This window comes from Lissotriton helveticus, chromosome 12 (genome assembly GCF_964261635.1).
Source record: "Lissotriton helveticus chromosome 12, aLisHel1.1, whole genome shotgun sequence".
NCBI lineage: Eukaryota > Metazoa > Chordata > Amphibia > Caudata > Salamandridae > Lissotriton > Lissotriton helveticus.
This window is the reverse complement of record NC_136073.1, coordinates 5324792-5396178: the sequence shown is the minus strand read 5'-3', so window position 1 is coordinate 5396178 and position 71387 is coordinate 5324792. Positions and strand designations below refer to the sequence as shown.

Sequence of the window (71387 nt, the reverse complement as noted above, 5' to 3'; positions counted from 1 at the left end):
TGTTTTGGCATGCGAATGTATTGTGCACTCTTTCCTTTAGTTATTTCTGCATTCATGCAGTTTATGCCACCCACAGCCCATGCAGTCGTTTGATCTTTTAACAGATCTCTTGGTATGTCTACATTACAGTTTTTTCAAAGTAATGGTAGGAAATAACACATTTTTTCTTTCGAGGTAGGGGATTTGGAATGTATTAGGGTTACACACACAATATTCTTACAGGAGCTGTCAGCCAGCCCTCTTCTTTCACCCGCTAACACCATGGGGCAGTGGGTCATCTCACTTCGGCCATTGGTTAACTTTATTGTGGGTAACCTTGTTTTCACAAGAGGCACATCCACACTCAAGCTTCACCCGCAATAACATTATGCAAAAACCATGACGGAAAAAATATATACAAAGCCAAAAGACTGGCTTCCATTCTATATAGTTACTCTCGCAAGGACAAGGGTATTATTGGACTGACTAATTGGCCCCACGTGCATAGGAAGTTTGTGAATTGGTATTACGCTGATGTAGCTGTCACGTGGGGTCTTCAAAGCGTGACCCTCATAATGTACAAAGAGAAACAAGAACACTTGCACTCTATCCTGAAGTCAGAAGAGACTTGTATAACCCAGGGTGCTTCATACTTTTGTCTTGTGCCTCCGTGTGCCCCTGTTGCCTGCTTGTGCCTCCGTGTGCCCCTGTTGCCTGCTTGTGCCTCAGTTTTCGTGCCCCTGTCGCCTGCTTGTGCCTCAGTTTTCGTGCCCCTGTCGCCTGCTTGTGCCTCCGTTTTCGTGCCCCTGTCTCCTGCTTGTGCCTCCGTGTGCCCCTGTTGCCTGCTTGTGCCATGTGGGTGTATGTGGAGGGCTCTGTGTGGCTGTGTGTGTGGAGAGCTTTGTGTGGCTGTGTGTGTGGGGGGCTCTGTGTGGCTGTGTGTGTGGGGGGCTCTGTGTGTGTGTGGGGGGGGGCTCTGTGTGTGTCATTTGCGAGAGATAAAGCTAGTGGCATTGTAAATGACAATGCCATTTATTTATGTTAAAAAAACATAAATAAAAATAATGTCAAGAGCAATGCCAATAGCTCTAACTTTAACAAAGGCGAAACCATTGCATTGTAAATGCTTGTTAATATTTTTTTATCCCCCCTGGCGGAATTGGTAGAGCCCTATGGCGCCCGAATTGTGACTTACGCTGACGATACGCAGCTTCTTTTCACTTGTGATAAGAACACTGAGTTTGAGGGCGATTCCATTAAGAGCTGCCTTGAGGCTGTTTTCGCCTGGTTCCAGCGTAATCAGCTGAAATGCAATTCAGATAAGTCTGAAATTATCTTTTTCGGTGGGGCCCCTGACATTCATTGGAAATCCTGGTGGCCTGTGGATATGCATCCCCCGTCTTCACCCACTTTGGTTGCCAAAGATCTGGGTGTCAAAATTGACAATGAGCTAACTTTTAAGCCCCAGATTCTTAGTTTGGTTGGTCAATGCTTTGCCTTGCTGCGTACGCTCAGGAAATTCCTCTCTTTTCTTTCTGTCTCTCACAGGAAAATTATAGTCCAGGCTTTGATCGGCTCCAGGCTTGACTCTGCCAATGTTCTCTATCTAGGGCTCCCAGAGTACCTTCTAGCTCGTTTACAAACTGTTCAGAACTCTGCTGCCAGGGCCATTTTTGGCCTTAGTCGTAGGACTCACACCTCAGCCCTTCTTGACTCACTCAGTGAGAAAGCGCATACTTTTTAAAACCCTGACCATGACCTTCAAATCCTTGCATGGCATTGGTGCTGTCTATCTTAGGAAACGTGTTCAATTCTACTTTCCTTCTAGATCACTGCGTTCGGCCACCCAAGCCTTGGTCATTGTTCCTACCATCAAGCGTGCCCGTATCGGGGGCCGCTCCTACAGATTACTGGCACCTCAGCTTTGGAATAAGCTCCCTCTTTCTCTCAGGAAATTAGACAATCTATTGGCCTTCAGGAAGGGCCTGAAGACCTGGCTTTATGGCCTTTAGCCTGCTGTGTTTCTGCTTATCCTCTACAGATCTATTCAGCGCCGGGACACTCTGTCTGAGTAGCCGTGCGCTCTATAAGTCACCCCCATAACATAACCCCTATAGCAGGCCTTTGCACTCCTGAGGGCAGGGTGATTGGTTCTAAGTGTGAGGGTGCCCCTGCATGAGCAGGACCCCCCGCAGCCTATGTAAATGTAAATGTAAATGTATTTCGATTTATATAGCGCACGAATCACCCAGGGGTCTCAAGGCGCTTGCTTAGGGAACCCGTCCTGGTATTCCCCTGTGAGATACCCCGGCAGGGTATTCACAAGGTGAAAGCCAGGCATCCCGCCGCGAGGGGCCGTAGTGGAGATTAAGCAAGCTATTGCCCAGAGTCGCAGAGTGTGACCCCGTGAGTCGAGTAGGCACCGGAGCGAGAATTGTCGAGTCCGTGGAATTTTTGAGCCCGAGACCCGCCGAGGCGGGGAAGCGAACCCTGGTCCACGGCTGATCTCAGCTTCGGGTCTGCCGCCTCTAACCACTGAGCCACACTTCTCCATGGTGTCCATTCTCCCGGGTTGTCAGTGAAGCAGCCATTTACTTTATAGAAGGGCACTGCGTAATTACACAATGACCATCTTGAAAACGGCTTCAACGAATCCTGTCATGTTTGGTATCAAACGTGTTGAAATCATACCTCCACACCGTAAAGGGTGTGGGAGGTATGATTGCAAGCACTGGAAGAGCCGTCCGTTAGGCTCGCAGTGCTCCCGGTACTAGGCTTCTAGATCCGGACAGCACAAAATGGTTGCTGCTGACCAGAGACACATTTCTGCCCTCCTACTGCCGAGCCAAGCTCGAGCAGGGGGATGGCAGGTCAATAGGTTTCCTGTCACATGGAGGCTGACCCCCTGCCCGACAGGATTTAGGGCCAGATTCATCAAACCAAAATCCGCTCGCAAAGGGCCAGATTCTGAGAATCTGGCCCTTTGCGAGCGGTATTTTTGCATTTGGGATGCATAATCCCAAATGCAAAAATCCCAATTTTAGAAATCGCTACATTGCGATTATTTGCTCAATGAGAGATTCCTTAAATGCAATGCATGAACCATTTCAAAATTGCGAATTAGCAATCTGGGGCCACTATTTACCGCGAAGTCTGAGTACGTGGTAAATAGCAAAAACTTAGAAAAATGCACTTTAGTGCATTTTTCTAAGTTGTATGTTACACACACACATGTCCTTGGGACATGTGTGTGCGCAACACCAGTGTGCATTACCATTTCAGAGATGCAACAGGGTGTCCTTTGGACACCCTGGCACCCTTGAAATTGCTTCCTTATTTGCGATTCGCTAATTGCGAATCGCAAATGAGGAATGACTCCCCATTCATTCCTATGGGCCCATAGGAATGAATGGGAAAGCCATTCCTTATTTGCGATTAGCAATTAGCGAATCGCAAATAAGGATACAGTAGAAATCGCTAAAAATAATGCGATTTCTACATGCATCCTGTTTTGCGAGTCTTTAATAGCGAATCCTTAAAATTTGCTATTAAAGACTTGCAAAACATGACTTTGATGAATCTGGGGGATAGTGTATTGGGACAGGGTGGGTGCGGATACCAGCGTCACTCAGTCTGCTTTGAAGGGCACATTTGGTGCCTCCATGCATACTCCAGTCCAAACCAGCTCTGAGAGCCGTTGGCTCCCGCTCTGGCGCGAAACTGGGCAAAGGTCATGGGAGTATCCTCCCCACTGTCCAGCCCCTCTGCTGGGAGGGTCCCCTAGATCTTCCCAAACCTTTCCCTAGGGTACTTAAGGGCTTACCTGGGTGCAGGTCCCTAGATTCGTCGTGGGATAAGATTCAGAACTGAAACCACTGCACACCTACCTTCTGGGCCCTCTGGACTTCACTGGACTTTATTTGGGCTCGACTTCATCTCCCTTCAAGTCTGCTGCACCCTCTGTGCCTGTGCATCATACAGGAACCTTCCAAGGCCTGTGGGCATCGAAGACACCTGAAGGAATCTCCCTTGGAGTGAAGGAGTCACTCCCCTGCATTCGCAGGCACCGCAACTAAGTTGACCGGTCTGCTGATCCTGAGCTCCTCCGGACTCCGAAAGGTTCTGCCACACAGGTGGTGTTTCTCCACAGCTCTTGAGGCCTGCCCTGCCCTCTCCTCTCACCAAGTTGGTAGCCAGTATCCCTCATGGGGGTTGCAATAACCGAACCCCTGCGCACTGCCTCAACTTAAAGTTGCAAAGGCTTGCTGGCTTCCATCCAAGAAGATCTTCAGTCTCCAATTAGCCCCAACCTCCAGCATCTCCTGTGACCAGAATCTTCAGCCACACCGCAGTGTGTGCATCGTGGCCTGCGTCTTTTGGTGTGCTGCTTGAGGTCCCCTCGCAACTCCAGTGCCTCTGGCCTGTGGGTCCATTTGAGGGTCACTGTTGCTTCCCTTGGGCTCCCCTAATTGCTCAGGGCCTGCCCTGACTCCCCTGCTTGTGGTGAGTCCCCGGACCTTCCTGGTCCCGACATTGCTCCTTCTTCACCTCCTGCGAGGGTTGCATTTGCCAAGTCTTGTTGGTGCTCCCACCGGACACCGACCCCTCAGCACTCGACATCCTTTGTGGGACAGCTCGTGCACGGCTCCTGGTCTTCCTCAGTGTCGCTTGGTCCTCACAGCTGCAGAATCAGTTCCTCATCAACTCTCCTGCAACTCCCGACATAGGAGGGCATTCGTCTTCCAGATCTTCTAGTCGCTCCTGAGTGGCATAGACTCTGTCCCCTCTGCTTGCAGGTACCTCTCATCTAGAATCCACCTTCAGATTCCACTGAACACTTTCTCCTTTATCAGCAGCGGCACTTTCCTGAAGTCCTCCTTTGGGTTTGATGGCCCTTTCCGACACCACTTCACACCTATGCTCCCGGCTTTGCTGGTGTGGGTAACATGGGTGCTAGGGTATCCACGGGTGGGATGGCTCTTCAACCTTCTATCTTACACAAGGTTTCTTCAGGGTCCACTGGGAAGGGTCCTTAATTTTTTTTAATCCAACCACGACTTACACATAGACTTGTACGGAGCACGTGGTTGTGAACACGGTCTCCATGGGGTCCCCATCTACTCACCTTGGGTGGTTCCTTGGGGTCCCCAGCACTTCTACGTCCTCTCGATATTGTCTTCACCTCAGTTGTGGTTCTTATACCACTTTCTTATAATATGGTTTGGTCCGCCCCTGGGGTCCACTGTGCATTACGTGCTATTTACTGTGTTTCTTTCCAAAGTATTGTGTGCATTGTGCATATCTCTGGGTAGGAGATCTTTGTATGTGCTAGAGAGTATTATATAATAAATACATATTTTTATAAATACCTTGTGTGGTTCTTTTACACTTAACCTATACTATAACATTGCATTCTGGTTAAACAAGCTGCAAAACACTTCTTCTGGACTAAGCCTGAAGGCTGCTCTCCATAGCTACTACTCAGAGAGCTTTCGAAGGTTATCTAAGAACTCTTGAATCACCTTAAGGGTTGTCTGGACTGGTGCAAGGTGTCTACTTACATAAGTTTATATCATATACCAGGCCAGCTTCTCACACTGAGCTGGATGGAAAGACGCTCCGCTCTGGTCATGGACTCTGTGGGGTTTCTCCAGCCCGGCAGCTGAATGCAGCCAGGCTGGAAAAACCTGAGTGCACATGTGTGTTTTGGTTGGCCTGAAATGGCTGGCCAAACACATAAGCGCACGTAGGGAGTGCACAAGCACTCCTCCTCCCCGCTCCCATGCCCGCCCCTCCTTGCACAAGCTGGCAAACAAAAAGTAAAACGATGCTTTAACATCGTTTTATTTTTCATTTGCTGGCTCTGCGCTAGACAGTGAGGCGATGCTCCTCCGCCATTGTAAAGGAGCCGCCACTGAACAGGTTACCGCCCCCTGCCTGTTTACATCTCATTACTCAGTATTTTTGTCTGGTGTAGCCAGGGCCGGTCCTAGGATTTGTGGGGCCCCGGGCCGAATAGGAACATGAGAGGCCCCTACAATAAAGTGCAATAGATTTAACCTGACAGGAAGTGACCACATATTAGGTAATATCATTGTGCATTGCGCTGGCCGCCTGTCTGCCACATCTCCCGGAGGATCTGGACTCGGCTCTGGGACAGTTTAATAATTGGATTAAGAAGGTGGTCGGTGATCTTTCGCCACAAGTCACACCTCAACGCCTTAATACGCCTCTGTCGAAACCATAGTTTACGCCTTTGCTTAAATCCCAGAAACAGCAGTGTAAAAGGCTGGAAAGAAAATGGAGACAGAACTACAGCATAGCTGACAAGACTGAATTGAAAAAAGCCCAAAAATCCTACAACGCGATGATCGTTGCAGCGAAACGTTGTTTCTACGCTGATCGTTTCGCCATGTCGGGCAATAATGCCAAGGAATTGTTTAATATTGTTAAAAGTTATGTCCCTCCAAAAGCCATGCAGAATTCCCACACACCCTCCCTTGCCTGGTGCGAAGAGCTTTCTGACTTTTTTATGAATAAAGTTAGATCACTCCAATTGCTCTGTAACACTCCAGTAGCCCGGACCACGCAGGTGCTCACGGACTTTAATTCTGCTTCTGACACCGAAACAGTTTTTTCCTCTTTCTCCATCATACCCCTTGCTGAGTCCCTTGCTGCCTGGACCTCTTTAAAATCTGGTTCCCCTCTTGATCCTTGTCCTGCCAAACTCATGGCCCGTGCAGCTGTAGTCATCAATCCTCTTGTGAACCAGCTGATTAGCGCATCTTTGAGGTCGGCCTCGGTTCCTCCCGCCTAGAAGCAGGCCATGCTGGTTCCTCTCATAAAAAAGCCAAATCTGGATCCCCACATTCCATCCAGCTATCGTCCTATCTCTCTATCGAAGACTCAGGAACTAGACTCTCAGACTTCTCCAACTTCGACCCACATCCACAGCAAAGCTGAGACCCGTGGCGGACACGAGAGACGTGGGACTGGACACCCTGAACATCCTGCATTTTGCTAACTGCTCGACGACCATGGAACCCTCACAGTTGTGCATTGGGGTACAAGAAGCCCCAGACCCAAGCACCATTTGCACCTAAGCTCAGCCCTCCAGACTCCACGAGTGCCGCGTGGGACCTGCTCTTGCAGTTCAGCTTGTTGCGTCCCCCCTTAGGTTCCTTGCCCATTGGCTAGTGAGCCCCCTGAAAACTTTCTTTTTTAACTAAACTGCTTTCCTCGTTGCCCCAGGCTTGCTCCAGCTTCCCTTCAAAGGAGAAGTGCCACAGACCTTGCTGGTCTGCAACAGAGCCAATCTCGTCATCCTGCGTGGGTTGCGGTTGCCAAGGCTTGTTGGGTCCAATCCAGATACCGACTCTGCAGTCAACTAGATCCATTGTCGGACAGCTCGTATCCAGCTCCTGGTCATCGTCGATGCCTCCTGGACCTCGTGGCTGAAGAGACAAACTCACCTTCTTCACCTTCAAGCACGCGACATCGCCTGGTTCCTTCCTGGTCACTGGCTAGTGACCCAGACTCTTTCCCCTCTGCTTTCAGGTTCTTCACTTCACCGATCGACCCTTGGATCCACCCGGACACTTTTCCTCTGGTCGCCTGCAGCACTTCTTTGCAGCTCTCCATAGAAAACGACAGCGAAGCCCGACACCAAAAGACGCCTATGCACCCGGCTTCCCTGGGTGAGGTAACACGAGTACTCCGGTGCTCCCGTGGGTCTTGACTCTCGAAGCGTCCTTGTCTAGAGGGGTTTTGTCGTAGTCCATCCGGAAGTGTCCTTAAACAGTAACTTTGTAACTTCTTCGTTCTCCATTATAAGTTAATGGCAACTCGCGACTGTGTTTAGACACTGCACGCGTCCCCCGTGGGCCTCCTACTTCCTAACCTTTGGTTGTTTAGTGTAGCCCCAGCGATTCTACAGGCCCTAGGCCTGCTGACTAAGTCTCACGTGGTTATTATACCACTTCTTTATTATATGGTTTGTGAGGCCCCTAGGGCATAACTGTATTTGTGCAACTTATTGTATGCTAATTGAGTAACTTGTGATGTACTTCTATCTCTGACCTCATAAAGAGTGCAGAGGGGTTGTGTTTAGAATAAATATATATATATTTGATATATACCTTGTGTGGTGTCCTTTCATTTGGTATTCAAGGGATTATAATTGGTAAAACGGCTTGCTTCATATGCTCTCTGAAGTCTTAGCCTAATACTGCTGGTCCATGCTACCACTAGGATAGCTTTCTATAAGGTTGACTTTACAACCACCATCAATAGTGGTCGATTAGACTGGTGCAAGGTTCCCACTAGAATAGTGGACATCATATGCCAGGCTAACTTCTCACAATCAGCAACATTAAATCTGATTATCAGTGGGAAGCATTACGCTTGTTTCTTGGTAACAGCCAGGTTTTCAGGCTCTTTCTAAAACATAGCAGGGAGTTGGCTTGTCTAATGCTCTGGGGCAGCTCATTCCATCAGCGTGAAGCTACAATACTGAATACTCTGCCTCCCATCCTGGATTTCTTGAATCTAGTATTCGTTACCAGGTTTGCGCTAGAAGAGCGGAGATGTCTCGTGGGCTTATACCAGGTACATTTCTCCTGCAAGGGTACTGGGCCCGTGCCATGTACTGCTCTGAACACAATACACAGAGACTTAAAACAGACTCTTTCCTTGATGGGCAGCCGATGAAGATCCGCCAAGGCCAATGCCGTAGGGGACCTGCGCTGCCTGTTTAGCACCAGTTTTGCTGCTATAGACTGGACTCGCTGCAACCTCTGCAAAATGAATTGTGGTGCTCCCAGATACAAGGATTTGCAATTGTCCAGTCTACTCAAAATTATGCTCCTCACTACAAGAGGTCTAGCATCATTAGGCAGCAGCGGGAGAATCTGCTGCAACACTCTTAACAGGGAAAAACAGACACTGGCCGTTTTGTTAGCCTGTGACTCCATTTGAAGGTTTTCATCTACCAAAACCCCCAAATTGTGCACAGTTTTAACTGGAGCCAGAGGATCTGGAACAGGGGTGAGTTTGAACTCTAGCGGCCGGTGCTTGGACATTTTAGCAGTAGGGCAATACACCGCCTCTGTTTCACCCCCATTAAACTGAGCCAGCTAGAGGCCTGGCGCATACATTCCTGGAATGTGTCCATGGTCACCGCTTGCTTCCCTTCCAGGGAAAGCACCGGTTCGGTGTCATCAGCGTAATTGACCAGGTCAACTCCGAAAGACTTGATAATAGGGATCAAAGGACGCAGGTAAATGTTAAAAAGAATGGGGCTAATTGCAGAGCCCTGCGGTACCTTGTGGCGCACCGGAGACTTAGTGGAGGCGAACGATGTCATAGTCACGACCTGTTGTCTCTCTGATAGATACGATTGCAGCCGCTTCAGAGCCCGTCCTTTCACACCTATGTTTTCCAGTCTTTCCACCAGTACTGCATCGCTCAGCATATCAAATGCGTCCGACATGTCCAATAGCAGTAGTACAGATGGATTACCATTGTCGGTTCGCATTCGCAGGTTGTCCAGTACGGTTGCCGGCGCTGTTTCGTTTCCATGGCCTGGACGAAAACCAAACTGATCCCTATCCAGCACATGGTTATCCTCAAGATAGCAAGATAACGATTTGCTGACTGTCTTTTCCAGGATCTTTACTGGGTATGGCAAGAGAGAGATGGGCCTGAAATTTACTGGGTTTGTTGGGTCCAGAGAAGATTTCTTGAGCAGGGGGTCGCCACTGTGTGCTTCCATACCTCTGGGACCACTCCTTCTTCTAAAGACTGACAACAGATCCCGCACATCCAGGGAAATAATTCCTGCCTAAACTCCTTCCAGATCCTATGTGGAAGAGGGTCCAGAGGAGAACCCGTGGAAACACTACGAGCGAGGCTGTAAAAGAGACCCTCGGTAAGGAGTAGAAAGCACTCCAAGGATGTTTCTGCCCGAGGTTCCTCAGCTGGCATCTGAGGTCATTCATCCTGGCAACTAGTGCTACCTGGGTGAAAACCTCCAACAATTTTGGTGATCTTTTCATTGAAGTGATTGGCAATCTCATCGCAGAGTATTTGCGATGCAACCACCTTATTGCCCATACAAACTGGGAAAGGCCCATCTTATACCAAAGTCGTAAGCTTTTCCCTAGGGAGGCAGCATACCCCAAAATCGATAAGGAGTGTCATTGACAAGCTCCGTTATTATCTCGAACTGTACCCTAGTACAGCGCCTCAGCAACGTCGGAATCCAGGAGAAGGCACTGGAGTGGATCACCTCCTTCCTCGTCGGAAGGACACAGAGAGTCCGCCTCCCCCCGTTCAGATCGGAGGCCACCGAAGTCATCTGCAGCGTTCCTCAAGGCTCCTCGCTCAGCCCAACTCTCTTCAACGTCTACATGAGCCCCCTCGCAGACATCGCACGCCAGCATAACCTGAACATCATCTCCTACGCCGACGACACCCAGCTGATCCTCTCCCTCACTAACGACCCCGCCACCGCCAGAGCCAACCTGCACGAGGGGATGACAGACGTAGCCAAATGGATGTCGAACAGCCGCCTGAAACTGAACTCGGACAAGACGGAAGTCCTCATCCTGGGATCCTCACCCTCCGCCTGGGACGACTCCTGGTGGCCCCCCGCCCTGGGCAGCGCACCCAAACCAACTGACCACGCACGCAACCTGGGCTTCATCCTGGACTCCACCCTCTCCATGACCAGACAAGTCAACGCCGTCTCCTCGTCGTGCTTCAACATCCTGTGAATGCTGCGCAAGATCTTCCGATGGATCCCCACCGAGACCAGGAAGACGGTCACCCAGGCCCTCGTCACCAGCCGTCTGGACTACGGTAACTCCCTCTACGCCGGAACCACCGCCAAACTCCAGAAGAGACTCCAGCGGATCCAGAACACCTCAGCACGACTCATCCTGGACATCCCCCGCCGCAGCCACATCTCCGGACACCTGAGAGACCTGCACTGGCTCCCGGTCAACAAGAGAATCACCTTCCGGCTCCTCACCCACGCACACAAAGCCCTACACAACCAAGGACCAGGATACCTCAACAGCCGCCTCAACTTCTACGTTCCCACGCGCCAGCTTCGATCGACCAGCCACGCCCTCGCCGCCGTCCCCCGCATCCGAAGAGCCACCACAGGAGGAACGTCCTTCTCCTACCTGGCCGCCAAGACTTGGAACTCCCTTCCGACCCACCTCCGCCTGACCCAGGACCACCTCGCCTTTAGGAAGCAGCTCAAGACCTGGCTGTTCGAGCAGTAGCGGACCACCTCCCCCCCCCCCCCCCAGCACCTTGAGACCCTCCGGGTGAGTAGTGCGCTATACAAATGCTCTGATTGATTGATTGATTGAAGGCCGTCACTTTACGCTATTCACGGATCATGCCCCATTGACATGGCTACAGCAGAACAAAGGTCGGAATGATCGCATTTTACGTTGGTTCCTCTCTCTCCAGCCTTATGACTTTGAGGTGCGCCATAGAAAAGGGCTGGATCAAACCAACGCTGTCTTTCTGTCTCGTTATCCTCTTTCCCCCGATCGTGGAAGCTAGGGGGGGATATTTGTCATGGGGTCACAGGATCGCCAGTAGTATCCCCCGTGACTGACTTTCAGTCTCCTTCGCAGGACTGGAGCGGGGGAACATCCTTTTCAACGAAACTCTAACAACACAGTACCATTACAACGCAGGTTTTAGAACGAAAGTCGTTACAACGACTTTTGCTGGAGGGCGCTCTAGGATAGGGAATAGTTTAATTTACTATCCAACACCTTCCCTACTATCCACGGGGACTGGAGTTGGAATAGTAAATTAAACTATTCACTATCCAGCGCCCCCCAACGCAAGTCTTTGTAACGACTTGCGTTGAAAAACCTGCGTTGTAACGGTACGCGTAGTAATACAACGCATTGTACCGTCATACATCCACTGGAGCGGGCCCTTTAAGGAGGATATGGACTGCCCTGAACTGACGCCTGCCCCCATGACGTCAGAGCTCGTCGGCCTATCCCTGTCGACTACATCGGAGAAAAGGGAAGACGCGGAAGCACCAGAGGAGGCGGCCAGGAGCAGAAGCGGACAGAGACGGAGAAGCCGAACGGACTGGAGAATCATCGACATCGCAGAGGGACTCCCTGACAGGGAGGAAGACCCGAGACCACCGTCGGAAGGAGAGCCAGGAGGCCACCGACAAAATGCTTCGCCCAGCCACGCTCAGGGAGACGCGTGGCTAAGCCAGGTACGGAGCAGGCTTTTGGCTCTCTTGTCTTTTAAGGGGAGGGGGGGGGGGGGGACCGGGTAACTGAAGGTTGGTGATTTACCGTGTTGCAGAGAACTCTACCACATTTCTTTAAAGCACCGTCACGTCACACCTTGTGGTGAGAAAAGTAGCTGCTTATCACGAATGTGTTTTTGTTCACACTGGTGGTGGTTGTTCCCACAAACGTTGCCCGCACTCCCTACCCCATATCCCTTGTAGTATTCAGAGTAAGCATGGGCGGCAAATCCGTTCCGTCCACGGATTTTTCGGATTTTTGGTGAATACGCAATCCGTGTATTTTACGTATTTTCCCAAAAATCCGACAAAATCCGCGGATGTAACGGATTCCCCCCACCCACTCATGTAATGGCGCCAGCAAGCTGCCAGCGCCGTTGTAAAATAGTTACAAAGTTAGCTTGCACAGAGCAGCTGCAGCTAACTTTGTAACTATTTTTCAACGGCGCTGGCAGCTTGCTGGCGCCGTTGGAAACAGTACACACATGGTCCCTGGAACTTGTTGAAGCTCAAATGCAGTGACTCATTCATCAGCCCAGAAACAATCGAGAGCGCCGTCGAGGCTGGGCAATGTGCCTTCTTTACCCAATCTACCGTCGAAAGTCAGCTGTGATGCTGGATAGAGAGGCCTTTGCATCCTTGACTTTCACGAGCACAATCCCTGTGCTGTCCCTGTGAGCAGGAGTCTCTGTATCTTCATCTGCTGCTCTGATCGGCCTCTGACCTTTTATACACACAAGAGGCATGTGCAGCACAATCCCTGTGCTGTCCCTGTGACCAGGAGTCTCTGCATCTTCATCTGCTGCTCTGATCGGCCTCTGACCTTTTATACACACAAGAGGCATGCCCACTCGCATGGAAGCCCGTCCGTTTGGCCATGAGTAGCCACATTGTGTTCGCACGGGTTTCTGCACGTTCGCGAGCGTTTTGTACAATAAAACCCTCGCGAACTTGCAGAAACCAGTGCGAACACGCAAAAAAAAATACGCTGGGATCCGCGGATTTTGCGTATTGTCGCAATCCGCAAATACGCAAATACGCAGATCCGCGGATTGCCAATATGCAAAATCCGCCCATGCTTAATTCAGAGCAGACATCTAAATGCTACCTCTCCTTTGTTGTTTCCTCGGGTGAATACGCTGACGAGAACCAAGACTCCAGAGGACCAGGCGCAAAGAAGGACGGCAGGACACCGTCCAGACCCGCTTTTGTCAAGATTGACTCTTTTTTCTCATTTAACTCCAGCCCTTTACAAGACTCAAAATAAACCCTTTTGTGTGCAACTCACATTGTTGTTGGCTCCTTCCCTCCTTGTCAACCCTCGCGGGTTACAAGTGGCGAGCCAGATAGGAGAAGCCGTCTGCAAAGATGGAAACCTTAATAAATCAAATGAGGGAGGGACAGGCCAAACTTGAATGGGCCATGGGACAGTCCACAGACCGAGCGGAGCGTGATAGAACAGCATTTACTACCGCAATACAACAACAGGCAGAAAACCTAACGAAATTAGCCGAAGGACAAACACAGCTATTAGCAACGATAGGACAGACGCGGGCTGCCGCACCTCCGGGGACTGTTGTTCCACTTCAAAAGTATGTCGCCGGAGACGATCCCGTCTCTTTTTTCCTTAACTTTGAAAGGGCGGCAAGAGCTAGCGCATGGCCGGGAGAACGCTGGCCTTTTTACTTAGCCCCCCTTTTGTCAGGGGAAGCCCAAGCGGCTTATCAGTTGGCCAATAAAGACGGGACAGCCACGTATGGTCACGTAAAACAGTTTGTCCTTGATCGAATGGGAGTAGACGATTAGAGCCATAGATTGCGGTTCAGACAAGCAAGAGGACTCCCTGCCGATACTCCTAAGACTCTTTTTTATAAATTAAAGGATGCAGCTGATAGGTGGCTGAAACCCCAGGACTCTACCATGGAGGACGTTATGAGCAAGATCTATCTGGAACAGTTCCTTGAAGCCCTGCCATATGGAACCCAGCGATGGCTTAGGCAGCACGCAGGATTAAGTCTGGAGCAGGCTATAGAGATGGCCAATTCATATGCCAGGGCTCAGTCACGCTCTATTCCCAGGGAACCGGAAAAGACCAACAAAACTATAATCCCTGTTAAAGTTGAAAAGAAGAATCCTAGGGCCATTCCAGAACCCCCTTTTCGTGTTCGCCCAAGTAAACCCGAACCCCCTACTCTGACGGGTCCACAGTGTTACGACTGTGGGGAATGGGGGCATATAGCACGGTATTGCCGGAAAAAGAAAGAGAAAGGAGAAGAAGAACCGATGAAAGTAGGCTATATGCGCCACGCCATCATGTATGCCCAAGAGACAGGACCCACATTCTACGTAAGTGTGACACTCAACCAACATAAAACACGAGCATTGCTAGACTCAGGGTGTCGTCATTCTGTTGTTAGGAAAAACCTTATCCCTGCCTCATATATCCTGATAGACCGCACAGTTAGGATCAAGTGTACATGGGGATGTCAGGACCTACCCATTGGCCAGGGTAACAATCACAACCGAGAAGGGTAGGGGGTTATAGTGTGAGTTAGGGGAACTCCTGGAATTACCTGAACCCCTCATTATAGGTACGGATAACGCATGTTTCTCCACCCTGATGGCTGAGTCCCTACAGAAGAATAGGGCGATGGGTACTTCCATGCCTGGTCTCCTAGTTGCCGAGCCCTGGGCCACTGACTCCAACTTCCGAATCGCCCAACTAAACGATGCCTCTCTAGCTCAGGCCTGGCAGAACGCCCAGGACAATAAAAACAGGGGAAACCTTACTTACCCCTGTTTTATAGAACAAAAGGGTCTCCTGTATAGGCTAGGAACCGAAAAAGCAACACCCCAATTGAGGGGGGTTCGTCGAACACTTTGGGTCCATGTCTAGAGGCTGTAGCTGGGTGGATGCAACTCTCCCACCTCAAGCTCAATGGGGAGAAGACCGAGATCATGGTGCTTGGTAATTCCTCTCCAACCTCCTTTCTGGATGACTGGCCTCTGTGTCTCGGTACTCCCCCTCTCCCTAAAGAGCAGATAAAGAGTCTGGGAGTCTGGTTGGACAGAGCACTGGACTTCTCGTCCCAAGCTACTATCACGGCCTCTGTATGCGTGGGGCTAATGAAAATGCTCCGGAAAGTGCTCCCTCTACTCCCATTCCAGGCGAGGAGGGTCATGGTCCAGGCCCTGATACTCTCCCGCCTGGACTACGGAAATGTTTTATATCTAGGGGCCCCGGCAACAGTGACAAAAAAAAAAAACTTCAAGTCACTCAAAACTGTGCCGCACGCCTACTGTTTAATATCCCTCGCTGGCAGTCGGCGAGAACTGCCCTAAAGGAGCTTCACTGGCTCCCAGTGGCCTCCAGAACATTATTCAAGGCCATGTGCATTCTGCACAAATCTTTTCATCAAACTGGCCCGGCAGTACTGTACCCTTTAATACCGCCTTACGTGCCGCTCAGAACCCTACGTTCAGCCTCACTGCATCTGGCAACTAAAGTAAAAATCAAGAGAGCCCGATGGGGTGGCCGCTCTTTTACTCACTCAGCGGCGAAGGCATGGAACTCCTTGCCTCTGTCCCTCAGACAAAACAATAACCTGACGTCATTCAGGAGAGAATTGAAGACCCATTTGTTTTCAAAAGCGCACTAATCCTACCCTGCAGTCGCACACAGAAATCAGTCTCAAGCGCTGCGAGGCCTTCGGGTGGTTATGCGCTATATAAATTGATATTTTCAATTTCAATTCAATTCAATAGTACCAAGCGATTTTCGTGAGCAAGTTATGTTTTATGCCCATGCCCATCTCTTGGCAGGACATACTGGGACGGAGGAAACCACTGACTCCATTACCCAACATTTCTTTTGGCCCGGGGTATATGCTCAAGTAAAGCGTTTTTGTCAGGAATGCCACATTTGTCAAAAGCGAAGGACCTACATTCCCCCAAAGGTCCCTTTAGTTCCCCTGCCTATCATAGGGAAGCCTTTCGACGAGGTAGGGGTTGACATAGTAGGTCCTCTTCCCAAATCAACCCAGGGGTATCTATATGTAATGGTAGTTGTAGATTATGCCACACGTTATCCGGAGGCATTCCCCTTAAAAGCTGCGACATCGGCGGCAATTGCACAAAGGCTAGTAGAACTGTTTTCACGAATGGGATTTCCTCGGGAACTGATAATGGACCAGGGCACTCCGTTTGTTTCCCGTATGATGAAGCAAGTGTGTGCCCTCCTACCCATCAAACACTTTCGTACCTTGGTTTACCACCCGCAAACCGACGGGTTGGTAGAACGATATAACGGCCTCCTTAAAGTCACACTGAAGAAACTATTGACGGGGGATGGGAAACAATGGGACCAGTTGCTTCCCCTGGCTCTGTTTGTTCTATGCAGCCAGGTTCAGAGCAGCCTGGGGACCTCCCCCTTTGAGCTCCTTTTTGGTAGAAAACCCGCACCATTCTTGAAATCACTCGGGATAGCTGGGAAAGGGAGGGGGCTCAGGATGCGCAAGAACTGCTTGAGGGTTAAACATAAACGCTAAAAAGTCTTGAGTTGCGTTCACACAAGTTAAATACCTGGGTTATGTCTTGGGCGAGGGCCACATATTTCCCCAACAAGAGAAAGTAAGAGCGATACAGTCACAGACCTTCCCCTCTACTAGAAGGGATTTAAGGGCGTTCCTTGGATTGGTGGGCTATTACCGCCGTTTCATCCCCCATTTTGCTACGGTGTCCGCTCACCTCACTGACCTGCTAAGGAAAACAGCAACCTCCACACACTTAAGAAAACCCTCTCCCCAGGTCTGTTCTGCTTTCCAAAACCTTAATGACATTTTGTCCTCTGCCCCTGTCTTAACAACCCCGGACTTTGGGAAACCTTTCTTTTTACAGACTGATGCTTCGGAGGAGGGTTTGGGTGCAGTGTTGTCCCAACTTGATGATGAAGACAGGGAAAGGCCCATCTTATACCAAAGTCGTAAGCTTTTTCCTAGGGAGGCAGCATACCCCACAATCGAGAAGGAGTGTCTCGCGGTCAAGTGGAGCATTGACAAGCTCCGTTATTATCTCGAAGGCCGTCACTTTACGCTATTTACAGATCATGCCTCATTGACATGGCTACAGCAGAACAAAGGTGGGAATGATCGCATTTTACGTTGGTTCCTCTCTCTCCAGCCTTATGACTTTGAGGTCCACCATAGAAAAGGGCTGGATCAAACAAACGCTGACTTTCTGTCTCGTTATCCTCTTTCCCCCGACCGGGGAAAGCTAGGGGGGTAGATTTGTCACGGGGTTACGGGATCGCCCGTAGTATCCCCCGCGACTGACTTTCAGTCTCCTTCGCAGGACTGGAGCGGGCCCTTTAAGGAGGATATGGACTTCCCTGAACTGACGCCTGCCCCCATGACGTCAGAGCTCGTTGGCCTTTCCCTGTCGACTACATCGGAGAAAAGGGCGGACGCGGAAGCACCAGATGAGTCGGCCGGGAGCAGAAGCAGACAGAGACAGAGAAGCCGAACGGACTCGAGAATCATCGACAACGCAGAGGGACTCCCTGACAGTGAGGAAGACCGAGACCACCATCGGAAGGAAAGCCAGGAGGCCACCGACAAAACGCTTCGCCCAGCCACGCTCAGGGAGACGCGTGGCTAAGCCAGGTACAGAGCAGGCTTCGGGCTCTCTTGTCTTTTAAGGGGGGGGACCGGGTAACTGAAGGGAGACGATTTATCGTGTTGCAGAGAACTCTACCACATTTCTTCAAAGCACCGTCATGTCACACCTTGTGGTGAGAAAAGTAGCTGCTTATCACGAATGTGTTTTTGTTCACACTGGTGGTGGTTGTTCCCACAAACGTTGCCCGCACTCCCTACCCCATATCCCTTGTAGTATTCAGAGCAGACATCTAAATGCTACCTCTCCTTTGTTTTTAGGTCTCGCCTGCCAATGCGCTTGCGCATTCGAGCTGGCGAGAGATAAAGGGGCTTATCCAGAGTTTAACCAAACTGGCGATTTGATGCTGTGCCCGTGCGCTTTTAGGTCAATGCGCAAGCGCATTGAGCTAAAATGCTTTCCTTGTCTGTTTAATTTTTCTTGTGCTTTATATGTAGTAGTTCCGTAGTAAAATTATCTTTGTCTTGACATAGTTTAAGACGTGTCCCCATTATTAACGCTACCAGAAACCATTTATAATGAGAGACAGATATTCAACAAGTAGGAAGGAGAATTTATGAATCACTTGTTCCAGTATTCAAAGCACTGGGGGGGTGCCAAACTGCTGACTTCAGTAGAAAATAACGCGTGTTGAAATCTCATTCCATCTACATTTCCTGGAATTCAATGACCTTGTGTTGAAAATGTGCTGATCACGATTTCGCAAATTGTATTGACTTTCAGCATTTTTGTCCCCTCTACAAGGACTTATCTGTTACCCATGAAAAGATTTTTACTTTTACTATTCTTTGTTATTTGGTACCAGCATTATCAAAAGTAAAAAAAAAAAAAAATCAGGGTAATGCTAAAAGGTCTGTAGATCTGCACGGCTGCTGTGCAGCATACCCGAAAGTTAAGAAAAAGCAGTGATCCATTTTCTTAGTATGGGAATATTCTCTGACTTTACATGTAATTGGAGCCAGGCAGGTATTATACACGTGCTGCACGTATCAGCAGGACTACTACGCGGGATGCCAGCTTGCGTCTCAGTTGGACTGCGTGTTTCGCATTGATAATGCTTAACTTTACTGAGTCAGCAGATTTTAAGGTAATGCTCATCTAGACATCGTCCTCCGGTCTGATTTTGGTCGGTTTACCACTGTGCGACTGTCGTTATGTGAGAATAGCTGCAGAGATGTGGTCTGCTCTCGATGGGTGGAGCTTCAGATTATCTCTCAAGGCTGCAGTGTGCTTCAAAAGAACATGGGGTGCTCATGTAGACATGAGATGGACACTCCAGAAAAGGGATCAGACGTTTTACGCCTATCCCCGGGCCCCTTTAATAAAACAATTGAGCCTGGTGTCCTGTGAATTTTTATACACATTTTTGCCGTATGCCTGTCCAGCTTTTTCTAAAGGGCAGCAGTTACATGTTGCCGCTAATTAAATTAACCATTAAATAAGAGCACTGCTCTTCAGCGTATTTGTTTTTATTTCCGCACTCTCCTCGCCACAGCGCACGCAGCTGCTAAAACTTTTTTCATCTCCCCCTGCCTTCCCCCAACATCCGCTTCCACCCCGGAGTGTGCATCTCATCGTGAAATAGCTACAGGGGTGTCCAGTTGATTGTTTTAAGGTTGCTAGCTATATACCACCGCTAAGTAAATTACATATTAAATAAAAGCACAGCTCTTAAGCAGGTTTATTTTAAAGATGGGTGCACTACGGAGGAGTAGAAGGATCAGCGCATCCCTTTCCTCGACAGGAGCTGCTTCCAATTCACTTAATCTTCCTGTGCCTTCCCCCAACACCACCTCCCACCCCAGAGTAGGCACATGTTACTTTTTTTTATATAGCAGCATTCCTAATTCCCATTTAGGGACTAATTCACATCCAGCAAATCTAAAATACATTCTCTATTATGAGCAGCACGCAATCTCCGTTGCTGTCTTTTCCGCATGTTTTTTTATTTACTTTGGACGCCGTGTTAATTAATTTTCATGTTTTGTTTACTCTGCTTCCTATTACAGCCGGAGGTCACACAGCCTTTCGTACAAATAATATAAATTATAATATTGTTGGCAGAGATGTCCAACAGCATAGTCAGACTTTTTGGGGTGGGTCGAAGCAGTACTAAACATAATTATTGGTACTACATGGGCCTCGGGTTGGGCTAAAACTTTGAGATCAAATGACGAGATGGGCCGTTTAAATCCCAGGGCAACGTCAAGCAGGTATTTTGCTTCCACTGGTCATAGGCAATCAGGTCATCCTGCTGTTTTATGACCAAGAAAGAAACTACACAAATTAAAACAAACATGCATTTACAATGCACTATTTTTTTTTTACTTGTTTCCCTTGTCTTTCGTTTATTTTCAACAACTACCACGTAGTCCTTTGCCCCCCCCCCCTCCTTCCTGCTGGCATTCCCCCCTCCCTTCTCGCCCAGTCCTTGTTTTCCGTCGCATATTTCCAGAATTGTTTTGAAGTAGTGAGCCACACTTACACATACAAAATCGTAGCTTTACTAATGCTATAGATGTAACATTTGATAATTTTATAACTATTGGCATTTATAATAACAAAAAAAATACTTTTATAATTTGCACAACATAAAAAAATTAAATAATATTTAAATTTACCACACCAAAAACTCAAACTTTTCTATTGGGAGACCTATTGCATTTCCAATGCTTGTTTCCTCGGGGCGAATAGGGTGACGAGAACCAAGACTCCAGAGGACCAGGCACAAAGAAGAACGGCAGGACACCGTCAGACCCGCTTTTGTCAAGATTGACTCTGTTTTCTCATTTAACTCCAGCCCTTTACAAGACTCAAAATAAACCCTTTTGTGTGCAACTCACATTGTTGTTGTCTCCTTCCCTCCTTGTCAACCCCCGTGGGTTACAGTGCCCCATACAAGAGTAAGATGCTGTGAAATGAAATACAGAAACACACATCCTGGACATAGGTAACACTCTTGAGGAATGCGGGATTAAGTAAAGCATGGGAAATGGTAACAGAAACAAAATTGCTGCCATGGATTATCCATTCATGCAGTGTGAGACTGGGTCAGGACACAGGCCTCGGCACCAATAGGCCTTGGTCTCCATCAGTTTAGTTAGCTAGAAAAGTGTCCCATGTTTCCAATTAGGAAAGTTTTTAACCTGTAAAGACATGCTGTTTACGTTCTTTGTACGGTTTGGGAGACTGCATAGATTTGATTTTGCTGTAGGCAATATTTGTTTTAACCCCTTGGCCGCGGTGGTAATTCCGCCGCGGCGCTAGGGGACAGGGGGGGCCGCGCGGCGCCGCCATGCTCGTGACGGAACCACTCCGTCACGAGCCGTGGTGGCGCTGTGCTTGTGACGGAATGGTTCCGTCACGGCCCCGCCCGCTCAATAGAACGTGCCGCGCAGGCGTGAAATCAACGACGCGCAAGCGCGGCGTCCGGGCCGTGACGGAACCATTCCGTCACCAGCACAGCCCCGCCGTGGCTCGTGACAGAACGGTTCCGTCACAAGCGTGGGAGGGGTTAATATCATGAAAATCAACAGTACACATTTGCTCACCTGACCATAAACAGGCCAACAAACAGCCCAAAAAACGGCGTACACACTAACCTGACACTTTAGACCATCACACACTGCCTGATTGCCCTCTAGGCCAGTCCAACCCGGTCACTGTGTTATACATTTATTGTGCAGACGCTGGGTCATTGTTTTAGCAGTTAAAGTAAAGGACATGAATAGAGGGTCCGATAGGGGCCCGTTCCAAAGTCTGTTTTAATTTACCACCAGGTAAAGCCTCGAGGGACCCGGCACACTTAAAGCCGCAGTCCAGGCACTTTTACACGCTGATCCAAAGACACCTCCAAATTTAATTCACGCCCTCTCTATTTTCTGAGGGAAGACCTCCCATTACTGAAATGTCTACTCCCCATGACTATGGAAGTGCCTTCCCAGTGTGTTCTTGTGGTTTGAGTGTCTGCCATTTCTTGCAGTATTATCCTTGTACCTGTGTCTGGTTCTCTTTTGTAACTTGCACACGCCACTTTTCTCTTGTAACTCACTGTTTGCTCCTCTCACATTTTGTGTGCTTTCGGTACTTGCACAAGTGCCACCATTGCCTACGTAATGTTTGCTCTTGTGCCTGAGTGTCTGCCATTTATTGCAGTATTATACCTCTACTTGTACTGTGTACGCTGTTGTAACCTGCACACATGTCACTTTTTCCTCCTGTAATGTACCGTTTGCTACCTCGTGTATTTTCTTTGCTCAAAAATGTCACTTTTGCCTCATGTAACTTAACGTTTGCTTTTGTAATTTGTTCACTTGTAATTTTCTCCTCATGTATCAGTTCTGTTTCTACTGTAAAGCGCTCTGACGCCTTTGGGTAAAGTCCGCGCTATATAAAAACACATAAATTAATCAATAAATCGTGCTCCTGTTCGTGCACCACGTGCTTGGCTGCTGTGCTCACACCTCTCTGCCCCCCCCTCTCGTGCCCCTTTCATTCCCCTCGGTGCCCCTTCCCCTCACCCTGGGTGAGTTGAGCCCTCATTCTCTCTTTTGTCCTGCGCCCTGCGGGTGGCTCTGCTCTTCATTCTCACAGGGTCGGGCGCACTCCACAGGGGAGGGCTCCTTGATTACCTGTCTGATCGCTGCTGTCCTCGTGCAGATGCGGCGATCAGGCCCAGAGAGAGGGGGAATTGATCAATACAGGAAAACGATCAACTCTTGAGGGCCCCCTGGCTGCGAGCCGGCGCCCTGGGCCGCTGCCCACGCCTGGCGCCCTGCGGGTCGCTCACAGCTCTTGTTTGCAGTTGTTTGGGCTGTAAAGCGCTCTGAGGCCTCTGGGTAATGTCCGTGCTGTGTGTGAGATATCAACGCGCCTACAAGCCCCCCCCCCCCTGCAGCCCGGCCCCCCCTTGTCTCATACTTCCTGTCTCACCAGCTGCCCCGGCTGCTCTGAATCCCACTCAGCCCCCCCCTGTCCCTTCTCCCAGTCTCTGCACAATGCCCCCCTCCCCCTCCCCTTCAGACTGCCATGCCCCCCCCCAGCTTCCTTCCACCCGTGCTTCCTGCAGCTGCGCAGAGCTTTGCTGGCACGGCTCGCCCCCACATGTGCCAGGGCTGGGCCGGGCACACGGCTCCTTTCATGTGTGTGCCAGGCGAGGGCCTCGGTGCACAGCATCAAAGCGCTGTGTGTCAGGCGCCACCCCCCCCCTGCATCCCCCCCTACCATCTGTCTCCCCTTCTCTCCAGCTGTTGCTGTCGGGCAGGGAAGGGGATATCACCCATCGGGTGGCAGGGCGTGCGCCCGCTCCTGTCCCTGCCTCACCTCGCCATTCAGAGCCTGGTAAAGCGCACCGAAGCAGGGGGAGTCTGTGGGGGGTACCCCTTGGGCACCCACCCTCGGACCCTGCTCCACACAAACCAGCACATGAACAGCCATGCACGCTCACAGGAGGGTCCCTGCATTCACTCACACTCCACCTGCAGGAAAGCGCCTGTAAGGGTGCTGCAGGGGTGCAGGGCACACAGACACACAGACCCCACACCCCTACCCCTCTGCGGGACCCCGGCCTGAGCTGAGCCGCCCAGGACAGCGCCCCTCATCATGGTACACAGCCCTGGGGTACTGTGCGTAGCCACCCGGGACCGTACTCACATCATGGCGTGTACCAAGGGCACGACAGATGCCAGTACAGCACCCACAGCATGGCACAGCCACCCGGGACCGTACTCACATCATGGCGTGTAGCAAGGGCACGACAGGTGCCAGTACAGCACCCACAGCATGGCACAGCCACCCGGGACCGTACTCACATCATGGTGTGTAGCAAGGGCACGACAGGTGCCCGGTACAGCACCCACAGCATGGCACAGCACCCACAGCATGGCACAGCCACCCGGGACCGTACTCACATCATGGTGTGTGGCAAGGGCACGACAGATGCCCGGTACAGCACCCACAGCATGGCACAGCCACCCTGGACCGTACTCACATCATGGTATGTAGCAAGGGCACGACAGGTGCCAGTACAGCACCCACAGCATGGCACAGCCACCCGGGACCGTACTCACATCATGGCGTGTAGCAAGGGCACGACAGATGCCAGTACAGCACCCACAGCATGGCACAGCCACCCGGGACCGTATTCACATCATGGTGTGTGGCAAGGGCACGACAGGTGCCCGGCACAGCACCCACAGCATGGCACAGGGCCATTGGGAGCGGCGGACAGCCGCCCGGGGCAGAACCTGTAAGAAAGTAGGGTCTGCTTTCACGGTGAACCCACGAGTAGCTGGGGTCAGTGTACAAGTTACCATTCAACAGGCAATAACTGCTTTTAACCTCTTTTTTCTTGGCCAACCACAGGCAAATGCAACGAGTTCGGCCCCTGCAGAAACAGACATGAGTAGGGGGATACATGCTCTTTAAAATGAACGCAATACCAGTCTGTAATCTAAATCAAACATTACCTTCAAATGATTGGAGGGTTCTTTCTGTCTAAAACAGGAATTAACAAATAAAGACTGGAGGAAAATGTTCCTGGATTATGTCAAATTTAGAAGTTCATCTTTGAGAAATGAGATTCTCAATCGATGAAACATTAACTAAAGAGGCGTGTTGCTAGTTATCAGCTGAAAAACAATAGTGTCTTTCAGTCTCAACCACACAGAGGTCTTAAGAGCCTGAACAACCTGTTCATCCCACGTAAAACTAAGTTCCTTCGTAAGTCGAAGAGTTTAGATGAGTCTATTTAAAAAGTCAGAACGTGGAGTATGTTTATAGGCTTGAATATCACTTAGGTGAAGGGAAGGCGCCACACTGGCTCTGGAAGTGCAAAAGACATTGCCTCATTGTGGACATTTAAGAGTTTGGTTTGATTCTCCAGTGGCCATTTCCATAGCCACTTCGCCTACACCGTTCTTGCCCCGGAATTTCAGTGCCTAGGTTCTGGCATAAGAAGCCCACATGGTCCTACTTGGAGCGCGTACTTATTTATTTCATTATTTTATAGTTTTATAGAGCGCAAACCAGACCTGTGAGGGTTTCAGAGCGCTTTACAGGATTGAGGGTGGTATACATAAGTGTTAGGAGGGGAGGGAACCAATTGGGTACATTACACAAGAAAAAAAGCGCGCAGTCTAAAGTCCCGGATACACTTGGGATAAAAAAAAACAAAAAACAGGTAGATATATTATGAACAAAGGCACACAGTCACAACTCTTGAGTGGGATGCCCAGGAGTGCAGGGTAGGTATCACCCGTAAAAGCCCTGGATAATGCCGAAGTGGAGGGTGGAACATGTCATTGAGGTGATTGTAATGGGATCGTTTGGCGAAGAATTTGTCCATTAGGAAAGTTTTGGTCTCTCTTAAAGCGTGCCAAGGACGGAAGTCTTCTGATGGCGGGCGGGAGAGAGTTCCAGATTCTTGGAACGGCCCCAGAGAAGGCCCGATTGTAGCGTTTTTCTTCTGGAAGCGTGCTGGTTGAAGCAAAAGGTCTCTCGCAGATCTGGAGTTTCTGGCTACTTCAGATATCACGAGTTTCTGGGCGAGAAATGCCGGGAAATTGGAGTAGAGATCTTTGTGAGTAATACAGGCCAGTTTAAGTTGGATTCTGGCCTTTAGGGGAAGCCAGTTCAGAGCTTTCAGGTGGGGAGAGATGTGGTTGAATTTCTTTGAGCCAGTTAGGAGTCTGGCGGCGGCATTGAGGCAGGCTTTCAATGGGGCAAGAGAGCTCTTGGGTAGCCCTGCGAGAGTGGAGCATCCATATTCTAGTCTGGAAATGACTAGTGCCTGGATTGCCGTTTTTAGGTCGGAAACATCGAGGAAGGGGTTCAGGTTTCTTAGGTAACTCAGGTAGGATCTGGCAGTTTTGGCCATCGAGTTGATATGGCCCGCATGTTGAAGCTGCCGTCAAGGGTTTTTCCAAGGGATTTCGCAGAGTCAACAATGGTAGGAGGGCAGTTTAGCACAGTGATAGCCTTGATCCATTCCTTGATGTCTGGATTATTTTTGGGTGGTGAGATTACAAGAAATTCAGTTTTATTTGCGTTAAGTTTCAGGTGGTTGGCAGTAAGCCAGTGGACAGTCAGCTTCAGGGCCTCATTCGAGGAGAAAATGTCCTTAGGGGAAGAGATTTTGATGTATATCTGTGTATCGTCGACGTACATAAGGTAGGAGATACTGGCGGAGCGTAGCACCTCTGTGAGCAATTCAAGGTAAAGATTGAAGGGGGTAGGGGAAAGGGTTGCTCCTTGGGGGACTCCAACCGTGATCGGAGAAGGAGCGGACAGATTATCATTGATGAGGACTCTCTGTGAGCGGTTTTGGAGGAAGGACCTAAACCATTCAAGGATGGTGCCATCCAATCCCATCCTGAGTTTGAGGCATTCAAGGAGAATTTCGTGGTTAACCGTATCAAAGGCAGAAGATAGGTCTAGGAGGATTGGGAGACAGGTTTTGCCTTGGTCGAGGGCTTGGAGGGCGTCATCCACGATATGGAGGTGGGTGGTTTCCGTGCTGTGTCCAGGTCTGAACCCGATTGGAAGTTGGTGATGTGTAGGCTCAGCTGCTATTGCACACATTTTTCCTGAACTTTGGCTAGAAGTGGGATGTTAGATATGGGTCTATAGTTTTCGGCGGAAGCAGGATCCAGCGTAGGTTTTTTAAAGATGGGGACGACTTGGCCAGCCTTAAGAGAATCAGGTATTGAACCCTGTAGGAGGGAGGCTTGATTATTGAAGTCCAGTACGGGAGCTAGGCAGTTAGAGGGGAGAGGGTCAATTAAGTGATTGTTCAGGTTTAAGGAAGATAGAATTCTCGAGATAGAGTGTTCATCATAGACTTTAAAGTTTGACCAATGTGCTTGGTTTTTGGGTGAGGTTTGGGAGGACAGCACGGAGAGAAGAGGTAGAGCCGACAGATTTTGGTGGTGAGTTGCAGATTTAAGTTAATTTCCTAAGGCAGAGATTTTGTTGCAAAAGAAGGATGAAAATTCCTTGCATGATATTAGGGGGTTAGGCGTTTCTTTGGAGGTTTTTGCTAGTTTGTTGGATTGATGTTTGACCAAGTCAAATAGCTTGCGAAGGTCTATTCTTGGCAATCTCAAGTTCAGTTCAGAAGAATTCTTTTTTCGAGTTGAGGATTATCTTATTGTAGGCATTTCTGGCCTGGCGAAGAAGTTTTTAGATGGGCTGCTGACGGGTGCTGTTTCCAGTTTCGTTCAGTCTGTCGAAGGGATCTCCTCTATTTGCTGAGGGATCCGTTGAACCAGGGATTCCTGTCTTTGATCTGGGTTCTTTCTAGTTTTAGTGGAGCAAGGTCATCGAGAATGTCGGATATAGTTGAGGAATAATGATCCGCAAGGTTGTTGATCAACGTGCACTGGGGGGGGGGGGGGGTGTCGGTCTCACAGCGTGCAGCCGGTTTCCCGTGATCAAGGTTCTTGGTGTCTCTAACCCATCGTTTGGGAATCACAGGTTGTGGTGTCCATGTTTTCTGGGTGCTAGGCAGGAGGAAAGTGATAGCGTGGTGGTTAGACCAATCACATGGGTCAATGGAGATAAGTTTGACCGCTTATTCCTTAGCGATGATGCAGTCTAGGGTGGAGCCTTTCGCATGAGTAGGGAGAGGGCAGGCTGTGAGCTGGCTTTGAACTGGGTTTTCAAGGGTTTCTTTGCATGCTCTACACCAACCCCACTGCGAGACTCTAAATCAATCATGCGATCTCCAATGTCTTTCCCATTAGGAGAGGAACGTGGCAAGGCTTTCCCCTTTCACACCTGCTCCAATGAGTCACCCAAGGCTGGAGGTGGGAGAAAGGACACTAGGACTGCATCACACTCTACACAGACGATGTCCTCTACTACTTGGAAGACCCTGGAAAGAGTGGACTTAGATGTCTTCAGATCCTAAAGCTTTTTGAGGAGGCCTCCCAGATCCCATCCGAGACTGTGTTGATTGGCAGATAGATTTTCCCGTGTGACGCCTCAGCTTACGGTACCTAGAATTTGGGTGACGCTCCACCCTGAACTCAGCTGGTCCCTTAATCTTGCACCCCGGATGCGGAGGGCTATGGAGGACCTCCATAGACGACAGTCCCTTCCGTTGAACCTGATGGGTAGAATTGTGCTTTATAAAACGATGATTCTGCAGAGGTTCCTTCAAATTCTGCCAAAATCTTCCAAAACTCTTACCTCGTTGTTGGTTCGGGAGCTAGACTGGCAGGCATTGTCCTTCCTCTGGCATAACTCCAGATCCCGCCTGGCCTTCCATCATTGTCAACAGGCCCGCTGTGAGGGAGGGTTGGGGATGACCAATGTCTACCTTTATAATCTTGCTACACGCCTCCTGGTGGTCAACGAGTGCCTTAATGGGAGTTGGTCTGATCCTGCTTACCATTTTCAAGTGGCGTCCCTGGGGTTCCCTCAGATAATGGCCATGCTCTACGGATCCCCGGTCTGTACCACTATCCCTGTGTTAACTAGTATGGTCTTACTCGCCTGGAGGGTCGCCGTCCGACATACGGAATGCAACACTAAACTCACACACCAAACCCCTCTTTGGCATGGCACATGGCTGAAAGAGATGACGGCGCAGGAGGGCTTCGGGAGATGGAACCTCATGAGAATAACACATCTCGGGACATATGGTCCAGGACCCACATATGCACCTTTGTGGAGCTTCAGAGCGGTTTTGCCCTCACCTCCTCTCATTTTTACAAATACTTGCAATACTGCAATACACACTCCACACCCACATGACAAACACTGCTTCTCTCTACTTATGGGAGCTTTGGGTCTGGAAAGCATTTCCCAAATAGCCCAAACCCTACTTTTGAACGCCCTGGGCACTCTGGATCCTCCGAGGGCCCATTGGGAGGACTGGGTGGGCCCACTTGAGGACGATGACGGTGAGATGCTATGATGGCACCACGAGTCATCATGACTTCCTCCTCGCTGTGCTTGACACAGATGTACTACCCCTACTGTGCCTACCTCACGCCAGCCAGACTACATGATGCAGGTTTCCTCTCTAGCCCTACCTGTCCACACGCCTCTGCTGGCGTTAACCACATGGTCTGGTTGTGCCCAGTGAATGAGAGACACTGCGCCACTGTGGTGAGGGAACCGGCAGATGTGTTGGGTTGGGACGTGCCCCTTTAATGCTACTGCTTGGAGTCCTGGAGGGGCCTGGGGTTTCGAGAGTGGAACGGACATTCTTGGGATCTTCCCTGTGGTAGCTAAGTGAGACATAGCAGCCCACTGGAAGAATCCTGCTCCTCCCACACTGTCGCAGTGGAGGTGGGGGTCGACGGTGTGCGCAGCAGGAGAGGCCTGTCTACAAAGCCAGGGATGCCCCACAAAACACTCAAAAACTTGTAACAGCAAGCCGAACAAACACACAACTGTGTGATTGTGACACACCTCCCCACTACTCATTCCCCCAAAAGAGTTCCAAAATTGTGAGGCTTATAGCTCACACGGTGTGCATCTCCACTGCTCCTGCTGTTTCCAAGGAGCAGTCACCAAGACCACATGACAACTTAACACAAATGTGGAAAGCACCACCTGCACCAGAAATAATTTTGTCCGTCCACTGTAGGTATTATATAAATTGTTCTTTATTCTTCTTGGTCACAAAACAACAGCCAAACAGTTGACGCGTTTCGTCCAACTGGTGTGGACTCCATCAGGGTTTAAGATAAGGTCTTCTAGGGTAGTCAATCTTTGTACAGATGTGGAAGAAGGTTTCTGTCCTATGTAAGTACTCAAATGTAACTGCACCCTCGTGGATCCAGGGAACAGTTAAAAATAAAGCGGCTTCTGTGCCGTAACCGGTAGCGGCGAGGGACGTTCTGTATTTTCGCCCTCTTGCGTTGTTAGTGCTTTTGGGGCAAATAGCTTGGACAAATGGAAGGGGCATCCCTCCTCTTCACACGCGGTGTCCATACATCCTCTCTGGGTATTTGCCCTACAGTATTTTACACATTTGTACCGTGGTTTACCAGCTATGCATTATAATGTACAGTCTGTGTGCTTCCTTCTTGTGCAGAAACCAATAACAATTGCTTATCACAAAAAAAGAAGCCCACATGTTTATGTCTTTATAACTCAATGCTTGAAGATTCAATCTGGGGTGGTGTGAACAGGGTTTGTTCCCTCCCTCAGGAAGGTGTCTCAGGTGTATTTTGGTTGTGGGGATGGGCAGAGAGGTTTAATTGCTCTGGTTGGCGCCCGGGTTCAGAATCGTTTTATAAGAATATGCTGAGGAAAGAGTCCATCAAGGGTGTTCTCAGGAACACTATGGCAACATATGGAAACATAACGGTCGTCCCACTCAGGCAGGTGTCACAGGCACACTATGGTAACCTATGGAAGAGAGAGGGTCGCCCCCTCAGGCCGGTGTCTCAGGGACACTATGGTAACCTATGGACGAGTGAGGGTCGCCCCCTCAGGCCGGTGTCTCGGGGACACTATGGTAACATATGGAAACATAACGGTGGTCCCACTCAGGCAGGTGTCACAGGCACACTATGGTAACCTATGGAAGAGAGAGGGTCGCCCCTTCAGGCCGGTGTCTCCGGGACACTATGGTAACCTATGGAAGAGAGAGGGTCGCCCCCTCAGGCCAGTGTCTCAGGATCACAATGGTAACCTATGGAAGAGTGAGGGTCGCCCCTCAGGCAAAGCTCAGGGACACTATAGTAACCTATGGAAGAGTGAGGGTCCCCCACATGGACCTATGGACGAGTGGGGGTCCCCCACATGGACCTATGGCAGTGTGAGGGTCCCCTCAAGAGTGAGGGTCCCCCACATGGACCTATGGACGAGTGAGGGTCCCCCCAAGAGTGAGGGTCCCCCCACATGGACCTATGGCGGAGTGAAGGTCCCCCCAAGAGTGAGGGTCCCCCACATGGACCTATGGACGAGTGAGGGTCCCCCCACTTGGACCTATGGACGAGTGAGGGTCCCCCAAGAGTGAGGGTCCCCCCAAGAGTGAGGGTCCCCCCACATGGACCTATGGACGAGTGAGGGTCCCCCACATGGACCTATGGACGAGTGAGGGTCCCCCACATGCACCTATGGAAGAATAAGGGTCCCCCCAAGAGTGAGGGTCCCCCCACATGGACCTATGGACGAGTGAGGGTCCCCCACATGGACCTATGGAAGAGTGAGGGTCCCCCACATGGACCTATGGACGAGTGAGGGTCCCCCAAGAGTGAGGGTCCCCCCACATGGACCTATGGCAGAGTGAAGGTACCCCCAAGAGTGAGGGTCCCCCCACATGGACCTATGGACGAGTGAGGGTCCCCCACATGGACCTATGGAAGAGTGAGGGTCCCCCACATGGACCTATGGACGAGTGAGGGTCCCCCACATGGACCTATGGACGAGTGAGGGTCCCCCACATGCACCTATGGAAGAATGAGGGTCCCCCAAGAGTGAGGGTCCCCCCACATGGACCTATGGACGAGTGAGGGTCCCCCAAGATTGAGGGTCCCCCCAAGAGTGAGGGTCCCCCCACTTGGACCTATGGACGAGTGAGGGTCCCCCAAGAGTGAGGGTCCCCCCACATGGACCCATGGACGAGTGAGGGTCCCCCACATGGACCCATGGCAGAGTGAGGGCGCCCCCACATCCACCTCGTGCGACTCCCCAAGATGGCGCCGGGGGCTCTTTGTCTCGCGCAGAGACTGCCGCAGTGCGGAGGAGCGCGCGCGCCCGGCCAGCGGAGCCAATCACAGAGCTCAGCGGCGGGCTCATGAATATTCCAATCAACGGCCTTATTTTAGGGCGTAGTGGACGATACCACTATCTACGTCGCTCGCTCCCTATCCGTTGACCGACGAGTCTAAGTTATTTATCACCGGGTTAATTTCAATAATAGTCTAGGAGTCCGCGAAGGGCCTTTGTCTGCTCGGCGAGCGTGAGAGGACTGCAGGGAACCCTCTCGGCGGATGTGGTAGCGCCCAAGCTGTGACGTCAGTGTGAACGCGTGCTCCACGCTGCGCGCGCGCCTGCGGTGGCGTATATAAGGGGCGCTGCGCAGCAACCGACCACCATCTTCTAAGGAACTTAGACCCTCTGTGAAGCCGCAGCGCGAGCAGGTGAGAACCGGGGGGGGCGGGAGCGGCTCCTGGGGGGACCGGGCGATGAAAGAGAGGCTCCGAGGGGGACTGGGCGATGGGTCGGAGCCTCTGAGGGCCGGAGGTTGGCTCGGGGTGATAATTGTGAGGCTTCTATGGGCAGAAGGGGGACCGGGCGGTGAATGGGAGGCCCCGAGGCCTGGCGGTGGGTTCGGGTGAGGAGCTCGGCGGGGCGGGTGTGGCTCAAGCGTGTGATCGGTCCGTTATGGGACCGGGCGATGGGTCTGAGGGCCGGAGGGGGACCGGGGCGATGGTTTGGAGGCCCCCAGGGGGTGGATTTGGGCTCGGGGCGGTTGATGAGGCCTGGAGCTGGGTTCGGGTGGGTGGGTGAGAGGCCTGGAGGTGGGTTGGGGTTCGGCGGGGCGGGTGTGGCTCGAACGTGTGTTCGGTGGCTCTGCGGGTCCGATATGGGACCGGGGAGATTGATTTGTGCCCCGGAGATGGGACTCCGGGGGTGGCTCTAGTCTCGGTGGGGTGCTCGGAGCCCCCAGGGGCCGGTGTGTGATCGGGGAGGTGGTCGGTGCCCCTCGGGTGGGGGGTGGGGTGCTCGGAGCCCCCCGGGGCCGGTGTGTGATCGGGGAGGTGGACGCTGCCCCGTCCCGAGGGGGCTGGCGTCAGATCCCGGAGGGGGTTGAGCGGGTCCGAGGGGTGGATGTTGGGCCGAGAGATGGTTTGGGGGCTCCAGGGGGGGGGGATGCCTCTGCTGGGGAGCGGTATCGGGGTCCTTGGGAGGGGTGGGGGTCGCGCGGCGCCGCCATCTTGTCTCGGCCGCCATTTTGTCCGCCCCTCTGCTTGCAGCGCTGGGTTCGGTTGTCTGACCTCCCTGCTCTCTCTCCCCCCGCAGGAATCATGTCGTCCGATGATGGAAAGCTGTTCGTAGGAGGCCTGAGCTTCGACACGGACGAGCAGAACCTGGAGCAGCAGTTCAGCAAGTACGGGCAGATCGCGGAAGGTGAGTCTGGTGCCCCTCATGTCCCCCCTTTCCATTGCCCCGGCCCCCCAGTCTGCAGGCTCTGACCCCCTCCTCTCTCCCCTGCAGTGGTCGTGGTGAAGGACCGCGAGACGCAGCGCTCCCGGGGCTTCGGCTTCGTCACCTTCGAGAACCAGGAGGACGCCAAGGACGCGCTGCAGGCCATGAACGGCAAGGTGAGCCCCCCCCCCCCCCATGAATCTGTGACCCCTCTACCCATGCAGAGCCGCCCTACGAGTGTCCAGTCTGTGCCCAGGGTGGCCCTATGAGTGACCCTTCTCTGCCTCCCGTGAATATGCCCAGGGGCTCTAAACAATAGAGACAAGTGGAGAATATAGATAGCCTAAAACTCCAAACCACAGTACCCCTTCTCTGGCCCCCGTGAATGTCTGCCCGGGGTGACCCCCCATCTGCCCCCGGGGCTTCTCTAATGACCCCTCTCCTTTTCTTCCAGACCCTGGACGGGCGTCAGATCCGCGTGGACCAGGCCGGCAAGTCTGAGCGCGGCGGCCGAGGAGGCTACCGGGGCGGCTCGTCCGGACGGGGCTTCCGTGGAGGCCGAGGCCGTGGTGAGCAGCGGGGCTAGTGATCGGGGGTGGGAGGGGGTGTCTGGGAATCGGACCCCGGTAACCGGCTTTTGTTCCTTCTCTCTTTACTTAGGCGGAGACAGCTACGGCAGCAGCCGATTCAGCGACTCCCGCAGTGGGGGCTACGGCAGTGGCGGCGGATACGGGGGCGGCTCCAGGGACTACTACAGCAGGTAGGAATGGGCTGTGTTGTGTGCTGGTGGGGGTAAGATGTGGGCTGTGTTGGGGTTGGCAAGATGTGGGCTGTGTTGGGGTTGGCAGGATCTGGGCTGTGCGGTGGTGGGGTTGGCAAGATGTGGGCTGTGTTGGGGTTGGCAAGATGTGGGCTGTGTTGGGGTTGGCAGGATCTGGGCTGTGCGGTGGTGGGGTTGGCAAGATGTGGGCTGTGTTGGGGTTGGCAAGATGTGGGCTGTGTTGGGGTTGGCAGGATCTGGGCTGTGCGGTGGTGGGGTTGGCAAGATTGGGGCAGATGTGAGTGCTGGCTGTGGGACTAACATTCATATCTTCTTGCTTCTCAGCGGCAGGAGTCAAGGCGGCTACGACCGTTCCGGTGGCTCCTACAGAGACAGCTACGACAGCTAAGGTAACCCCCATTCCTCTCTGCCTCACCCAGGGCTCGGGGAGGGCTTCCACCCTTGGCCGCCTACTGGAGGCGCAACTCTCCCCTGCACTCCTTTGAATCCCTTCTTAATGCATGTGGTTATTGCGTACAGACGAACTGCCCTTTAAGGGCCTGTGGCACTCCAGTCCGGTTATTCAGTACAAAAGACAAACTGCCCTCTGGGACCTGTGGTTAATGGGCCTTCTCTGCTGTCCCTTTATTTAATTCAAACCGACTCTGTCCGCTGGGACCTGTGGTGTGGGTCATCTCTCCTTCCTGTCCGTTTATTGATTAGAAACCAAAGCTGCCCTCTGGGTCTGTGGTATGGGCCTTCTCTCCTGTCTGTCCGTTTGTGGGAATTGCTAATTCTGCCTCTACAATGCTGCTATAAAGACCGCCAGTTTGCTTTCAGTGCCTTTACAACTTTGTGCCTGCTTCTTGTCCTCAGCTCACAACGATATATCCCTTCCTGACTCAAGATCGACCTTCCAATGGCTGTATTTATAAAGAGTTATGGAGCCTCGCTGATTCGTTCTCATAGTCCACCTGCAATAGTATTTTTTTTAGCTAATCCTGTTCAATGTTCATACTAGCGTTCTCCATGAGCCAGTTTTTTTTTTTTTTTTACTTTGGGGGCACTTTATGTTTCTGGATCGAAGACAAATGAGTTGTTACTGTTGGACGGTTTTATTTATCAGTTTTATGGACTTCAGTGCGACAAGGTTGGGTGCAGCCTCGGCGCTTGTAAATAAAGGGCACACCCCCTTGGGGCACATTCATGGCTGGCTTACTTGGGCCCGGCGGCCAGCATACAACCTTTATTAAGGTTCAATGTTCGACGTCCTTTTTTATTTTGTAATGAAAGTATTTTCCTTTAATGCTGTATTGAAGTGACTACGGATTTCTTGTATCTGAATTTCATCGGCTTCACGAAGCCCAATTAAAAATCTGAAAAAGAAACGTTCTCCTGGCATTTCCCTTCGTTGCACAACACCAGCATTGCGCATTGGCAGCTACTTGAGGGGGCTAGAGGTACATGCAGCTCAGCGTTAGTCCAGGGCGAGCCAGTGGTAAGGGGGACGGGTCCTGGGCTTGTGGTGCGGTCTCCAGACCAGCACCCTCTGCTCTAGTGGGTGGGCCGGCTGTCCATTAAATTACCCGCTAGATTCTAAGGGTTATTGAAGCTGAGTGGGCCTTGACAGATGTCTTTACTCTTGTAATGTGTGCGGGATGGAAGCGCCTCCTATGAAAAAGCTCCTTCATTAAAATAGTAGCACTTCTGGGTTTTAGTTCGATATACACTAGAAATTCTAGGTGGGCGGAGCTTAACGTATGTGGCTAGTTGAGCCCCACTGAATCCAGGGGGGCGCGATGGGTACCTCAGAAAGCGTCTCCTTGGAAAAAGGAGGCTGGGCTAGTACAGGATACATTATTAGTTCACACTAGCCAGCTAGGGTGTGCTGGGCCAGCGTAGGGTCCTTGGCTATGGGTGGGCTGTGCTGGGCCAGCGTAGGGTCCTTGGCTAGTTGGGTACCACTTGTAGCCAGAGGAGCATAGGATGTGCGGGTGGTTTGTGAATGCCTAAACTTGAATCCTCCGATAGCTCGACCACTGCAGTGTCCATGCCCTGCCGAAGAAGTGTTGTGCCGCAGATTTCTTGAGGAAAAGCAGCTCTTGGCTAGTTCATGTTCGCCAGTAGCCCGGTGGGTGCTCGAGGTAACTTCATCGCATCTTTCTGAGCTCATTCTGTTCTGTGGCATCCCCTGTAGATGAACGCCTCCGAGATCCTAATGCGAGCATGACGCCCCTTTCTGTCCCTATTAACGAGGCCTGCTTGACGGCCGATGGAAGATCTCTGGGGGTCCGAGTCCTTATTCATATATATTATCTGGGTGGGTTTGTGTGCACGCGATGTAGCGCCTGGTTCACATCTCCCTTCTGCATTTTAGGGCACGGAGGCGCTAGGCCGCGGGACTGGATGGACTGCAGCAGCTTGAGGTGGCAGAAGCCTTATCCTTCCTAATCTCCCGTCGCTCCCCCCAAAGGTGAGTCTTGTGTGAGCTGCCCGGTGTGTATGGAGACCGTAGTGAGCTGGCCGGTGCGGGTGGAGACCGTAGTGAGCTGCCCGATGCGGGTGGAGACCGTAGTGAGCTGCCCGGTGCGGGTGGAGACCGTAGTGAGCTGGCCGGTGTGGGTGGAGACCGTAGTCATTGTCTGCTTTTGTCGAGTGGGCCCCTGTGCCCTCCTGCAACGAACTGACGGCTCTTTCTTTTTTTGCAGTCCTCCGAGATGCACCCATGGAGAATCGTCGGTGATGTCGAGGACCACTGAAATTGACAAGTGTATATACTGTTTCAGAGCTATATATTTTTTAATAAACTATTTTTATACTACATTAAAGTTGTCGTACATGTTTGTATTGAGCCATTGTCGCATAATTGAAGGCGAATACTGCGCACCTCTTCTGGGGCCGAGGTGCAGTGTGCACCCGGCATCGCTGTGCTTGGGACACGGACACACCTCTACCACTATGTAGTGTTTGCATCTCAGTAAAAGCGTCAGCAGTGCTGCCCCCCGCAGGCTATGCGCAGTCGATAGACGAGATCCGCCAGACCACCGTGCCCCGCCCCATCCATCCGACCCCAGAAGTGACGCCTGGAGGGTGTTCGGAGATTAATGCCTCGCTGCTTCCAGCTGAAGTGACGCGGCTTGCGAATGCACGGCCTCATCCACCTCTCGGTGACGCCCCCTTCTAGTGCCCTACGCCTTACTCGGAGGTGCTTGTACTCTGATACAAACAGCTTCCACCGAGTCTCCAGAGACGCTCCATCCCCTTTAATGAGTTGCACTCGGACCCCAGCATTGGGTCTGCAATCTGGCCAACACTCGCGCTAGCGTAGTCTGGTCTGTAGTGGTGTAGGGTGGCTTGGGGGCATCGGGAGTGCTGTAGGCTGCAGTCAGTGTAGCGAGTGTCCCAGAGTGCTGTACTCTCGAATGGTGCGGCAGAATACATCTGTCCTAGTAGAGTGCTGTGGGAAAGAGCAGAGGCGTCCATTGGACCGGTGTGGAGCAGCTTAGGGGCGTGTCGGGCACAGGCTTGATAGACCGGGTTGTAAAAGGCCCACAACGAAAGCACCAACACGGGAGCACAAGAGAGCACGCTCGCTTATGGTGGGAAATAAGGGCGGCTCTGAAGCTGACCAATGGGGAGCGGAGTAGTGGTGCAGAAACGGCCGTGTGCGACACCTAAAAATGCGTCACAGGACCATCGCAGCATCCAGCTGTGGCACACCCTGGCCCCTCCGCTGCTGCTCGCAGCATCCAGCTGTGGCACACCCTGGCCCCTCCGCTTCTCGCAGCATCCAGCTGTGGTATACCTTGGCCCCTCCGCTGCTGCTCGCAGCATCCAGCTGTGGCACACCCTGGCCCCTCCGCTGCTCGCAGCATCCAGCTGTGGTATACCTTGGCCCCTCCGCTGCTGCTCGCAGCATCCAGGTGTGGCATACCCTGGCCCCTCCGCTGGTGCTCGCAGCATCCAGCTGTGGTATACCTTGGCCCCTCCGCTGCTGCTCGCAGCATCCAGGTGTGGCATACCCTGGCCCCTCCGCTGGTGCTCGCAGCATCCAGCTGTGTCATTCCGTATCACGCATCTCCTGTGTGTTAAATTAATATTGAGCCCGGGATCTAAACACACCTGTTGTAACCGATCGCTTGAGTCCACCCCCGCTAGCCCTTTCACATTTGAGGCAGTCCATAATCGTGTCCTGTTCGAATTGGCTTTCCATACCACTAGGAGATGAGCCAATGAGAAAAGAAAGCCAAAGGAAGTAATTCTAGGAGAGCCGCCACTCATGCAGTCAACCGGCCCAACCAAGTATTAGACTTAGTCAAGAACTAGCCTCCCAGATTGTTGAACATCAAGAGCATCGGTATAGTATATCCCACTTCATAATAAAATGGATCCGATTAAAATTGAGAGAAAAAGGACGACTATCCTGAGCAGAGGACGGACCCTCGGGACAAAGCTTTACAACAAATTGTACCTCAACATCCAATGATGGCTCGCATCGTGAGGGGGCACCTGGTGCTTGGGGTAGAGCACAACTGTTAAAAAAAGAAAAGTTCCCAACTCTCTTCTGGCTCCCTGCTAGATCCAATCCCCACTAGAATTTGGAAGGAGAGCAACTGAACTCTACCCAGACTGACGAAACGCTGGCAACCAATCCCTGGCTCCGGTACCGTCTGCCCGGGGAAGCACCTGGCTGATGGCAAAGACCCCAAGTATCTATCGCCCCATCTCTGCCTCCACACCCGGTCGAGAGTCTACAAAAGTATGTCCGTAACATACAGGTGAGATTTTTGGAACATAATACATAGCTAGAGCCAGGCACTGAGGTGTCACTAGTCCTGGAAATGGACGAACTGAGGGTCAGGGAGTGGTCTTGATCCCATTGCCTGCTCTTGTCAGTCAACCAACACAACGGATTACAGGACATAGGGGGGTGGGTGCCTTATCGAACTGGATCGATCCCTACTTACCTGGCAGATGCCAAGCTGTAGGACAGTAGGATCTTTCATGGTTACCCCCACTTTCTACCTGGTGTCAGTGTGTTGATTAGTTTGCTGGGATCCTGCTATCCAGGGCCTGTTCTCCCAAAAGAGACAGATTATGGACAGAATGCAGAGCAAATCAAACATTCACCCCCAGTACAGAGATCGGGGCCTAAATCCATTGTTTTGCTCTCCTTGCCACCTCGGTTCAGACACAGCCATATGCAAATCTGTCTTGACCCTGTGCCTCATGGGGACAGTCCAGCCCGAACTGCCAAGCCAGGTCCTCCCTGGACCGGAAACTAGCATCCTGGGACCGGTTTCAGGGCATCACCCCATGTCAGCCAGGCTACCTTGAATCCAGTGGGGTGAATAGTTGACGTTGTTCAACATCCTGTCCATCAGTTCTTTTGTCACCCGAGTGGGACAGGCATGTCCAGACGTGGGTCCCGTGCTCTCCATGCCAATGGAGTCAAGCTAGCCTGACTGATGAGGGTTGTAAGCACGAAACTGGTCCCAGAAAGACATTGGCCGTTAGGGCTCTACTGTTCCCATGAGGAACAGGGTCAAGACTGATTTGCACATGGGTGGGTTCAAACTGGAATGGCATGGGGAGCAAAAAACAATGGATTTAGGCCAATAACTCAGTACTGGGGTGAATGTATGACCTTGTTCTGCTTTCTATCCATCAGTTTGTTTTGCTTTCTTCCAAAATGGCTTTGGTAAGAACTGTTGCACCTCCACAATTGGCTACAAGTGCACCATTAGTAGTTCCTCGTTTATGGTACTAAGGTACCGAGGGCATAGTTGCAGCAGGGGTCTTCCATGGGCTGCAGCATGTATTGTGCCACCCTTGCGAGACCAATCAAAATGACTTCAGGCACGCCATTGTAGCCTGAGTAAGGTGGTCCTAGCACCTCTTGTGACCAGTCACTGCACGTAAAACCTTTAAATCACCCCTAAGGCGAGCCTTTCCGTCATGAAGGCAGGGTGCTCAAGTGTGAGGGTGCCCCTGCATGACACCCCTACAACCCTTGGAGTCAGTCAAGTCAATCTTGATTCGGGTTCCACAGTGCCCATAAAAGCACAATATAAACATACATTACATACATGTTAAAATTTTAGCCAAATAGTCTAAATATATTCATTATACAGATCATAAGTGACTTAGTGCAAAATTTAGGATCAACACACTACAAAACTATTTACATTACTGTCTTCGATCATGACTCTGCGTGCCCTTACTGCAGTTTATAGAAAAGTGCCAGTGCGAAAAATAAGGTCCTCATCTAGAGTTAACATGGAATCAAATGCGGCCTCTAAGCTAATCGGTCTTCTTAGTAAAATACGAGCATAAAAACTGTTTAAATATGTGGTATAAAATTTGCAGGAGAATATAAAGTGCTTTACAGTTTGCTCGCTCCTCCCATCGCACAGGCACGGGATTGAGTTTAGATTAGTACTATAACCAAGTGGGAAGGAGAATGCCAAACTGATTGTGCCAGCCCTTAAACGGAACAGTAAACTTGTCTCCCAGCGGGTCATCGGTAGTAACACATAAATGTGGAGTGGGTACCTATAATGGTCAATGGCATATAGTTACACACAGTAGTTCTACTGACCTCAACTGCGTCACGCTCGGTCTTGTATAAGGAATACAGAGCATTCTGCATATCCTTTTTTGCGACTTAAGCAGCAAGTGAAGGGTCCCATAAAATGCTTTCCATATTCATACTGCTCAACACTCCACCCAACCACGGGATATCTAGGCCCCTAGCACAACCTAAGCAATCCTTAATGATTGACTGGGTCAGGGTGGCTCCTTCATTCTTCCATACAGCAATCCACAAGTGCTGGACGAGCCCTGATAAAATCAGTAATAAAATTAATATTGAGCTCTTTATGAGATGTAATGGGAGGTTGAAATAGGGACATTCAGTATTTTTCTGCAGAATCTATTCTGCTGTATACCAGAGCAGCTGACCGTCCCCCATATCTCCGCACCATAGGTCGCTACCGGGGTACACGGATCTTTATAGATCCTTTGGACGGCTAATACTGCACCCATCTCCGGGGCGAGGGATGCTTAGAATAGAGTTATTGGCCTTTGAAAACTTGCTCCTGGTGCGAGCTAAGTGCTCACTCCAGGAGCTGTTCGCAGCAAAGGCCAAACCCAAATATACAAAGGATTTTACCGCTGTCATCTTATAGCTGTCTATTGCAATCGGGCGTATAGCCCGTTTGCCTGGGCCACTGCTCATTAAAAAAGATTTTTTTAAATTGACTTGTAAGTCTAGATTTTTCATAAAATATTAAAATCTTCGACAAGGAGGCGTAATGAATTTGATGTACTCCCTATTAAAACTGCATCGTCTGCGTAGAGCAACGCAGGAATGGGTACTTTGTCAATATATGGGAGGTCTTGGGTAGCCAATTTCAGAGAGGCATTCAGGTCATTGATGTATATAATAAAAAGCAGGGGAGCCAGAACACAACCTTGTCTGACCCCCCTGCCAGTATCAATAAACTCTGAGACCTCTCCTCCCACCCCCATTCTTACTTGGGCCTTAAGATCTCTGTGCAGATAAGCCAGAAAATTGACCAGTGTTTCATCCAGACCCGTGGATAAAATGATTGCCCACAACTTGGGCCTATTAACTAGGTCAAAAGCTGTGGACAAATCCATGAAGGCCATATAGACCGGGGATTTCTTATCAATAGCATATTTTGTACTAATAATTAAATTCAGGCATTGCTCCCTTGTTCCCACGTTACTCCTGAAACCCAGCTGACAAGGGTCCAAGATGTTAGTTTCCTCTGCCCAATCTAAAATTTTGTTATAAAGAACTCTACCTAAAATGTTATTAAGGGTGTTGTCTATTAGGGAGCTAGGTCGATAGTTGCACGGTATTGATCTATCACCTTTTTTAAAGATCGGAACTATTACAGTTCTGGCCCATGTTTCAGGGATCTTCGCCAGGGTCAAATTGTTAAAAATATTCAGAAGTAAGGGGGCCCAAAACGCCGGGTTCCGTTTAATTAGGTCTATTGGCAGCCCATCAGGGCCAGGGGCTTTATTTATTTATTCAAAGTTTTATATAGCGCGAACAAGATCCTTACAGATATCAGAGCGCTTCACAGAGACAGGGGTAGGGGCAACAGGAATGAACAAGATAACGAGAGCAGCATAATAATCACTCACATAGTAGGATAACAATAATGTACAGAAACATATCCAATTACAATCAGGTAAACAAGTAATATAAGACGGCACAAGTCATTGCTCCACTACAGAAGGGTTGAGGTAAAGCCTTGGATGTGTGGATGGCTTATACCAATTTCTTAGGATAGAGAAAGCACTGGGTGGGGGCATCGGGTGGGTGAGACCATACACCAATGTGTAACATATATTGGTCGGTAGTAAGAGAGTAGCGTAGCAGTGTCACCATAAAGTAGGAGTATACTGCCAAAGAACAAGGTGATCAGTGATACAGAGCGATGCAGAGTCTCAGATCCAGCACCTATAAGGTTCAGGAGATCTTGGCCAGAAGGATGGTTTTCACCTCTTTCTTGAAGAGTGCAGTGGAGGAGATCAGCCTGGTTTCAGGAGGGAGCGCATTCCAGATCCTGGGTGCCATTCCTGAGAAGGAGCGCTTGTATGTTTTTTCTTTCTGGAATCTACGAGGTTTCAGGAGTAGATTTTTTGTACTACGATTGGATCTCGACCCTCCAGATATAGACAGCTTTTGAGCGAGGTAGCTGGGTGCCTTGTGGTGCACGGCCGAGTGTGTCATTACTGCAATTTTTAGCTGTATTCTGGCTTCAAAAGGCAGCCATTTTAGAGATTTTAAGTCTGGGGATATATGCAAGTGTTTTCTTGAGCCAGTAATGAGTCTCGCGGCAGCGTTCAGGGAGGCTCTTAGGGGTGCTGTTGTGGATAGCGGGAGTCCACTGAGGGCCACAATTCCGTAGTCTATTCGAGGGATGACTAAAGCTTGTACAGCAGTTTGGAAGTCTTTGGCAGGGAGGAAGGGTTTAAGTTTCCTCAGTGTGTTGATTTGAAGATTAGCCCCTTTTGTGGCTTTGCTAACGTGCTGTTGCATGTTGAGCTTGGCGTCGACTGTGATGCCTAGGGATTTCGCTGAGTCCACGATGGTAGGTTGGACATTGAGTGCTGTTAGGTTATTGAGCCAACTTTGGGTGGTGGACGTTTTCGCCGGGGGTGAGATGAGTAGGAACTCAGTTTTCAGCGCATTTAGTTTGAGGTGATTATCAGCCAACCAAGATTGAGTGTTGCTAAGTGTGGAATTCAGAAGTTTGATATCTTCCGGGGATTGTAGTTTTAGGTAAAGTTGTGTGTCATCGGCGTACATATGGAATTGAACATTGGATGCTTGGAGCAAGGTGGCGAGCGGTTCCATGACGAGGTTGAACAGTGTGGGGGAGAGGGAAAATCCTTGTGGAACACCTAGATCTGCAGGCACCGGTTTAGACAACACATTGTCGATCTTGAACTTCTGCGACCGGTTATGAAGGAAGGAAGAAAACCATTTGAGAACAGTTCCCGATAGACCCATTCTAGTGCTTAGCAGCTTCAATAAGTTCTCATGTTTGACCGTATCAAATGCTGAAGAGAGGTCAAGAAGGATGAGGAGGCAGGACTCATTGCGGTCAAGGATTTGGAGGGCGTCATCAATTATGTGTGTCATAGCTGTTTCCGTGCTATGTTTCGCTCGGAAGCCTGATTGGTGAGGGTTGAGGAGGTCAAATTGGTCAATGTGTTTTGTTAGTTGGAGTTGGACACATTTCTCCAGCAGTTTGGCCAGGGTGGGGATATTGGTGATAGGCCGGTAATTGTTCAGGTCAGACGGGTCAGCTGTGGGTTTCTTGAGTATAGGTGTGACTTGCCCCACCTTGAGGGAGTCAGGGGGGAGCTTTATTGCCTAAACTTTGGTTAATAGCTTCAATTACTTCTGAAATGCCGATGTCTATAGGTGTAGGATTACCAAAAATAGGGGTTTGGGTCAGATGGAAGTGGGGCACAGTAAATAGTTGCAAAGTGGGCCACCCAGGCCTCACTAGTTATATTGCAACTGATTGGCGTCAGAGACTGCCCCATGGAACGCACTTCCCTCACTGCCGCCCAGAAGATGTTAGCGAACTAGACCCGAACCGAATCAGGTATCAGAGCGCTTTACATATTTTTCCAGTTACGTTACATTTTTACGTTTTCCAGTTACTTTCATTTTAGGCACGGGGAGATTAAGTGATTTGCCCAGAATCACAGGAGGTTTTGGCGTCGTTACCGAGACTCGAACCCAGTTCCTCCGAGGTCGAGCGCCCTAGCCGTTAGGCCAACTCCTTCTCCCCTATTTAATTATTTAAGTTGGCGGCGTCGGACAGCTTGTCCCAGCGCTCCTTTAGGACTTCATTTCTCCTATTTTTGGTTACTACCTTGTAATTGTTTCTGGCCTGCCTAACCGTTATAGGGCATCTCTGGATAGTGGTTAGAGCCCTACGAAGGTTCCTGTTTGCTTTAGAGCAGTCTTGATTAAACCAACTAGGGACAGGTGCTACCTTTTTGGGTGGTTTGGATATGAGACTTTTGACAGTCAGACATATCTTACCAAAGTCCTCGATTATCTGCTCAGGTGCTGAGACAAGAGAGAGGCAGGACTCGATCAGAGGCATGTTGTTTTTTGCCAGTGCCTTAAAGACTTCTGCATTATCTGCCCCTTTCCAACAAAGTCTTAGATTATCTGTTGAAACTGATAAATTTGCCGCTATGCAATCGCTATGAGCGATAGTCCAACTGGTTGCTTTTAATATTACCTTAATGGGGTTATGATCCCCAAAATCAGACGGTGTCACCGCAGCAAAAGTCGCCAGTTTTTCAATTAGGGGGCAATCAAAAACATAGTCTAATGTAGAGCCAGTCCCCCTTCCTCTATATGTCGGGTGGTTAATCCTATGAGAACTTACAACGAAGTCCATAACATTAGATAGGTTATGCAAGTTAATAAGTCTTTTAAGTTCTCTGCCTCTAGTATAAGAGGGTTGTGTGCAAAAAACTGTTTGCATATCAGTACCTTGGCTTTGAAATTTAGCATTAAAATCGCCACCTAATAAGATACCTAAAGTATCTCCTTTTGCAGACTGATTATCCAGACCAGACATAACATCAAATAACTTTAAAAAGCTTTTAATAGAGACTGACTGAAAATCATTGTTATAAAAATGTAATAGATAAAATTGAATACCCCTTTTAAACAATGCAGCTTGAAAATCTAGGCTATGCGTTGGTATTATTTCAAATCTGCCTCCGGCTGTCACCTTAAATCCTATAAACAAACCCCCTGATGGCCTTCCCTTCCTTGGTATTTGTGAAAGGAGACTATAGCAATGAAAACCCTCAATGTATATTCAGTAGCCCAAATTTCTTGAAACATCAGAATATCATGTTCCCTAACCAAATTTAGCCATTCAATATTAACAAGTTTTGATCGAAGACCTGCCACGTTCCAACTAAGTATACTCAGACTTGTCCCATCATTACTTGTTGCTGGGACTTTCTTCCCTCGGGGTGATGCCGTCAGTACTACTCTGGGTGGTGAAGTACTAACAGCCTCAAAATCTAGGAGTGTTGGTGGTCAGTCTTGTTGATCCAAACTTTGAGAAGCATGAAAATGATTGGACAGGGGTATAGGTGTTCCAGTGCCGCTATTGGGGGAAGTACGGGGTTTGTAAAAATAGCCCAGAGGAAGGGCACTAATATCAGTATGAGGGTTAAAGGTTGCATCGTTAATCGACAAAAGATGGCGAACCTGCTGGGGCCTTCTAAAATTTAAGACCACACAGTCCCCCTGGATATGTTTACGAGAGGGGCCTATCCACCCAACTCGTCTGGCCATAATTATATCATTCCTTCTGTTAGGATTAAAACATTTTTGCTTACAAAGCCAGTCCACTGACTTTCTTTGCAAGTCGGGCCAAGACTCCCTCTGTCCCCTTTTTAATGGGGGAACTCCACTTAGGACCAGTACATATGGTGCAGAGTCCGGTGGGAGATGCAAAACATCCTGGTTATGGCTAACACTTGACTCTGGTTATTTGGGTTACATCTTTACTGCCATTATTTGGCTCATACGGGGGCTTAGGGGGTATGCAGTTAGCTGCGTTTTCTTTACGTGAGCCCCCTCTCTCCCCACAATTATCAACCTGAGTTAATGGAGATGGTATAACATCGGGTGCTCTAAGGGGGTTAGGGGCCTTATTACAGTTTAATATGCCAGACAGCGTGGGTTCCAGAGCAATTATACCCTCTCCCACCCTTTTTAGGGCTCGGACTCCTCCCCACTGAAAGTGGGAGGAGTTTCGAGAACTAATGTTAAAGAAGAAAAAAAAGAAGTATCTCCTAGGGCTTTGGCCGAGACAAATTCCACACATTCCTTAGCGTGTTCTGTCATCTGGCCAGTGATTCGTCTTCGTTGTGTTGTCGTTTTAATAGGCTTGAAGTGATGGGGTAAATTTAGTTTTGTTCCGCCATCTTGGGCATATTTCGTTCGTGCTCGCGCAAAGAAGTACATTAATTATAATTAGGAGCTGTCAGGGTGCCTCCGTAAGTGAATCCAGATGGCCGGGCGCGTTCACCATTCAGCCTTACTGTTCGGCTATGCGGTCACTAGATGGCGCTGTGGCGAACAAGCTCGAAGTTGCTGTTCGAGGAAGTGAAGGCGACGTGGATGTGTGAGCGAGGATGAGAGAAGCGTTTGTTTCCCCTGTTACCACCCATCCACGGATGGGTGTAATGTCGTGATCCGCTGGAGAGGTCAGCAGGGGGACGTCTGCCGGCTCTTATGGGCTGGATCAAGGTTTGTTCTCAATTAGCTGCAAATGACATGTTTGTGTTCGTCTTCTCGTTGCTGCGATCACACTGTTCTAGCGTTTCACTGGTTGCGCTTCACTGTGTTGTGTCTGTCTCTGGTACCCCGAAATACTGCGATCCTGAGACGTGGGTCTGTGGTTGTCTCCTGAAGCCCCCCCCCCCCCCCCCCCCCCCCGGAATGCAGATTGTCAGGCTCTGTCGGAGATGGCGTCAGGGTGCGAGCAGCAGTGGTCCAGTGCTGTGTGATTGCTTTTTTTTTTGACAGACACCAAACCCTCCGGGCTTTTCTTCGTGTCTGCTTTGTTTCAGTTCCACGTACCTGCCGCTGGCCTGGGCATCCCTTCTGGGATAACTCCGGATTCCTCAGATAGGGACAGTCAACAGCACATGATGGACAGGAGCAGGCAAGCTATTCTCTGGGCTGGATAAGGGCAGGCTGGACGGGTGGATGGGAGAAATGGATGAATCGATAAATGAAACAATTGGAGGGACGAGTGCATAGATGGATTTAGCAGGCAGATTCCAATCATTGAACTGGGTCCCTGTGGTGAAAAATGGAGCTGTCATGATCAGGATGTATGTTGCTTTGGAATTGGAGGGTAGCGAGGTTATGGTAGCTGAAACCTGGCTCTGACGTCACTTGAGAGGACCACGTCACTAACCACCACACACGTGTTCACAGTATGACTTGAAAGTTGGCAGAATGCTTGGATTCAACTCGTGGTTTTGTTACTGAACATGCATTAGGGCGCTCCTTCCCCTGATGACAGTGACGTCGTCATTATTTTCACAGATGGTGCATTCAGGCCTCCTTACCGTAAACACTGCTGAGGGGAAGGGGTGGTAGTGACCAACAGCAGCTACAGGACACGCCCGTTTCACTTTTAGGCAACAGTTCATATTGAGGACCCTGTTGCCAAGTTGCTGCAGTGGCAGCTGATGCATCTGAGGCAGAAGGAGATGCAGTGACCTGCCCAGGATCACACATCTTGTGAAGAAAGGAAACCTGAGTTTAGAGATAAATATCCACCCCTCGCTCTACTATGATGTAACTACACTCAAAACTCATAGTGAGAAAACGCATCATACATTTTCCAGTTATTTCCGTGTCTTCATGAGGCCAGCTTGTGACAGCGCTGCCACATCTGAGAAAGTCGAGATACAAAAAGCATACGGAAACACAAATCAGAATGGAAATTCCAGGAGTTCGGACAGGCACTGCACACGGAAAGCACAGCGAACGTGGCCTCAGAAAGAGGGCAGCGAAGAGCTAAGCCCATGCACCTCAGTGTACTGGCTGAGCACGTGACCCATTATCCACTCAAATGTATTTCCACACTTAAATTATTTCATGAACCTCTATACTGCAATCATTTTTTGTCCGTCAAAACGTACATGTGATGATGTTTGACACCATCCCGTTCTTGCACAAGTACTACCACCTTTAGTTACATGGCTTAAGAGGTAGTGGTTGTCTTTTCTTCTTGTGTCATCTTTATGCAGCATGTCAGAGAGAAGTTTGGTAATTGGCTGAAATTGTCCTGTGAAGGTGACCTCAAAATATCTTCCTAAAAATAACTTTTATAGAAACAAAACAGACTCTTGGGTGGAATATAGGGTGCCAAGTAGGGTATAAAGGTTACCTCAGTGTTACTGCTTGCCAACCTGTGCTTTAAACAGTCTGATTAATGAGCTTAAACAAGTAAGTGTGCATTTTATTCCGTGCAGCTTTTAGTAGCTGATTGTTTATACATGGTATCAATGAATATTGACGAATACGCTGCAATTGAAGAAGGTCGTGTGAAAAAGGCACTCGCTGGTTATTGAATTGATAGGTTGTGCAGTGTCACTTCCTGTGATGTCAATTGTAGTGGAATAGCAAGTGATGTCTCTTCCACTAACATTTTGCTCAATAATAGTATTTGATGATGTTCAAATTGTGTCAATTCCTTCATTGTAATTACGTAGAAGTAGAAGACATTTTAAAATTACTAAAGTGTGTCTATTTTTCGTGGTTTTATCTTCATGGACTTTGACTGAAAACGTTGCTGTTAGTACATTCATTTCAAGAAATGTATGCTTATGTGGGCGAGATACAAATACAATGTGTGAGCCCACCATAAAGCCCAGAGCAGGGAGGTCGGGTTAAAGATTTGTTTTAAATCTGAAGAAGTGAACAGAATGCATGTGTTAAATGCTAGAGTTTGAGTGTCCGAAGGGCAGCTTTTATGACGTATTAGTTGAAAACAGCCACTGTACATTTCATTTGTTTTGAAGCAAAGCTTTTGCATCTTTGACATATTCCCAAACGTTATCTTCCCCAATCGAGTTGTCATTCCATGACATTTCAGTGAAATTTGAATTAAAAAAAACATTGTTACGACCTGTGAGGTAATGAACGAGATTCTACCTCGCTCAGTTACGTAGCAGCGCAGACCATGATCACGGGGGAATCTCATGTTCGCCGTCGATGGGTTTTATTTGTGGAGTTGTGAACCCTGTGAAAAATAGGGGTTTTATGATTGGCTCTGGCTCCAGAGATTGAAGGCACTGTATCTTCATGTTTTTATCCTTTTTACTGCTTCTGAGAAAGTTCATTTCTTTTCCCCTCTCTGTCAGCTGTAAACTTGTCCTTCTTGCCTTGCCTGGGCTATGGCCACTCTCTCTCCATCTCAGCCCACTTTCCATCCCACAGCACCATTTCCAGCTGTGCGCTTGCTGCTGCCTGACACTTTTCAATGAGCAGATGTCCTGTACTGATAACTGACTCTTACCCAAGTTGTCTTAGAAACTTTCATTATTTTGTCTAAGTCCCTCAGAATTTTCTCTTCCCGCGTAGGTTTTTAGACGCCTCTGATAAGGTGCCTTTATAATCCTGTTTTACTTAATCTGTAACAATTGTTGCTGCTGCTGCCAATAGACCAGTGGTAGGATTCTAGATAAAGATAGAAACTCCACAATCACACCCAAACACTATTCTTGTATTTGACTAAAATCACATCTAATATACCAATACTTTTGCCTCTGTCGTTTGGAGTATTTTATTTTTACTGATGAGATGCATTATTCTTCTCGTACTTTCAAGGGTATCCAAGCATCACATTCCGATGTTAGAGTAGTCCACACTTGCAGTGTAGTATAATGGTTGCAAGAGATGCTCAAGTAACTGCCCAGCAGATGTCTGACCCGGAGCCCCACTGTACCTCTACACACGAAGCAGTCATCTCACGGGCATGCCTATCCTGACCAACAGCCCGAAGGTTGCCCTGTGGCAGGGGACACCCAAAGGAAGTTACCATCCGTTGGGTGAGCGTAGTCATAGAAGTGTTTAGATCCTGCCAGACGGCCCCAAATACACAGAAAGATCATCTCTGCTGACCTATTTGTAACTCCAATCCAGGAATAAACCACCTGCTCCTGTGAAACTGGGCTCAGTAAAACCTCTTTGAAGGTAGGCTGATGCTCCAAGAGAAGACTTTGACAATAAAAGATGAATGTGACATTGGTTCAATACTGCCCTTTAATGCACTAAAATAAAGCATCTTACATGAAATAACTCAACAAATGCTCAAATATGTGATTAATGACATCGCCACAAAGCAAGGCCTCTTTAATGAATATGATTAAGAGATATCTAGGTCAGATAGACTCAAAACACAACTTCTAGTGAGCCAGAAGAACTCCACCAACACATTGGCATTTACAATGCCATTAGCTCAAACTCAAATAAATCCGAGCCCGATTGCATTTCTAATGCTTGTTATAATTGCTGCAACATCGTTATTATTATTATTAGGGAAATTTATAGAGCGCCTGGTTACGTGCACCGGCGTGTCCCGCGCTATGGTAAGTAGAGTAAACAGTCCAAGCAGCCATCACAGCCGCCTACCTTCCGTATAGGTGAGTCTTAAGTTTCCTTCTAAAAGTGGACTCTGAAGGCTCCAAGCGTAGCTCTATTGGCAGGGCATTCCACTGCTTAGCGGCCAGATATCTAAAAGACCTGCCCCCCATTCGAGCCTTCTTTATTTTGGGAATTATCAGTAGCCCTGTGCAAGAGGAACGCAAGTCCCGTGTAGGCTCATAACGAGTAACAAGACTCTGTAGCGGGACAGGGGCTTCACCGCTCTGGATGCGGTGACACGTGGAAAGAGCCTTGAACTCCACCCTGCTCCTGACAGGAAGCCAGTGCAGGGCCTGGAGCGCTGCCTTTGAGGGTGATCTCCTGGGGAGCCTCAGAACTAGATGTGCAGCTGCATTTTGCAGCACCTGGAGGCGATTGATGGCCCCTCCCGTAGCCCCCAGATACAGCAAATTGCCGTAGTCTAGGCGCGAGGTGACAAGGGCATGCACCAGCGTCCGACGAGCTGTGATGGGCAGAAGGTCCAAGACCTTCCTCAGAGCTTTTAAAACTCCGAAGCATTCCCCCACCACCCGGCCAATCTGGGGGCCAAGATTCCTTGCTTCCTGGCAAGGGACAGGTGTTTCTCCCAGACAAGGTGGCCACCATGCCGACGACCAGACCGATGGCCCTCCCCCCACCACGAGTACCTCGGTCTTGCTACCGTTTAGTTTCAAACAGTTGGCGGACATCCAGGTTGCCAGCTCTTGCATACAAACTCTGAAACTGTCCGCCGCAAGACTTGGCATGCGTGAGAGGGAGATGACCAACTGCGTGTCGTCGGCATATGACACAAGGCGCAGGCCATGACTTTCAACAATCGCCGCCAGCGGGGAGACATATAGATTAAACAGAGTTGGGCTCAGGGACGAGCCCTGCGGCACGCCCTGGCCCAAGCTGATCTGCCTAGAGTAACATTCTCCATGACGGACTTGAAAGCATCTGCTTGTCAGGAAGGACTGGATCCATCTAAGCGCCGCTCCTGATACCCCTCCTTCATTCAGACACTGTAGCAAGATGGAGTGAGCTACAGTGTCGAATGCTGCGCTTAGGTCCAGGAGGATCAGGGCCATAGTCTGGCCCTCATCCACTCCCTGCCGTATGGCCTCTACTGCCATAAGTAGTGCTGACTCCGTTTAGTGCAGCGGACGGAAGCCAAACTGCGAATCGTGAAGCAGGGAAGCCTCTTCCACAAAATCCATCAGCTGGAGGTTCACAGTTTTCTCCGCTACCTTCGCCATGTATGGCAGGGGAGAGATAGGTCGAAGATTTTCTAACCTATCGTAGCTGATGTTGGGCTTTTTTTGGAGAGGGAGGACTACCGCCTGTTTCCAGGCATCTGGTACAGTATGGGTTTCCAAAGGAGATATCAAGGAGATGGCGGATGTACGGCTCTAATACGTGCAAACTGCCCATCAGGCGTTTGGGCGTAGTAGGGTCCCTAGGGGAGCCTGACTTTATTGATCCGCAAATTTGGATGAGTGCCTCAGTAGGTGGGGTGACGAATGTAGTTAGCACCCGTTGTTCTCCCCTCACCCTAGTCTCCTCCTCCAACTCGGGGCCTATGCTAACTTGGCTTGGAAAGGCTGAATAGATATTTGCTACCTTGTTGGCAAAAAACTCCGCTATTCGGTTACAGCTGTCCACCGAGCACAATTCTTCTGGAACTGCCGCAGGCTTCCCAGCCGAGAGCGATTTATATATTAAAAACAATTCCTTCATGGAGTTTTCTGCTTCCCTAATCCTGGTGTCATAGTACGCCGTTTTAGCCTTTCTAATTAGTCTGTGGTAAGTGCGTCTACTTGCAACATAGTCAGCCTTAGCTTGAGTGGCGAAGGCTGTCCTCCACTGCCTTTCTGCGCGTTTGCACGCGACCGTGGCCGCCCGCACCACCTCACTATACCATGGTGCCGTTTTCTGAGCCCGTCCCCCCGTTCTGGCCAGGGCAAGCGGAGCAACACGGTCCAAGGCCTCAGTGATACGCTGATCCAGATTAGTGTTGGCTTTCTCCACATCCTCCCCCCCCCCCGGACCACCCCCTACAACAAGTGCCTCATTGAACCTGGCTTGGGAGAAGGTGGCCCATCTCCGACTCGAACGATTTGGTGCAGACTGCTCCGGTGACCTAGCTCCCAGAATGTGTATCAAAAAGGGCACCAGATGATGGTCCGACCAAGGGATAGGTACGGGGGTCAAAGCCTCCACCTGTCCCCAATTGGCGAATATAGGGTCCAATAGGTGGCCCCGCTGATGGGTGGGATCATTGACTTTCTGCTCAAGCTGAAGTGCGCTCATCTCTTGACAGAGGTCCCCGGCCGCCTTGTCCGCAGGGTCAGCCAGGTGTAGGTTGAGGTCACCTAACACCAGAAACTTATCCGCACGCAAAGCGGCCTCAGTAATACCTTCTACCAGGCTCTCGCCAAATCTCGCTATCGGGCCAGGCGGCCTGTATATCAAGAGGCCCTTCACTGTATAGCCCCCGTTCACCTGAATGGAAAAGGCACCCGCCTCGCTATCCTTGATCACAATCTTCTCCAGATGGCAGCGAAGCCCCTGCTTAGCGACAATGGCTATCCCATCACCTCTACCTGTCAATCTGTGTTGCCTCACCAGGGTGTAACCCTCCGGAATAGCTTCAATGGCCTCTGAGGTAGAGTCACAGTCTAGCCACGTTTCCGTGAGGAAGACTAGATCCCATTGCTTCTCACTAAGGAGATAGTAAATATCTAATTTGTGCTTACGTAGGGACCGAACATTCAGCAGGCCACAAACTAGATCATGATACTCACTCTTTGCCGCTTTGGCCAGGTTGTAGGTGAATTGGCAATGCCTGCAGCCAGTGTTCTCCTCAGCACTCATGCCATGCAGACACGAGCTGCTAATGCTCCTATTGCAGAGGGACAGCAGGTCAGCTCTGCTCAAGCATATGTGTCCTCTCGGAGGGGCAGGTGGCAGGGCCCTGGCCCGCGGACGGGCGCAGACGGGCTTAACTTAGGCGCAACTTCGGTGTGCCTTCGTCGCGCCCGCTGCGCTCATCTGCTGCGCTGCCGATTACACATCCGCCTTATATCCCCCCCAGCGTCCAAACAACTAGAGCGCTGCCCGTAGCAACCGGAAGTAGCTGGCTCGGAGCATCCACGCCCTCTGCTCGAACGGTGCTAGTCACCGGCGTCAGAACGAGGCGGGAAGGAGCGACGAGTCCAGCCCTTCTTAGTGCCGTGCCTGCAACTGCCTGCCTTCAGGTAAGAGCCTCAGCAGTGCAGAATGCAGAATGCCCCCAAAACAAATGAGCAAAAGTGAAAATTAAATAAAACAGCACACGGGGAGCGTAATTTTGGGCATTTCTTTCCACAGGCCATCAAGTTTCATAGCAAACACCCTTATTAAATCGTCCAACCTAGATTCAAAACCCTCCATCAAGGTGTCCAGAATTTCAACGCCCAAATCTTTTGTCTGGGAGTCACTGACGGGAAGAAAATCAGTTTGGGTGGAGATAGTTAATCTAACATTGGGTAATTCAGTGTCAGCCCCACCTTTGTTATTCCTCATAGTATCCATAGCGAGGTCTAGTGATTTTCTTCTGTTTTCCCTCTGGTTAGGATTTTTACTACCCGATACTGAAGCAGTCAATACCTGCCGTTTAATTGTCTTGCCTCGGGTATTACTGGCTGGGACTTGTAGGACCTGAGCAGACTGTGCCATAGTCAAAGGGGTATTTATTATCTGTATGTCCGGACTTAATGGGACCGATTTTGCTCCTAATTGAGAAGGAGTAGTTTCTGTCCTGTAACTCCAGTTCTGTAGTAGGGGTATCTCTGTTATAGTCATAATCTAGTGAATAGTCCCGCCCATGTGCGTGGACCCCGGAGCAATCAAAAATAATCTCTTACAGTGTCAAAAAATGCAGAAAATGCATAGACACTTAAGAGAGAATTTAAAGACAGATAATGCAGCCAAAAGGCTACACTGTCCAGTACTTCAACTAGAAATTCCACCATAAAATCCACAAAACAGCAAAGCCTGTACAGATTTCCCTTGCTTAACAGCAAAATCCCTCAGGAATGATAGAGAGAAGAACCTGGACAGACAAGCCCCATAGGCTGCCATTATGTGGCTTAATTAGGATACTGCGCCTTTAAGGAACCTTCCAGAACCTTCTCTCAGTATCCCAGAATGCATAGCAGGTCCAACTTAGCCTCAGTTCTTTTCGAAGGCGTAGAAAACGCCAGACCTGTAGCATTATGATCATGAACAACACTCCACCGGGGAGGCGGGAGGGCGCTTATGACTATAACAGAGATACCCCTACTACAGAACTGGAGTTACAGGACAGAAACTACTCCTTCTGTAGTAGGGGATCTCTGTGTATAGTCATAATCTAGTGAATAGAATGGCAAGCCCATCCCCACACCAAGCGGCGGTGGAGAGTAAAATAACGCCACTACTGTGCGAACAGATTCCGCAGCGAAGCCTGCCCAACCTGAGCGTCTGCCCTGGCATCAGAGTCCAGGCAGTAATGCTTAGCAAAGGTATGGACCGACTTCCAAGTGGCCGCCTTGCAGATCTCTGCAATGGGAACATTACGGAGCATAGCTGTCGTAGCAGCCTTGCCCCTGGTGGAATGAGCCTTAGGTTTGCCCCCTAAGGTCTTATCAGCTTTGCAGTAACACAACTGAATGCAGGACACAATCCACCTAGAGATGGACTGTTTAGAGGTAGCAAGACCCGTCCTGACTGAGCCATAATTGATGAACAATTGGTCTGACCTACGAATATCTTTAGTCTTATCAAGATAAAACTTCAGCACCCTCCGCACATCCAGGGAATGTAAAGACCTTTCCGCCGGAGAGGAAGGGTTCTGAAAGAACGTAGGCAAAGTGATAGTCTGATTGATATGAAAATCAGAAACAACCTTGGGAAGAAACTTAGGGTGAGTACGCATAACAACTTTAGCATTATGAAATACAGTATAAGGTTCTTGGCAACACAATGCCTGAATCTCACTCACCCTGCGGGCCGATGTAATGGCCACGAGGAACGCCGCCTTCCAGGACAGGTGCTGCAACGAAGCCTTATGAATGGGTTCAAAAGGCTCCTTCATCAACCTGGACAGCACCACATTCAAGTCCCATGAAGGCGAAGGAAGCCTGACAGGAGGGAACACTTTCTTCAAGCCTTCCAAAAAATCTTTGATCACAGGGATCTGGAAAAAGGAAGTCTGTGAAGGTCCTTTCCTGTAGGCAGTCAAAGCAGCCAGATGAACCTTAATGGAATGGACATTAAGGCCCGACTGCGCCAGATGAAGCAGATATGGAAGGATGACATCCTCCTTGCATGACGTAGGGTCATAGTTCTTAGACTTGCACCAGATGCAAAACCTCTTCCACTTGTAAGCATAGGAAGTCCTAGTGGAAGGTCGCTTAGCCTCCTTCAGTATGCCCATACAATCCTCTGGGAGATTCAGATGGCCATATTGTACTATTTCAGGAGCCATGCCGCCAAACTCAAAGACGAGAGGTTGGGGTGCACCATCCGCCCCCCGAACTTCTTGAGAAGGTCCGGCCTGCACGGCAGCTTCATGTGAGGAAGGAGAGATCGGTGAAGTAGGTCCGTGAACCACCACTGTCTGGGCCATTCCGGGGCAATCAGAATCATCCTCGCCCTGGAGTGAGACAACTTGATGAGAACCGCCGGAATCAGGGGAATTGGTGGAAAAGCGTACAGAAAGCTGTTCGACCAGTTGATCCATAACGCGTTCCCCAGCGTCCCTGGCTGGTAGTACCTGGAGGCGAAGCCTCGGCATTTGCTGTTTTCGGCGGTGGCGAACAGATCTACGTCTGGAGTTCCCCACCTTTCGAAGACTTCTCCCAGTACTTCGTCGTTTATGACCCATTCGTGGTTTTCCTGCACGATTCTGCTCAGTTCGTCTGCCTGAACATTCTGCACACCTGGCAGATGGGTGGCCGTAATCGACAGTCCTCGAGCCAGAAGCCAGTGCCAGATCGCCTGCGCCTCCTGCGACAGAGTGCGCGATCTCGAGCCCCCCTGCTTGTTGAGGTAATACATCGTCGTCGTGTTGTCCGTCTGAACAAGCAGAGAGTTGGTCTGAAAGGACGGATGAAAGGCCTTCAGTGCCAAGTGAACAGCTCTCAGTTCCAGGAAATTGATGTGGTACGTGGACTCCGTCGGGGACCACGTCCCTTGAATTTGCAGGTCTCCGGAATGCGCCCCCCAACCTTGGAGAGACGCATCCGTCACGATGGTCTGCGTGGGAATGTCCTTGTGGAAGGGAACGCCTCTGAGGAGATTCTCCTTCGAGCACCACCACTTCAGAGACTGAAGAGCATGTAGAGACAGTCGTATCCTGTCGTCCCAAGAACCTCTCCTCTGGTCCCACTGATCCTCCAAGCACTCCTGCAGAGGTCTCATCTGTAGCCGTGCGTGAGGAGTGAGAAAGATGCAAGAGGCCATCGATCCCAGTAGAGAAGACACCGTCCTCACAGTCGTAGACGGGGTTTTCATGAGAGCCTGAGCCTTCCGAACGAGTGATAAACGTCGCTCTTCCGAAGGAGACACGCTTGCTGACAGCGTATTGATGGAGGCCCCCAAGTACTGGATGCACTGCACCGGAATCGGGACCGACTTGGACATGTTGATGTGCAACCCCAGCTTGTTCAAGAGAACGCACGTCTTCTGGAAGTGTGCTTGAGCTTCCGAGAAGGAGGAGGCTTTGATCAACCAATCGTCCAGGTACGGGTAGACAAACACCTTGTTCTTCCTCAGGTGCGCCGCTACCACTGCCATACATTTTGAGAATGTCCTGGGTGCAGACTTCAGTCCGAAGGGTAGCACCGTGTACTGATAGTGATTGGTGCCGACTTGAAAGCGCAGAAATTTTCTGTGTTTGCATGCAATGGGCACGTGGAAGTATGCGTCCTGTAGATCTATGGCACACATCCAGTCTCCTCGTTGCAGCTGAGGGTAGATCTGATGCAACGACAGCATGCGAAACTTTTCTCTGCGAATCCACTTGTTTGCCTGCCGCAAATCCAGAATGGGCCTGAACTCGTTTTTGTCCTTCTTGCGGACAAGAAAGAACCGAGAGTACAGACCTCTTCCTCTTTGAGACAGAGGTACGTCTTCGATCGCCCTTTTCCTTAGCAGAACGTCCGCCTCCGCCTGAAGCTCGTGCAGTTGATACTGTGAGCTGACGGGAGGAATCGATGGAGGAGGGCTGGTGAAACGTAGACTGTATCCATTGCAAACAATATTCAGCACCCACTTGTCCTGAGTAATTTTTCTCCACTCTGCCAGAAAAAATTGAACGCTTCCCCCCACCGGAGCGGGTAACGGACGAGGGGGAAGTAACAGCTCAGGGACGGGACCCGGCCGGGCCCTTGGTCGCGGTAGAGGACTGTTGACGACCTCTACCACCCTGTCGCTTCTGGAAGGGCCGCCTGTACTGCTGCTGCTGCTGCTGCTGTTGATGTTGTCCAGCAGACTGCCCCCTTCCACGACCCTGCGACCCAAACCGACGTTGGTACTGTCGGAAGGGTTTCTTTTCCTTGGGCTTCTCCAAGCCCACTGCCGTCAGGGTCTCTGCTTCGGCCTTCATCCTGGCCATCTCATCATCCGCGTGTTTCCCGAAGAGGGTATCTCCGGAAAACGGGAGATTCGCCACGCGTTGCTGTGCTTCCGGTTTCAATGACGTCAACCTGAGCCAAGCATGGCGTCTCTGGTGAATCCCCTGGCAATATCCGTGCGCGGACAGCAATGATATGTCCGCTGCGGCGCCGATGGCCTGATTAGAGACCAGCATCCCCTCCTTGACGATCTCCACAAAGTCCTCCTTGCGGTCTCGAGGGACGAGGTCTGCGAACTGCTCCATCGAGTCCCACAGGGACCGGTCGTAACGTCCCAGCAAAGCCGAGTCACTGGCGGCCTTCATGGACGAGGCGGATGTCCCACACGCCTTGCGACCAGCAGAATCGATCCACCGGCTCTCCTTGTCCGGAGGCACCGTGGACGCAGGGGAGGTGGCATGAAGCTTCCGAGCAGCAGTCACGATGACTGAATCCGGTACCGGGTCCTTCCTCAAGAAGGCTGGGTCTGAGTCCGGAGCCCTGTACTTTTTTAGGATCCTGGAAGGCACAGATTTTACCGTTGCCGGCGTCAGGAATAGCTGTTCGGCGGGCTCAAGGAGCCCCGGCACCAGAGGTAACAGGGGGCGAGACAAGTGCCTTTTGTGTAAAGTCTCAAATATCACCGAGGTAGAAGCCGTAGGTGCTTCAACCTCAATGCCCAACTTCGCCGCACCACGCAGGAGAACCTCCTGAAATGTGCTTATATCGTCTATCGGAGACACCCTAGTCTCCGGCGAATCGGACAGCGTGGGCGAGTAGGAACGGGTCCCAGATGGAGAACGTGACCTGGACCGACGTCTCTTGTGACGACGCCTGGATCGTGAGGAAGATCCACGGCCACTCCTTGATCTGTCCCGTCTCCCCGAGCGAGACCTCGACCTCTTGGGCCTCGGACGCTCCTTCGGCCTCCCAGGGTCAGGAGCTCTAGGCTTCTTAGGAGTCTTCTTCGGAGGCGTCGGAAACTTAGGCATCGACACCGCCCTCGGTGGGATCGGGGGTGGAGGAGCAACCGGACGCGGGTCCCGCGGAGCCGGCTTCGGAGGCGGGGTAGGGGCCTTCGGAGGAGGACCCTTCGGCACAGCAGGCCGCGGAGGAGGTGTAGACGGCTTCATCGGAGTATCCACCCCGGAATGCGCCGGTCCCGGCGAGCCACCATCTCTTCCAGAGCGTGGGGAGCCCCCCACAGTCCTGGGCCTGTCCTTAGGACCTCCAGACGTTGAAGACCGGTGTCCAGACGACGACCGATGTCCCCTCGACGTCGAACGGTCCTTCGGCGTCGACCGAATCACACTTCTCGACGTCGAACCGTGTCTCGACGTCGACCCTTTGGACCTTCTCGACGTCGACCTCTCTGACCTTCTCGACGTCGATCTCCTTGACCGTCTCGACGTCGGTCTTTTGGAATGCTTCGACGTCGACCTCTTCGGCGCCGGAGACGCCTTCCGTCTCGACGGCGACCTCGACGACGAGGATCCCCTCGACGACGATGTCCTCGACGGCGACCGGCGGTGTCGCCTCGACGGCGAGCGCCGACGCCGGGCCCTCCGATGTCGACCACTCGACGCCGACAGCGACGACGAGGATATCGACACCGGCTTCGACGGCGGCCGGAACACGTTCCTCGACGTCGACGGGCGATGTTTTCTCGACCCAGAGCCCTGGGGAGACCTGGAACTGGCCGTTGACCGTCCCCTCGACGTCGTGGTCAGCGCAACTGACCCAGACGGAGACCTTGGGCGAGGGCTGGTCTTCCTGCCCCTGGGGAGCCCCCCAGAGGCCTCAGCATGGGTAGAAGGAGCCCCTCCTGACCCACCTCGTGCCTTCAACTTTCTCTCCTCAAGTCCCTGAAGCCTGATTTTCTTCCTCTCCTTCAGGGTTCTTCCAGAGAAGCTTCTGCAGATCACACACTCCTCAGGAATGTGGGAAGAGGGAAGGCAGAGAATACAGACCTCATGGGAGTCTGACCTGGCCTTCTTTCTTGAGCACTCAGGGCATTTATCGAATAATGCAGGCATTATGGACAAAAAAAGAGTGCAGAAACACAGAAAGAAAGTCACCAAAGTACTTTAAAAGTACCAAAATTCGAAATCAGTGTAAAACACCAACAAAAACCCTTGAAAAGGGAGAGCTCAATGCTCCAGGGTCCTGCTTACAGGAGCCGGAAAAAAGAACTGAGGCTAAGTTGGACCTGCTATGCATTCTGGGATACTGAGAGAAGGTTCTGGAAGGTTCCTTAAAGGCGCAGTATCCTAATTAAGCCACATAATGGCAGCCTATGGGGCTTGTCTGTCCAGGTTCTTCTCTCTATCATTCCTGAGGGATTTTGCTGTTAAGCAAGGGAAATCTGTACAGGCTTTGCTGTTTTGTGGATTTTATGGTGGAATTTCTAGTTGAAGTACTGGACAGTGTAGCCTTTTGGCTGCATTATCTGTCTTTAAATTCTCTCTTAAGTGTCTATGCATTTTCTGCATTTTTTGACACTGTAAGAGATTATTTTTGATTGCTCCGGGGTCCACGCACATGGGCGGGACTATTCACTAGATTATGACTATACACAGAGATCCCCTACTACAGAAGCAGGGAGTAACTCGTTTGCTCCCCCAGTGGACAGGCGAGATTGGGACGCTGCAAGATCTAAAGATAGCTGTCTCTCCGTGGCTTAGATTTGATGGATGAGTACTGACTCAGCCCTTACAATAAAGTCATCCAAGGTGACTGCAGCCCCCTTTCGTTTGCTCAGTAGGGACATGGTCGCCGGCTATAATGCTACGGTGTGTCGTTGCTCCTCACTCGAGATGCCAAGGGGGGTGGCCCAGCTCGGCCTCGTCTGGCCACAGACGGTCCCGCCCTTGTCCCGGGCGCCGTCCTCCCGCGTTGCGTGGGGCGGGAGCGCTTTTCTGGTGCCGGTCATCGCAGTTGCGGAGTCACTGTCCTGTTCCCCTCACGGCGTCAGTGAGCCTCGCTAGGCTGCCTCGCTGTCCGGTCGCTCCCTCTGACACAGCCAGCCAGCACAGGGTGAGCCGTTTTCCTCACGGCAGACAGGGCAAGCAAGAGCCCCAGGTAAGCGCGAGCCCCAGGTAAGCGCGTCCCGTGGGGCGGGAACGCTTTCCTGATGCCGGTCGTCGCAGTTGCGGCGTCACTTTACTGCGCCTCGCAGAGGCTTCTGGTAGTTTTAGTGGGAGATGTTCCCCTCACGCCATCAGTGAGCCTCGCTAGGCTGCCTCGCTGTCCGGTCGCTCCCTCTGCCAGCCAGGACAGGGTGAGCCGTTTCCCTCACGGCAGACAGGGCAAGCAAGAGCCCCAGGTAAGCGCGTCACGCGGGTCGGGAGCGCTTTTCTTGTGCCGGTCGCAGTTGCGGCGTCACTGTCCTGCGCCTCGCAGGGGCTTCTGGTAGTTGTAGTGGGAGCCGTTCCCCTCACGGCGTCAGTGAGCCTCGCTACGCTGCCTCGCTGTCCGGTCGCTCACTCTGACACAGCCAGCCAGCACAGGGTGAGCCGTTTTCCTCACGGCAGACAGGGCAAGCAAGAGCCCCAGGTAAGCGCGAGCCCCAGGTAAGCGCGTCCCGTGGGGCGGGAACGCTTTCCTGATGCCGGTCGTCGCAGTTGCGGCGTCACTTTACTGCGCCTCGCAGAGGCTTCTGGTAGTTTTAGTGGGAGATGTTCCCCTCACGCCATCAGTGAGCCTCGCTGTCCGGTCGCTCCCTCTGCCAGCCAGCACAGGGTGAGCCGTTTCCCTCACGGCAGACAGGGCAAGCAAGAGCCCCAGGTAAGCGCGTCACGCGGGTCGGGAGCGCTTTTCTTGTGCCGGTCGCAGTTGCGGCGTCACTGTCCTGCGCCTCGCAGGGGCTTCTGGTAGTTGTAGTGGGAGCCGTTCCCCTCACGGCGTCAGTGAGCCTCGCTACGCTGCCTCGCTGTCCGGTCGCTCACTCTGACACAGCCAGCCAGGACAGGGTGAGCCGTTTCCCTCCCGGCAGACAGGGCAAGCAAGAGCCCCAGGTAAGCGCGTCCCTTGGAGTCCATTCTTCAGGCTTTGTAAGTGCGGTCAGCCATTTTAAGATGTATAGTAGACATCGGTCATTACGAGATGTTTATATAATGGCTGCGCAGTACCTGGTCAAATTTGGTATCAAACATGTTTGAATCATACTCAACAACGATTTCAGTGATGGGAGAATGATCCCATGTAGTGAGGGGCCCTTAGGGGACCCCCATTACTCCTGGTACCAGCCTTTCAGGGTCTGCAAGCAAGCTAGTGCGGCTGCCGACCACACACTGTTCTGCCCTCCTGCTGCTGAGCCGAGCTTGTGCAGGGGATGGTAAACAGTAACATTTTATTTGATCCAGACCTCAACTGAGATCAACAAATACAGAATTAAAATAATTCTAGATACTCATACAAATGCTTAGTTAAAAGACTTGCTTTTTAGACTCACTTACAAGATGGTACAGTCGCAATATTCAACCACCTACCCAAACAGCATTAGATAGGATTAGATAAGGTAACCTCTTCGGATTGTGTTTATGATTTAACACCGCTTCAGAAAGCTTTTTAAGAACTTAAACAGATTATGGCAAACATATTCATTAACCGGAGAGTTACACAGTGTAATTAAATCTTGTGCAGAGAATGCGTTATACTTTAATTGAATTGGGGTTATAAAACGTTGTCGGGCCATAACTATGCTCACATTAGGACATATCAGTAAATTGTGGAGCAAATCTTGTTGGCCACCTTTTCAAAATTCACATAAGCCTTTAGGCTTATTAGTACCATTCCCGACTAGCTAAAATAGTGGCTAAAGGGAGTACACCCAAGCGTAAGAGTAGAGTACAACGCCTTACGCGTGCTTTAAGTGAAAACGCAAATAAGGAGCTGAAGTTTTGAATTCTTTTTGCTCTGCAAACAGTTTATAATGCTTCAATTGACAACAGTGATCTTTATCCGCTTCAAAACTGATTCTAGGGGCCAAATGTTTTAACACCTTCGGTGCTCATGACGAGCTGAGCTCGTCATGAGCCACGGCGCTCCGGTGATCATGACGAGCTCAGCTCGTCATGAGCCGTGGAACGCTTAGGTGCGGGGAGAATTCCCCCCGCTGTGCTGAGCGTTCCACGGGAGCCAATGCACCTGTGACGAGCTCAGCTTGTCATGAACACCGGAGCGCCGTGGGCGCCCCCCTCCCCCCCAGCACAGCGGGGGAATAACCCCCGCAGCGAAGGGGTTAAAAACAATTTCAGGTGTGCTGGGGATCACTCCTGTAAAAGTGCAACCGTGCATTGAGAGACCTCAAAGGCTTTCACCATATTCTTATTAAAAGTAAACCCAGATGCTTCCTCTCTAAAAGTCTCCAATTTTAACAAATGTCTTAAGGTGTCTGGGGCTGCATGTAGTAAATTATACGCCCACCTAATATTAGAAATTACTCTGGCTGAGATACCCGTTACCGATAGACGTAGAGCTTGAACTAGGACCGACTGTGCCACTTATCAGTTTTTGGAGTATGGTCCCTTCCTTTTCTTTTAAAGATTGCCATGTTTTAACTTGTGAATATTCCATGGCATATGCTAAGATCGGGGGGATTTTCATACTGTAGACTTCCAGCATTGATGTAAAGTGTCTATTTCCCGTGGAAAGGTATACTCTCTGTAAAGCCCCAACGTGGGAATCTGCCTTCCGGTTCAGATGGCGGAGGTGGGCTGTATCTAGCAGATTGGAAGTAAAGGTACGACCCAAATACACATACCCTCTTACAGTCTCCATCGGTTTGTCTCCTAAAGACCAGGTATAGGGTAAGGTCTTCCTTCTTCCACTAAATGGGAGTACTTTATTTTTATTCATATTTGGCATCAGAAAATTTTCGGTTGCATAAAGATTTAGTTCGTTCAAAGATCTTTGTAAACCTATCGGGGTCTGGTCAAGAATAACAATATCATCTGCATACATTAAGCAAAGTATATCTACATGAGCTAATTTTGGAGGAACATTTTTACTTTGAGAGAGACGCCCTGGGAGATCGCTAATATAGATGGAAAATAATAGGGGAGTTAGTAAGCATCCCTGTTTTAGCCCATTCCGCGAAGGAATGGGTTTAGCCTTTTTTAAAGAGAGGAACCACCACTCTCCCTCGGCAAGATTCAGGAATTTCTCCACTTTTCAGGCAATTTTGGAAAAGAGGGGCTAAACGTTTTCCCCAGATGTCAGCGTTTTTTTGTAAAACCTTAATAGGTATCTTTTCTGGGCCCATTGATGCTGAAGACATGGCAGAGGAAATCAGAATAGAAATTTGAACAGCTGAAGTTTTCATTGTATCCTGTTTGGGAAGTTTCTTCAATGCCTGATCCAGTCTGGGTAATAAATGGTCATGATGATTAGATTTATAGAGCCATAGAATATACTTTTCCCAGTCAAATGATGATACAGGAGTCGCTTGATCAGATTTTCGTATCCCCATCTGCGCAGAGATTATTTTCCAGAATGATTTATTATTGTTGTATTTTACTGCTTGTTGGATGTCGACCCATACACGATCAGTCTGTGCTGGTCTTTCTTTCTCCTTTTTCCGTTGGTGGAGTTTTTTCAGTTTCCTTATTTCTCCTTGTCTTAGCACACAGAAAGAGCGGAATTGCTTTCTAGTCAATTTATTTAATTGTCGAGAATTATTCTCCAAGGATTTTCCCATCTGGCATGTTTTAACAAATACTCGTCTCTGGAAGCTTCCTTGAAGAGAGGAAACTACCATCTGTATAGTTGCCTCAAATCTATTTTTTTTTATTTATTTATTTATTTATTTTTATTTTATTTTGCAGAGTTTTATATAGCGTGAACTAGACCCGAACCGAATCAGGTATCAGAGCGCTTTACATATTTTCCAGTTACGTTACATGAGGACACACTTTCATTTTAGGCACGGGGAGATTAAGTGATTTGCCCAGAATCACAGGAGGTTTTGGCGTCGTTACCGAGACTCGAACCCAGATCCCCAGGTCCGCGGTCGAGCGCCCTAGCCGTTAGGCCAACTCCTCTCCCCTAAATTTATTGGATTGCCGGTATTACTCACTGATAGCAAACCTTGAGAAATCATATGATTTATCTTACTAATTGCTTTGGAATTCCAATGGATCCTTCCTGTTTTCCCATCTACGACTGCCTGGCCTTCGTAGCATCGGAGTGACCACGGGGAGGAGTGCTGGGTATAGACTTCAACTTCCACAGTAAGTAGTGCACGATCGCTTTCATGAGAATGTCTAGTAGAGAGCGATTGAACGTTTGGGAATAAGTCTAAACTGCAGATGAAATAGTCTATGATTGAAGACTTAATTGGGCCCAATCTTGTAAATGCCGCTGGAATATCACCGCCTTTTCTCCCATTTATTATTATGCCATTAATTGCTTCGATGGATGACAAAAGCATTTCCCCCGTTTTATCTGCTTTTAATTCGTCGGGCAAGATGGGAATTGGAATTTGTCAGGCTTCTTCCTGTGTAGATTTCCCCTTATTATAGATCAGTGAATTTGATATCTTTCCATTGAAGTCCCCAGCCATTATCATCATAGGGTATCCCCTTACTTCTAGGATTAATTCAATTTCCTTAAATGCTTTGATCAGGATTTGATCTTTTGAGATTCCTGGTGGAAGATATATATTCATAAGTAAGGTCAGATGAAGGCTCCATTTTTTCTTTCTGGCACTTAATGCGGATGCATTGAACATTTGGGAGCGATAGCTCAATTTCCTCCAGGTCCCAGTCTATCTCTTCTCTCAATAGGATTGCTAGGCCTCCTTTTGCGTGAACTCTTCTGGATGCCTCTGCTGCTTTAGCGAACACCAAGTAATCTTTTAGCGCAAATGTTGTCATGAACCATGTTTCTTGCAGTAATATGATTGACGGTGGATGTTCCAGAATAAAGAGCAATTTATCAGTTGTCTTTCCCGTGATGTTCCATGACACTATAACATGCCTATCGCTAAAAAGGCAATTTCATATATTTTCCCAGCTTGTTCCTGTTTAGAGACCCCGCTATCCAAGCCCAGGGATTTTCATCCGGATACGGCTTTTGCCATGAGTCCGATCCGGGCCAAAATTGCCGAACTCCATCTTTTATATAGATCTGCAAAGGAATGTCTTGCCCATGTTTCCTTTCTTTATCTTACGAACTCTGTTGTTCAAAGTTATTGATAGAGATGCCTTTTCTTCTTTTGACTTTTCTTATCTGTTTATGAACGGAGCTGGCCTTTTTAACCATAGTGATATCGAAACATTTTTATTAAGAGTGCCTTGTTCTTGGATTATGGTAGCTGGGACAACATTAGACCAGAACTCTACACGGGCCACCGAGCAGGTTGTTTTGTCTGGAAAAGAGACTAATTTTATTTCACCTGCAGTTAACGATTGAAGCAGTCCAATCTTATGTAACAATTCAACTATTCTTCCTCGATTTAATGGACATTTACTACTAGGGAATATATCTGTAAAATCTAGCACGTTTGAAAATGAGATTTCGGAATCATCCTTAGAGTCTTGAATGTTACCTTTACCCTCTGTTATAGGTTCTTTAGATTTTGGGCAATTTGAAGAGAAATTTGAAGCTAGCGGATTTAAGACTTTACTGCCTTTTGTTTTCATTTGAGGGATTTTTGGAGGGGTCTGCTGACAAATATTGTGTGATTCATTGCTCTTGGGGAGGTTGGTTTCTTCCTCGTCTTTTTCAGCTTGGCATACTTGGAGAAATTTTGTTTTTCGCGAAGCTCTTTTCGATATTCTCCGTTTTGCTCTTTTCTTTGACAGCTTTGACTTATTCTTTTTTCCGGACTTATGTTTCTCCTTTTTATGGGTCATTCTTACAGGTTCCAGTGGAATTGATTTGTTCCGTGGAGATACTTCCCCATAGCCTCTCCTTTCAGTTGGTCGATAAGGGGAGAGACCAGTTTTTGTTTTTTTGCTACGAAAATTGGGAAGAAAGATATGGAGTTTTGAATAGCATTCCCCTTATCTCTTTATGGACCAAGTTCTTTGAATAATTTTCGAAGAGAATACATTTCATCACCATTTGGGGGATTCGTTTTTTAATTTTTTTGGGTATTTGGTATTTTCCATCTGATTTCCCTTATGCTTTTCCCCCTTTTCTTGCGATCGCGAAATACAGGGGACCGAGGCATTTACACGACCCTTCTCTTTTCTGCCTACATCATACTGTGGGCTAAGAGATTTCATGTGTAACAATTGAACAGGTAGATTTGGTTGAACCAATTGTATTTTCCTTTTTTTGTCTACGAGATATTGAAGGATTCCGGTTTGAGTTTCCAAGATCTGATCCGAGTTTTCCAAATTCTTTTTCAAGAGTGTGAATATCGAGTCCATAATTCTCTGTAGAGACAGAATGGTATTTGATGCAGGATTTTGACTGGGAGCTAATTGCGGCATAATAAACGACGGGAACTCAGAAGACAGAGAAATTTTTATCTGGCTCTAGCAAATTGCTCGGAGTGCTAGATAATATGCGGACTGATTGTTTTTGAGCATTTTTAGAGACAAGATGAGTGGGTGAGCTTTTCCTTTAACTGTAATTGCGAATCGCTTTGCCTGACCATCTTGAGAAGACTTGTTTACGATATATGTAGTTATTGTAGTTGTCGATGTTGATGTTGTCATAAGCAAGAAGAAATGTATTATTAAGGACTTTTCTATCCGAACCGAAGCTCCAGCTTCAGACATTGTACAGGTACTCTTATAGTTAATTGATGCTCGCGCTGTACCCACTTTTTTCATATGTATAGTGCGGGACCGTAGCCTTTTGTAGACCATACTGCCTTGCCATTGAGGGGGGACCGAAATTGGATTAGCTAAGAATTTTTTTCCCCCCAAGCTGCCCTCTAAGCACTAGTACACCCAACCTCCAACAGCTTTCTCCTGCTTTCAAGCCTTCATGTCTTTGAGCCCGCCTGCTGGCAGTCTCACTATCTGTCGCCCGTAGCCTTTTCAGGGGGGGGGGGGGTAGAACAATAGGTTTCCTGTAACAGGGAGGTGTGAGGTGTGACCACCTCCGAGGCAGGACTTAGTGTATTGGACTGGGGTGGGGGCGCTTTCCAGCACCACTAGACCACATTGAAGGGTACATTTGGTGTTTCCTTAAATACACCGGTTTGAACCAGTTCAGGAACCCTTGGTTCCCGCTCTGGCGCAAAACTGCACAAAGGACATAGGAGTATCCTCCCTTCTGTCCAGCCTCTCCCCTGGGAAGGATCCCTATGTCGTTCCAACCATTTCCTTGGATAGTTAAGAGTTCCCCTGTGGCTGGGTCCTCAAATTTGTCCTCCTCTGAAACCAAGACACTGCTCAACCATCTGGACACTTGGACTTCACCTGGAACCGAGACTGCATCAAGGAAGACTGCTGTTGCTCCTGGTCTCGCTGTTCTTCAAGTTTCTGCCTTGTTTGTGTCTGTGTTTTGCTCAGGGTCGCCAGAAAACCTGCAGGCATCCAGGGCATCCAAAGACATCTCCCTTGGAGTGAAGGAGTCACTCCCCTGCATCTGCCGGCACCACAACAAAGCTGACTGTCTGCTGCTCCTGTCGTCCTACAGACTTCCCAAGGCCCAACAACACAGGTGGTGGTTCTGTGGCTCGCCAGAGGCCTGACCAGTCTTACCTGCAATTTGGAGAACACTAGCCCTCGTCGGAGCCGCTGGGATCAAACCACTGTGCACAGCGTCGACTTGCCATTGCCAAATTGTTTGCTCTACACTCCAGAGATTTCCGGGCTACAAAAAGTACCAGCCTCCAGCACCTCATCCCTCTAAGATCAGTGTCCTCACTACATCCCTTGCACCACGGGCCTCCATCTTGGATTACCTGCCTGAGTGTATTCTCCTGCTGTGGTGCGCCCGCCTGCTTGCTCGGGCCTGTTTAACACTTGCACTTTGTGAGTCCCTTGGACCTTGCTGATCCCGATTGCATCTTGTCTTACGTGGCAACCAAAGCTTGTTGGCGCTCCTGCAAGACACCGACCACCTAGACTCCGGCATCCTACGTGGGACAGCTCATGTAAGGCTCCCGGTCCACCTCAGCATTGCCTGGTCCCCACAGCTGCAGTTACAAGGTCCTCGTCAACTCTCCTGAGCTCCCTGCCAAAGGTGTGCATTGTGCTTCCGTGCCTCTTGGTCACCTCTGAGTGACATAGACTCTGTCCCCTCTGCTTGGGGGTTCTCCCCTTCAAGCATCCGCCCTTGGATTCCACCAGATGTCTTCAGAGACTTCTACAGAGGCCTTTCTCCCCAAGTCTTCCATTGTCGTCTGCGGGAGTTTCCGACATCACTTCATCCTTATGCATCTGGCTTCCCTGGTGCAGGTAACCTGCTTCCTGAGGCATCCGTGGGTGGGTTGGCTCTCCAACCTTCCGTCCTCTGGGAAGGGTCCTTCTTCTCTAAAACTGCAACAGCGACTTCTCCATTGACTTCCACGGGTCACACTGCTGTGTTTCAACTCTACACACAGCCTCTGTGGGGTTCCTGGGTACTTACCTTGGGTGGTTCCTTGTTTTCCCAGCTCCTCTGAGTCCTTTGGTCCAAGTCCCGTTCTTCCCTGCAGTTTGCATTCCACTTTGTATGTTTATGTTTTGGTCTCCCCCTGGAGACCAGTGTATATTTGTGCTACTTACCTGATTTCTTTCAAGTACTTTCATGTGTATTGTTGATATCTACAAGTAGGAGATATACCTATGTGTTAGTGATTGTGTTGTGTAATAAATAGCCTTATTTTTCATAAACACTGTGAGGTTCTTATTCATCTAATCTACACTATTGATTAAATGTGGTAAAACGATCTGCTTTACACTCCTTCGAAATAAGCCTGAAGGCTGCTCGCCACAGCTACCACTTTGAGAGCTTTCAATGGTTATCAAAGACCACTAAAATCAACATACCGGCCCGCCTGGTCGCTCTACTGTCTGGGGGACATAGTCCTAACCCAGTCCTGCCCCAAAGTTTTTTTGTTTTTTAAAAACTTTTATTTTTCCCATTTTTGCGAAAGAACAAAAGAGTGGATACTATGACGCAGTCCGCAACAATATTAACAAGAAATCATGTACAATAGTTTCATCACGGAACAGAGTGATGTGCAATATTGCAGAGAAAGAGTTAGAATATGGCATTGTCAAGGGTACAACATCGTGCATGAATGTCCAAGGTAATGGGAATGTACAATACAGTGGAAAACATGAGAGACATCAATCATCACAAATATCAAGCCAACATGATAAATGCAATCGCTCCGGCAGGATATACAAAAGCAATACAGAATTCCAGCCCCTCCAACGCACAGAGACCTAACCGACACCTGTAGGCACAATTCCGCCAGACAGTGGGGATTCTTGCTCCGCTCGTTTTCCAGCTATGTAAGAGCGATATGGCCCCCAAATATCTGTAGGACGGGAAGCACTGGGGACCAGGGTGGAGTACTCCTCACTGTTTCTGTTGCAATAAGCGCGACTACGGAGCCATGCCTGTGAGGTGGGTACCCTCTTGCTTCCCCATAGCAATGCAATTTGGCGCTTAGCTAATAGGAAGCCTAGAGCCGCCAATTTTCTGATCTTTTTGTGGAAGTTCGCAACATACCCTAATAATGCAATCTCTAGGCTGTAGCTGCATGGACAGGATTTCTCCTAACGTAAGATGGACCGAGGTCCAGTATTGATGTATCTTAGGGCAGGTCCAAGCTAAGTGCGCAAAGTCCGCAAAGGGGGCTAAACATTTAGGACAGTGATGAGGTCTAGTATGGTCTATCCTGTGGGAGCGGGCGGGTGTATGATACATTCTGCGAAGAAATTTGAAGTGGAGCAACTTGTGTCTGCCATTTAAAGAGACTTCTTTAGTGGCCCTACAACACCACTCCCATTGATCATCAGTAATAGGCCCGCCCACGTCAGCCTCCCAAGCCTCTCCCACCCTGGAGTCGGATACCGGTCTGAGGGCGCCGCATAGCTTGTATAGTTTAGACACCAAGTGCGCGCTAGTTGGGTTCTGGAATAATACTGTTAGTGGGGGAGTGGGCTCAGGCGCCATTGGAAATGAATGAAATGTGGCGCGGAGCTTTGAGTGCCTGCGTTTTAGCACAAAGGTGTCCATAAAAGAGCGGTCAGCAAAACGGGCTTCCTGAGACAC

The 71387-nt window shown here is 50.0% G+C and overlaps 1 protein-coding gene across 2 annotated transcripts; it reads left to right on the top strand.

The window, feature by feature from the left end:
* The first annotated feature begins 31770 nt into the window (after positions 1–31770).
* Positions 31771–36650, top strand: LOC144799193 (cold-inducible RNA-binding protein-like). Of its 2 annotated transcripts, none has more exons than XM_078670445.1 (8): positions 31771–32058; positions 32942–33049; positions 33137–33243; positions 33522–33636; positions 33728–33827; positions 34173–34237; positions 34704–36300; positions 36536–36650. In XM_078670445.1, the coding sequence occupies exons 2-6, from the start codon at positions 32947–32949 to the stop codon at positions 34234–34236; spliced, it is 489 nt and encodes a 162-aa protein (XP_078526571.1). In that variant the 5' UTR covers positions 31771–32058; positions 32942–32946; the 3' UTR covers position 34237; positions 34704–36300; positions 36536–36650. The 2 variants fall into 2 exon arrangements, with proteins under 2 accessions (XP_078526571.1, XP_078526572.1); XM_078670446.1 differs by having other exon boundaries at positions 31960–32058; positions 36205–36300.
* The last annotated feature ends 34737 nt before the right edge of the window (positions 36651–71387 follow it).

Excerpts from the sequence above, each read along its gene's own strand:
- LOC144799193 (XM_078670445.1), top strand. The coding sequence starts at position 32,947 with ATGTCGTCCGATGATGGAAAGCTGTTCGTAGGAGGCCTGAGCTTCGAC. Across the intron at positions 33,050-33,136 it reads GTACGGGCAGATCGCGGAAG|TGGTCGTGGTGAAGGACCGC; the intron begins GTGAGTCTGGTG and ends TCTCCCCTGCAG. Across the intron at positions 33,637-33,727 it reads CCGTGGAGGCCGAGGCCGTG|GCGGAGACAGCTACGGCAGC; the intron begins GTGAGCAGCGGG and ends CTCTTTACTTAG.